Source organism: Macrotis lagotis, chromosome 1, assembly GCF_037893015.1.
Source record: "Macrotis lagotis isolate mMagLag1 chromosome 1, bilby.v1.9.chrom.fasta, whole genome shotgun sequence".
NCBI lineage: Eukaryota > Metazoa > Chordata > Mammalia > Peramelemorphia > Peramelidae > Macrotis > Macrotis lagotis.
This window is the reverse complement of record NC_133658.1, coordinates 836,837,896-836,909,832: the sequence shown is the minus strand read 5'-3', so window position 1 is coordinate 836,909,832 and position 71,937 is coordinate 836,837,896. Positions and strand designations below refer to the sequence as shown.

The following is a 71,937-nucleotide window of genomic DNA, read 5'->3' as shown; positions in this document are numbered from 1 at the left end:
AAATATCAGACCTTTTTTTTTAGATTACACATATTTAATCATGCAAAAAATATTTCTATGTTTGTCATGTTACCCCAGTGAATCTATTTTGTGAATTAATATATCTTTTTTTTACATTTTTTATGCATCTCAAACTTGTTATAAAAACTTTATTTTTAGATGGTCAGAGCTGATACTTTTCAGGTTCAAAATTCTTCATTTTTCCAAGTAAATATTTTCAATCTGGATTTTCAGAACTTGTAAATGCAGGATCTAGTCTCATTCTTTTCAGATGGCTTTGAGTCTAATTTATATTGAGTTCTACCAAATGATTCATACAATATTCAGGTAAATTAACTCTTAAAATGAAATTTTTGCCCCTTTTTAATCAAAAGTATTTTGCTTGTTTCCGAGGCAAATTCTTTGCCAAGATAATTTAAATAAGCCTTGAGGTAGTTCAGCAGCACTAAATATGTTTTGATTTCAAAGCACACACAAATATTAACATTATTCACAGCATTCATTCATATTAACCAAAAATACCATTCCTGTCCAGGGAGCACAAGAAATCTGGTTTGACTCAAATTGATTTCAGTCCCAGACTGGGTCAGGGTCACCCATTATAACCAATAAAAATAATAAGCACAATACCTCTGACAAATGAGGCCTTACACTTAGACATTTGGACTTAGCTTAAAATTTAATCATCAAGGATAGGGCAATTCTGCTCCCCAAGCAAAAGGATTTAATCAATCAGGGCTCTGCTTAGTGACCCCTGGCAGTCTTTTGAAGAGAAGCCCTCTTGAACCCAATGGTTACTTGTTGGTCACTGTCAGAATTCAAGTCTTAAATCAGCACCTTTGAAGGTTAGGGGCATAAAATGGTATTCACTGCACTAAATTTTGGGCACAATTCTGCCAAAACTAGTTTATGTATTTTACTACTTTCATTATTTAAGTCATTTCAGCTTTGAAGAATTGATTTAATCATCTTGTCCCTCTTTACCCCATGTCCTCAGATGTGTGCTCTTCTACCATAAAGTGACTTGGGGTTACATTTCTATGAATGTTATAATATATTAAAGAACTGATCATAATATATTAAAATAGAGTTTGGGGTTAACATTCTAGTTTATTCACTACTCCTTTCCTTGGCCACTCCCCTGAGATTCTGTTAGGGTTCCCTTCCTGTCATTAATATCAGTCTTCAATACAAAAGAAATACAAAAGAGTGCACTCCTCATGGGTAGTCAGGATACCAATTACTTAAGGTAGGCAAAGAAGCAATGATCTTGACTAGACAGTGTTCACTATGGTTATCACCCTTAAGAAAAGTCTTAGCTTGATCTTATTCGCTCTTCTAATGAAAAAAGACTAGAAAGGATTTTAGGCTGGGGAAATTTCATTCCTTAATATTTTCATTTGAACAGAAGAAGGTTTTAATAACCATCTATAGCTCCATTAATTTTTATTTCTTGAACTATTATTTGAACCATGAATTATATTCCAGGATTTCAATTTTATGCCTGCTTAAAAGTAACAAGATAATTTATTCTAGTTGGTCCAAAATGTGAAGTCCTCTCTATTTGGGTTTAATACAGCAAATTCAGCAAAAGAGAAATAAAAAGTGAGTGTTCACAGAGGATCATAGTACCAAAGAAATAGAAAAGGTTTATGATTTTTTTCCTTTATCATTTTTTCCAGCTACAGGCAATGGAAGTTTTCAATTATTCATTTGCAATATTATGAGTCCCACATTTCTCTACAACCCTCCTTTCCTCCCCTTCATCTCAGTATGGCAGTGAACAATCTGATAAAAGTTGTATATTAACTATCATGTTAAACATATTTCCATGTTAGTCATATTGTGAAAGAATAATTAGAACTAAGGTGAAAAATTTGAGAAAGAAGAAAAAATTAAAAGAAATTTTTTAAAGTGAACAAAGTATGCTTTGCTCTACATTCAGACTCCAAAATTGTTGTCGGGTTTTTTGGTGGTTTTTTTTTAATGTGGATATCATTTTCATAACAGGTCTCTCATGAGTATCTTTAAGCACTTAACTGCTGAGTGGTTTTATCCATTTCATTCAGTGTCAGATCATGCAAGTCTTGCCATACTTTTCTGAAGTCGGGCCACTCATAATTTCTTTTTTCCCAATTTATCTATTTTATTGGTTGATATATTATATTTTAATTACATGTTATGAAAGTTTTGCAACATTCATCCACTTGCATTAGTTGTGTAACACTTGTCAAGTTACTTAAGTCTGTTTACCTCTGTTTACTCATCTTGTAGCCACTGGTAACTTGAGTTCAGTTCTGCCTAGAAGAATCATTATTCAGACTCAGGAAAGCAAGGGTGGAAATAAAACAAAAATTTATTAAAAAAGGTTACAAGACAGGGGCAGTTAGGTGATGCAGTGGATAGAGCACTGGCTCATTTTTTCCAGCTACAGGCAATGGAAGTTTTCAATTATTCATTTGCAATAGTATGAGTCCTAATAGCCTCCTTGACAATGCTAAATTTGGTCAGATAAAGAGTTTGGGAAGTGGAGGGAAGGCAGGGATCTTCTACCTGAATTTCAGTATTTGAAAGTTATGCGTGGGAAGGTTTCACTTTTTTGGCTTGGTTTTTACTGTTCTATGGGTAGGGAGGAAGAGAAAGAAATAATAAACAATTGTAAAAATAAATTTAATCTCTTTATACATATATGTGTGTGTGTGTGTGTGTGTGTGTGTGTGTGTGTGTGTGTTTGTGTGTCTATCAGCCTATCTTTCTAAGGACTTTAGAAGCTATAGCTCTTGATTAGGTGTATAGGTACACTGGACTTGACCAGTGACAAGCTCATATAGAAATGAATTCCTGTAGACAAAATACTGATTTAGAAAATGACAAATTAATATTCTCTTTGTTGCATTATATTTTTATTTTATTTTGTTAAATAGTCCCATCTGAATCTGTTTGGGTTATTCTGAGAAGTGTCTTGGCCCCAATTTTGGTCCCTCTAGACTATATGAGGTGGAGGTTTTGTCTTCACATTTAAGCACTAACTCCCAATTCATAAAAATACTTGACAGTTGTCTTCAACATTTCCCTTTATGACCCTTTTCCAAGGGTCACTAGACACACAGACACACACTCACACTAGATACTCAGACCCTTACTTTATGAAAAGAAACAAGAGGAAAAAGTGAGACTGGAAAAGGTCTTAGGTGAAGGAGATGGACTAGAGGAAGGCTAGATTTGTCCAGCCCAACCATTGGGTTGGACAAAGAGGACTCATTTGAGCAAACCAATCCTGGCAGAAGAGAAAGAGAACGGGGAAGGTTCCCTTAGCTAGAATGTCCTGAAGGAATGAAAATGTCCTAGAATCTGACTGGTAACATCGTATCAGACTGGTTGACTCTGGGGTCCCTCTCCAAATTTCCCTACGCATACTTCTTTTTTGTGGTTCCAATAAAGAACTGAAAACTGAAAGGATGTTGATCAAAAAAGGAATGGCCCAACAAGTTATATTAGTCTGAGATGAAATATTGTTGTATATTAAGAAGTGATGAAGGGGATGGTTTCAAAGAAATCTGTTGTATGAACTGATTTGGAGTGAAGTGAGCAGATTTGTGAGAAAGTTTTGTCTAGGTAGAATCCCCTAGCTATAATATCCTGAATGAATGTAAATGTCTTGGAATCCAACTGGTGATATTGTATCAGACTGGCTGACTCTGAGGTCCCTCTCCAATTTTCTCTGCTCATAATACCATTTGTGGTTCCAGTTAATAAGTGGAAACTAAGAGGGTATCCATCAAATGGCTCAACAAGCTATGGCATTCTAATGTGTTAGAATATTGTTGTACTCGAAGAAATGAAGGAAATGGTTTCAGAGAAACCTGGGAAGACTTGGATGAAGTGAGTAGGGGTGAAATGAGTAGAATAAGAACAATTTATACTATCATAATTTTAAAAACAAACAACTTTGAAAGACTTTAGAACTCTGATCAATGTAATGATCCACCACAGTTTCATTGTGAAGCATACTATCTACCTCCTCACAGAGAAGGTGATGGATTCAGGATTCAGATGTTTTTGAAATTAGGCATAATATGGGAATTTGTTTTGACCATGGGTTTTTTTTAACAAAAATTTTATTTTGGGGGGCAGTGGGGAGAGGCATAATAGAGGGAGATAAAGTGGATTCTTTTAATTGAAAATATTAAATCAAAAGGTTTTTCTTGCTATTTGCTCTTTCTACTTCCTTTTTTACCCAAATTCTTTAGGGAACATTCTAGAAAGAAAATAGAGGAGACTCACTGTTGTGTTTGTAGTTTGCAATCCTGTTTTTCCAAAGTCTCACAAAGCAACTTCACAGTAATCAAAGTAATCATCATCAAAGTAATTATGTCTCAGGTCCAAGATTTTTAGGTTCTCACTTCTAACAATAACACAGACAAGAGATCCTGAAGACAAGAAGCAGTGAGTTCACAGTTGGACAACCTAAAAGAGAAAGATAACCAAAGGAGAAATGATCATTTCTCTAGGAGTCATTTTTGCAAGTATATATGTATAAATACAAACATATATATAACCATATATACATAAGCATATGTGTATACATATATGTGTGTGTATATGTGTGAAAAAACTATGATTTTTAATTTTGATCAACACAATGATAATTGTATGATACATAATGATGATAAAATTAACAACCCACTTTCTAAAAAATAGATGATGAATTTTAAATGAAAAGACATGTATTTTTTGACATAGTTAATGCAGAAATTTGTTTTACATACTATATATGGCTATATCATTGAGGGATTTTTTTCTCAATGGGGAAAAGATAATGAGAGAGAGATTTTTTTAAAAAATCTACTAAGTGAAATTAAAATAATTAAGGAAAAAAAGATGTGATTGCTAAACCTTTATTGGTGATATGTAGAAGAATATCCATAGAAAATAAGACCGATCGCATAAGGCTAGAGAAGAGCTAACGTCTGCATTTTGAGAAAAGGAAAGAGAATAGGATCTAACAACTTTACAATTCCTATAAAAATTTTAAAATGACTTATTAAAGAAACAATTAGTGCTCATCTAGATGAGGAAGTGATAATGACAAAAAAAAATTAACCAAGAAGTTTGTGGAGAAGAGGTTAAACCAATTTTGTGTTCTTTGTGTTCTTTTTAAATGGCTGTTGTTCTTTTATCCTCCAAGACCAAAATGGCATTTTAGAGTCAAGTAACAATGTGTTCAACTGTGGCTGATCAGACCAATATAAACTCAGAATTTGGGGCAAAATACTCCATATGAACATTTGGGGTGGATCTCTAAATATGCACACTTCCTGGTTTGTGTGTGTTTTTAGTCATTTCAATCCTACTTTGATGAGAGCATGCCATGCAGTCATTTGAGAAAGTTGTCTCTCAAGTTACATAAAAATTCCAAAGTCCTCTAGATAGACCCTGAAAGTATTCTGTCTCTTCTTCTGATCATCATGTTGGTACTTGCCCTTTGTGAATACTCCATAAAAGTCTTTTTGACAAATGTACATTTGGCATTTGAATAAGATGGACAATGGAACTGTGTCATTTGTAGCAGAATTTTAATGCTTCGCAGTTTAGTTTGAAAGACGATCTCAGAGTCCAGTACCTTTTCTTGCCACATTATCTTCAGAATCTTCCTAAGACAATTCAAATATAAGTGATTCAGTTTCCTGGCCTGGTACTAGTATAGACTTTCAGTTTAGTTAGTACTCTAATAATTTATCTCTCTCGCATTTTCCTTCGGAGTCTCCCAAATACTTAGCTAGCCCTGGCAATGTATATGTCAACCTCATTATCAAGATGTACATGCCTAAAAAAGTATACTGCCATGTATCCAAAACATCTCAATTTCATAAAATTAATGGTTCCACATATGAATGAAATAGTGCTGGCTGGGTCAATGCTTGTGTTTTCTTGGAGTTAATTGTTAGGTCGAAATGATCACAAATGAAAGAAAATAGATCCAGAATTTGCAATGAATGCACAATCATCTGTAAACAAACAAACAAAAAAAAAAACATGCAATGATACTCCCTCCACTTTAGTCTTGGCTTATAGATTTTTCTAGTTAAATAATTTACCATCAGTGTTGTAACTGACCTTGATGCCATGTTCATTCTCATTGAAGACATCTGACAATATTGCTAAATATGAAATCATGCTAGGAAGCATGGGAACAAGTATAGAGACTTGTTTCAATCCATGGATAACTGACAAAGTGTGAGAGTATTGTCCATTATCCAGAACCCAGGCGAGCATGCCATAATGTAATTGTTGTACAATACTGATGAGCCTCTCTGAGCAATCAAATCTTGACATAATTTTCTAAAAGTTATCAGCACTTTCAACCATTTTTCTCTTTCAGAACTTATCCCTGTTTTTTGTTTTGTCTTTTTTTATTACATGTTATAGGGCTCAGTCCTATATGAAGAGGATGAACAGGACTGGGGGAGAGACAGAACAAAGATTTCTCTAGGAAAGACTGTCCCATATTCAGTGAATAAATTTATCAAGGCTGGACCTGTTTTATTCTGCAGGCTGGAGATGGAGAGATCATGTTTGTTTCTCAAAGCTATTACATTATTTATAGAATGCTCAAGTGAACCTAGACCTTAAAAGTCATCTATTCCCTGGTCCCTGACCAGAAATCTTCTCACAATATCACTGAAATAAGATCATCTTCCTCCCCTGTGGAAGACTCCCATGATGGGGAAGCCACTAACTTGTCAGTCAGCTCATTTTATGTTTGAACAATTCACATAGTTTAAAAGTTTGTCTTAATGGAAAACTAAATTCTGATTCTCTTAAACACATACACACACACACACACACACACACACACACACACACACACACACAGACACACCAGAATTTTTCAAAGGCATAAAGCATATTTCAGACCTCTTCCACATGGCTGACCTTCAGCTACTTCAAGTTATTGGTTCTTTTCTCCAATTTATATTTGTCTTTGTCTCTGATCCTGTTGTCCCATTCCCATAGATTTCACTATTGTCATTTGTTTGTGTATCATAATTGTTTCCCTTTAACTTCTCTCCATCTATTGAACCCTCCCTTGAAACTCAAAAGAACATTAAGCAAAACCAAATAACCCAGCAACAGTATCCATCTGGGCATAAATATGTCATTCTGCATCCATGGTCTTCTTACTAAGTGGAATTGGTAGGTTTCATCATTATTTCTTTGCAATTCAGATTTTTTCCTTATAATTACTTGTCAATTTGACTGACTTCTCAGGGATGTTATTGGTATTTTGTGTAGAGTAGACAGTCTTGACTCTGATGTCTTAGCTCCACAATTCTCCAGAGAACTCACCCCACATTTCTCTGAATCCCTTTTGTTCTTGATTTCTATTTTTAGAATTTTGTATTCATTTTAAACTTAAATTCAAAATAAGAAAAGAAAAAAGAACATTTCCATGTACACAGAACATGACAGCATTTGATATAAAGCAATAAATTTCTATTTTACAAAATCTGTATTATAAATCCTAGATATACTTCAAATGAATCCAGCTTTTGTTTGTGCTTCCTTCTAAATTTTCAGTTGTTTTCTTCTGACTTTATTATTTCTCTTTCTCCTTCCCTCTTCTTTTTTGGAGAAGGCATAATTAAACATGAAGATAGATAGATGATCTATAAAAATACATATATACACAATACACATACCCATAAATACTCATGTATATGTACACACATACATGTATGTAAGACCAAACTATTCATATTTCTAATTTTCAGTTCTTTCTCTGAAGAATATCAGCTTCTTTCATAGGTCCAAATATTTCCATGCTTTTCTAAATCAGCCAATTCATTATGTCTTATATCACAATAGTATTCTATCACAGTAATATTCTGTCTGAGAAATTATCTATGAAAGGTTTTTTTTTCCCTTCTGATTTTCTACTTTCTAATCTGGGCTATGTTTTTATTTATAAAAAATTTTAATTTAAAATAATTGAAAATTTCCATTTACACTTCAATGATAAAATTTAAAGTCTGATAGTGCTGAATATTTTTTTCCTTTTCATCTTTCCCTTTATTTTCTTGGAAATTCTTGACCTTTAGTTCTTTCAAAGAAATGTTGATTTTTTTCCATCATTAAAATAATTTTTAATAATTTAATTGAATAAGTTGGCAAACTATATAAACTTTTCAATTAAAAAAGTATGATAGTTTTAGCTACTTATGAATAATAGATATTCTCAATTATTTAAATGGATTTTATTTGTATAAAGAATATTTTACATTTCTGTTCATGTAGTTCTTATGTGTATTTGGCTAGGTATACTCTCAAGTTTTTACACTGTCTAGTTATTTTAAATGGTCTTAAACAATACTGAATAATATTGGTGACACACTGTAGTTTTCCTAGTTTTTTCTTGTAATTAAATCTATTTTAAAGGAGAAGAGCCTCTCTTAGGTGCTCTCTATATATATAATATTTCAAAAGTCATAAAATAAAGACTCTAACTAAATTTTCAAAAAACAGAACCTACAGAGGGATCCAGTGAGGCAATTCTCCAGACCAAGGTAACCTGGAAAATAGTGAAAAGGCTCCACTCCACAGGGTTAGAGGGGTGACCTGCCAAAGAGAAGGAACTTCAGCCTCCCAGACGCAGCCCCAGGGCGCCTGGGAGCCTCAGTTCATGGCAGCGGGAGCAGTTTCCTGACCTACACCAAGGGGGACACCTGGCACAACTTGGAAGATCATCGTGGGGACTTCTGCCAGAGTGAGCATGTGAAGCCCAGACCTCGGGGCACTCAGCAAGCAGAGGTGGCCAATGCAGCCCAGATCCAGGAAACTGAAGCAGGCATAGAGCCAGTAAGCAGGAGCCCCCAGGCAACTGAGCCTTGAGTGCTCAGCCTACCTAATTTAGGGGAGTGGAGAGAGACTTCCGAGGTCTGTCCTCTGTACCTAAAACAGGACTCTGGAGCTCTGACCACATTCAGATCCTCATCGCAGTCTAGGCCCCACATAGAACAGCAAGCCCCTCCCCACCTCAGCCCGTGGCAGAGGGGTGCATTTGTGGTCATTCACAGACTAGGAAGTGAGACAGAGCCTCATACACTGAGATCCTTGTGAGGGGAGTTGTCACAATAATACTCAAAAGCTCAGGAAGCACTCCAAAACCAGGCACAGGCTAGGGAAATGAGTAAACAGAGAAAAAAATGAGGAACACCATTGAGAAATACATTGTCTATGAGCCTAAGAAGGATCAAAATACTCAATCTGAAGATAAGGAAGTACAAGTTCCTGCAGCTAAAGACTGCAAGAAAAATGGAAATTGGGTTCAGGCTATGACAGAGCTCAAAAAAAGATTTTGAAAATCAAGTGAGGGCAATAGAGGAAAAATGGGAAAAGAAATGAGAGAGATGCAGGAAAAACATGAAAAAATTCAGCAGCTTAGTCAAGAAGATCCAAAAAATGCTGAAGAAAATAACATGTTAAAAACCAGCATAGGTCAAATGGATAAAACAGTTCAAAATGTTGTTGAGGAGAAGAATGTTTTAAAAGACAGAATTGGCCAGATGGAAAAAGAAATAAGAAAGCCCTCTGAGGAAAACAAATCCTTCAGATGTAGAATGGAACTGTAGAATGGAAGCTGCTGACTTTACAAGAAATCAAGACACAATACTTCAAAACTCAAAGAATGAAAAATTAGAAGAAAATGTGAAACATCTCATTGAAAAAACAACAGATATGGAAAATAGATTCAGGAAAGATATTTTAAAAGTCATGATTAGGAAAAGAACTTTGACCTCATTTTTAAAGAATTCCTACCCCAAAATTGCCCAGATATACTAGAAGCAGAGGGCAAAATATAAATTGAGAGAATCCACCAATCTCCCCCAGAAAGAGATCAAAAAGAAAAACAACCCCCAGGAATATTATAGCCAAGTTCCAGAACTCCCAAGTCAAAGAGAAAATATTACAAGCAGCCAGAAGGACACAATTCAAATATCATGAAGCTGCAGTCAGGATCACACAGGACTTAGCAGCAACTACATTAAAGGTTTGTAGGGCTTGGAATATAATATTCCAGAAGGCAAAAGAGCTTGGAATGCAACTGAGAATCAACTACCCAGCAAAACTGAATGTCCTTTTCCAGGGAAAAAGATGGACTCTCAATGAACCAGGGGAATTTCAATTGTTCCTGTTGAAACAACCAGAGCTGAACAGAAAGTTTGATCTTCAAATACAGTACTCAGGTGAAGCATAGAGAGTAGAGGAGAAGAGTAAAATAGGAGGGACTTAATGATGATGAACTACATGTATTCCTGCATAGAAAAATGATACTGATAATACTCATAAGAAACTTCTCATTTAATAGAGCAAATAGAAGGAGCCTTTATAGATGAAGCACAGGAGAGAGCTGAATTTGAAGATATAGTATATTGTAAAAATGGAATCAATGGCTAAAAGGGAAATGTAATCAGAGTAAGAGAAAGGAGAGGTGGAATAGGATAAGATATTTCATATAATAAGATTTTTTATTGCAATGAGCTACTGCAATGATATGTAAGTGGGGAAGGCAAGGGGGAATGAGGGAACCTTCGCTCTCATTAGAGGTGGCTCGAAGAGGAAACAGCATATATACTCAATGGGGTATAGACATATGGAGTAAAAAGGAGAGAAGGAAGACAGGGGAGGGGGGAGATGCGAGTGATGGAAGAGAGGGTGGACCATGGGGGGAGAGTGTCAGATATAACACATTTTCTTTTTTACTTCTTGCAAGGAGCTGGGTTTGGATGGCCTGTCCAGGAGCACAGGGCCAGGTGGTTGATGGGTCTTAGGGGTGGTATGTGGGCTCAGGGTCTCTTGGCCCCAGTGTCATTGACCAGTCTGCTGCACCACTCAGCTACCCTACAGCACATTTAAGAAGGACAGAGTGAAAGGAGAGAGAAAATATAGTATATGGTAGTGGGGAGGTATAAATGAAGGGAGCTGCAATCAGCAATGGCAGCAGTGGAAAAATATGGGAGTATCTTTTGTTATGGACTTATAAAGAATATGATGCACCCATGACAGAGCTGGTGGTATTGTAACACAGACTGAAGCACATTTTTTTATTATTATTATTATTATTATTATTATTATTATTATTATTATTATTATTATTTGGTGGGGGGGTTCAGGGCAAATGGGGTTGGGTGGCTTGCCCAGGGCCATACAGCTGGGTGACTGTTGGGTGGCTGGGGCTGGATATGAGCTTGGGTGCTCCTGGCTCCAGGGCCGGTGCTCCGTCCACTGCACCACCTAGCCGCTCCTAGTATTATTATTATTTTTTATTTTTATTTTTTCTCTTTCCTTTACTTTATTGCTCATAAGGGTCTATTTTGGAGAGGGGAGGGAGTATTATGTTTACTCTTAAACAAGAATATTTTAGTAATGTATAAAAAAAATCATTTGTACAAAAAATAAAAATAAAAAAATTTTAAAAATCTGTTTTAGCTTTACCTTTGTCTAAAATCATGATTAGTACCTCTGTTTTTATCTTTTACATAATACAACATGCTCCAACCCTTTATTTTTTAGCTTTGTGTCCAACTCTTACTTTTATTGTTTCCTGAAGGCAACGTATAGTTGAATTCAAATTTTTAATCCATTCTGCTATCCTTTTCCATTTTATGAGTAAATTCATCCCATTCACATTCTAAGTTAAAATTAATTTTTTGGTGTATTTCCCTCCATCCTATTTTTCCTCACTATCTCTTTAATCCTATTTATCTTATCCCCCTCATTCATCAAAATTATTTCTACTTGCTACCTTCCTATTCCTTAATCTACCTCTCTGAGTCCCTACCTTATTCTCTACACCATTATTCACCTTAATTTATCTAACTTTCTAAAAGTTTCTATCAGAAGTAATGAGACATCCCTAACCAAATGACTTTCTGGCCAATTTCTCAGAAGAAACACAATCCCTACAGCAATGAAAATGTGTAAGACCTTGATTCTTAAGTGTACCTCAAGAAGCAAGCTTCCAATCTACCTCCCCAAACTTGTGTTCCTCCTTCCCTCCCTACTTCCCCTTTTAACCACCAAATCTAAGATACTCACCCCAAAGAAAACTCATAGAAGTTCACCTGAGTTTCTGTAATTTACAGCCCTATTTTGCCAAGACATTACAAAGAAGCTTTATTTCATCCTCCAGAAGGTAAGTAAAACTCAGGTCCAAGTTTTTCAGACTTTCACAAGAGAAAGAAGCCAGAACATAAACACCAGGTATTTTAAGATGAATTATTCTGAAGGAGATAGAAAATCAGCTATGTTCTCCAGAATTCATTTAGTCTCCATTTCTCAATGTGGAACAGCTCAATTTCACAGGTTATTTAGAATTACCAAACTCAATAAATCTAATTCTATCCTCATTGAATTCAGCTTCTTTGAAAATGCCCCCTTCTAATGAAATATACATCCTTTCCCTCTCAGCTCCCCATGACATTAGAGATAGAAGATGGGAACTGAGAAAAAGGTTGCACCTTTGGTTTCACTAAAAAAAGCAACACCCTGAGGAAGAAACCCCAAAAGTAACAAATTGGTGAATGAAGAGGTTTGTTAATAAATTAGACATGACATGGAAGAATGGAAGATTTGCCACAGGATTGGAAAGGGAGAAATGTCTCAATATTCAACAGGAAGAGATGGTGTGTTCTTCAATTAAGAGGTCAAGAAGAACAAAATTCTAGAATGTATTACTAAATAGAGTTCAAAAAAAGCAATTGTGTAAGTACAGAATGGACAGCAATTTGCATAAAAATATATATAGAGAGAGAAAGAGACAGAGACAGAGAGGCAGAAAGAGAGGAGAGAGAGAGAGAGAGAGAGAGAGAGAGAGAGAGAGAGAGAGAGAGAATTGAGAGAGGAATGGGATCCACAATGGTGGATGGGATAGTCCTCTGTTTTACCCTTGGTCACTCAATGTCTCTGTTCTAGTCAAAGGAGATTACTAACCTTCCCCTGACCCTGTCTTTTTCAAAGATTGGAGCCAGTTCCATATTGCCTCAACACCTCCCCTCCTTCACCAACTTTTCAACTAAGACAAAAACCAGTGTCAATGGTGATGACAGCTCTGCTTCTGCTCTACTTGAGCACACTGACTCAAATTTTTCAGAGGGCTATGAGGATAATAGACTGCAAATTTTACAGATTGTAAAGGTGAGAAGTTGAGGTGAAGGAGTATGAAGAAGATGCTCTGCAAAAAAAAAAAAGGACTCTGAATAACATTCACTGAAATAGTAATTTTCCCCCATTATTGCCTATCATGAAATTCATCATTCTCACATCAGAATGTAACTTCTCTAGCACAAGAAATATGGAGCAAAGAATAATACAACGGAGGATTCTTTTTATCAACTCATGGGGTTAGATGAGGGGAAGGTCTGAGAAATTTTATTGGAGGCATTTCCCTGGTCCCAAAAGTCTGGTGAAAAAAGAATTCTATTGTGCAAAATTCCCTAGAGGAATGTGTGTAAAGTCCTCTCTGATCTCCCCTGCCCAGATAAGCAACTTATAGTCATTCCCTACTTTCCAAATCAGGATTGTTCTTCCTGATGACTTTAACCTTATGTTCTCTAATGTTCAAGAGGCTCTGAAGAAAAGATATTTATGTGAACTCCCCCTAGAGTTTGTAACTGACAGTTTTTCCCAAGGGTTCATGTGGCAGCTTCATGCCAACATCTTCAAAGAAAATACCACTCTAGAGCAAGCTTTTCAAACTGGGAGCAGAGCAGAGATACTGAATAAGTTACCTTGATGTGTTCCAATCTATGGGAGACATGCAATCATAGTTAAATGAATCAGTTCTTCCTCCAGGATTTACTTCTTTCTTCACTTTCTGAAAGGAAGGTCAGAACCACTATTCCTTTTCAGTTACTATCCTCTGACATCCCCATTCCAACTTAAACAATTAAATTTTCCTTAAAACTGCTACTGTCCTAATCTATCAACTCATTCTTTTCATTCTAATCATCATGTCTATACTATATTGGGTCAATAATGTGTCACAGGAAGGTGAAGAAAATAACAAAGATGTTGATGCTAACTAGGAATTTTTAGAAGTAGTGTGGGGGGAAAACAAAACAAAATAAAATAAAATAAATTAGAACTATCCTAAAATGGGGGTAGGGGAAGAAATAATAATATGGGAAGAGGAAGTAAAACTCATTTCAACTCCTCTTTCTTGACAAGAACACTCAGTATTCTTTAGCATTTTACCATTGCAACACTGCCATCCTAAACATACATTATTCTTTTTATTTTGAAAAAAAAATTTGCCTGGTAGCCCTTATTTTTATAATACTTTCATTTCTATATGCAGTTTTCCATCTCCTACTCCTAGAGCTAATCCTTGTAACAAAAAAATAAAAAGAGGGAATTAAAAAAAAACATGCCAGCAAAATCAGCCAATACAATGAAGAGAAAGGTAGATTCTTATATCTCTTATTTGGGGCAATATTGATCATTATAATGTCACAACATTCAGCTTTTATCTTTTTTCATTCTATTTCCATTGTTGAAGTCAATGTATACATTATTTTCCTGATTTGCTTACATCCTTCTGCATTATTTCAGTTTTTTCCATTCATCTATGTAGTCTTTATAGTCATCATTTCATATATAAAGTGATTATCCTTTATGTACAAATGTAAAAATTTCTCTGCCTATTCTCTAAATGATAGCTATCTATTTGATTTAGTTGTTATTTATACTAAGTTCTTTGGCCCCCTCAAATGATCAAAGAAAAATGCAATTCTCATCCCAATATTGCTCTTAATACATAGCTTCATATTCAACCAAAATGTGATATATTAATGTTATTAAAATGATCACATTGGCTAAGCCCAAGAATGCTTATTCATGAATTTTATGTTAAACACTTCTTTAATAGGAGATAATGGGCATATTTCATCTTCATTCTCTTGGACTTATGCTTCAGTTGTTTTTCCTCTATAATACCATTATTATATAAATTAATGTCTTACTTTAAATCACTGTGGGTTTTTTTAGGTTTTTGCAAGGCAATGGGGTTAAGAGACTTGACTAAGGTCACACAGCTAGGGAATTATTAGATGTCTAAGGTTGGACTTTCAGGTCCTCCTGACTCCAAGGACCAGTCCTCTATCCACTACACCTAGCTGCCCCCTCATTGTGCTTTTCATTAATTTACAAAGGTCTTCAAAATTAACTCTGAAACTATCAATTTAATCATTTCTTATGTCCCAATAAAAATCCATTAGATTCATATACTATAATTCGTTTAGTCACTACCCAGTTGAAGGATATCTGAATTACCAATTTTTAGCTATCACAAAAAGAGCCACTATAAATATTTCTGGATATATAGATTACTTTCTTTTTTCTATTATTTTTTTGGACTATGGTTCCAGTATTAGGATAAATAGATAAAATACTGTATACATAAGGATCTTTCTGGGTATAGTTCCAAACTATATTCCAGAATGGCCGGACCAAACACAACTCCTCCAAAGACACTCTAGTGTACCTGTTTTTCCACAACCACTGTAATATTTGTCATTTTTCTTTTTCTATCATCTTTGTCAGTCAGAAAGGTATGAGGTAGAATCTCAAAAGATGGTTAAGTTTTCATTTTTTCTAATTATTACTTATTTATATCATTTTGCACTCATTTTGCATTTTTACTTTCCCTCATTTCAACCATTTTTTCATGATTGTACTCAGTTTCCTCTTTTCAAATCCAACTGACTATATCCTTTGACTTTTTATTTATTGAGGAGTAGTTTTTAGTCAGATAAATTTGAAAGGGTTCTTTATATGTCATTGGCATAAGAACTTTACCACAAAAACTTGATGCAAATATTTTTCCAGTTACCCTTTGACTTTGAAATTTTTATATATTAGATTTGTGCAAAAGTTTTTTTTTTTAATTTTGGATAATTAAAATTGCCAATTTTTCTTTGTATGATCCTCTCTCACTTTTTGACCCATGAACTTTTCCTCTATTCATAGAGTTGAAAAGCATTTTCTTCCAAACTTTTCTAATTTAGGATATGAACATTTATACTGAAGGAATGTATCTACAGGAAGCTAATCCTGGCATATGGTGTGATGCTTTGGTCTAAAACTATTTCTGCAACTGGATTCCTTTGCAGGTTCCTAGGACTTTTTTCTAAACAACTAGTCGTTTCCCAACTAACTAGGGTTTTTGAATGTTCAAACACTATTTCTTTTGGAAGTTCCTAGGACTTTTTTCCAAGCAACTTGTCCTTCTCCCAACTAACTAGGGTTTTTGGTTGTTCAAACACTATTCTACTATATTTGTTTGCCTCTTTATGTTGTATATCTTCTGTTACATTTAGTTGTCTTTTTTTTAAACAGTACCAAATTGTTTTTATGGTTATTGTTTTGTAATACTATTTGAGGTATGACTTCTTCACACTCTTTTTCCCACTATTAGCCATGACATTCTTGATCTTTTGCACTTCTATATAAACTTTGTTATTTTCTACATCTCTAAAAATATTATTTCAGAAATTTGGCTTGCGTGGCACTGAATAAGATAAATTTAGGTAGTATTGTCAATTTTCATATACTGGTCTGAGAAATATCAACATTTCCCCAATTATTTAAGTCTATCATTATTATAGCAAAGAGTGTTTTATAGCAAGATTCATAGGGTCTCTTATTAGATCTAGCTAGATACATTCTCAAATATTTTTTAGCTTTTGTAGTTATATGAATGGACTCTTTTTAGCACTTTCTGCATATTTTATTGGTTTTATAAATAATTTATGTGATTTTATCTTACATCCTGCAACTTTGCTGAACTTATTATGTTAATTAAATTTTTAATCTTTAGAGATCAAATGATTCTCTAGAGTTCTAACATTTGTCTTCATTCTCAAAGAAGACTATATCAGGGAGGTGATGCCAAGACAAGCACATGAATTGGATTTGAGTGAGGGGATGCTATGCTAAGTCACTAGCCTCACTTTCTCCTCCAGAGTCATCTGGGTGCAATGACCAGAATTAAATCAGGATGAGTGGAAGTGGCCCTGGATGTGAGACAGTCAGGATTACGTGACTTGCCCAAGATCACACAGCTAATTAGTGTCAGCTGTCTGTAGTCACATTGGAACTCCTGTCCTCTTAAATCCAAGGCCTGTGCTCTATACACTGTGCCACCTTAGCTGCCCTTCTCTAGAGTTCTTCAAATACTACAGAAGGGACAATTTAGTTTTTTCTTTGCCTAGGTTCACTCTCTCTAGTTCTTAGTTTTTAACTCTAGCTAGCAATTCTAACATGTTAAATAGCAGTAGTGGTAACATACATCCTTATTTTACCCCTGACCTTAGGGGAAAAGAATCTAAATTGCATATAATTTTGTTCTTTGATTTAAAGACACTTTGCTCTACTAGAAAAAGTTTATTGATTCCTATGATTTCTATAATTTTTAATTAAAAAGATTATTGATTAACTCAAAGGATTTTTAAACACCTATTGATATTAATGATATGATATTTGCTATTTGTATCAACATAATTTTTTGTGTTTATAGTCTTCCATATATATTACACCAACTGTACTTATAGTATATGATCTTGTTATAGCATTCAGAATATTTATTATTTATGTGTAAATGATCTTTAGATTGTTTCTCTATTTTGTTTCTCTCTGACTTAGTTATCAAGATGTAACATATCAGGGAAAGAGATTTGAAGGTAGCTTTGTCTTATTATTGCAAAGATTTGTGTGATATTAGAATTAGTTGTTCATTGAATGATAAATGAAATTCACTTGTGTATCTACTCTGGTTCTGAAGTTTAGTTTTACTTTGGTAGCTCATTTATTTATTTGTAGAATTTCTTTTTACTGGTAATGAGTTATGGAAATAGCTAATTTTTTTTTGTTAATCTGGGTATTTTGTATATTTTTCCTTTGTTAAGTTTTGAGGCAATCAAGGTTAAGTGACTTGCCCTGACACATAGTAAGTGTCTGAGGTCACATTTGAACTCATGTACTCCTGACTCTAGATCTAATGGGTCTATGCACTGTACCAACCAGCTGCCCAACATTTAGTATTTTTGCAAATATTCCTGTATTCCCTCTAAATAATCAGTTTGCCAGCATATAATTGAGCAAAATGATTTTTACAAGACTTGGACAATCTGTCATTTTTTTGTCATTGTTCTAAATGGATACCAAAGATAGTCACCCTGTCAATAGAGTAATAGTGTTCCTGTATTCACAAAATATCACCAAGATTTGCTAGTCATTTTTCCAATTTGCATGGTATAAAGTAAAATCTAAGAGATTTTAATTTTATGTTTCTCTTACTATTAATGATTTGGATCATGTTTTCATGTGGCTATTTATTTTTTGTCATTCTTTTGTTCCTATCTGTTAACCTGTTTATCTTTTATTAATTACATATAAATTTAAGATATCAAACATTTATCATTGATAATGAAATATTTTCTGTGCCATTTTTCTCCCTTTAATTTTGATAGGTAGACAAATAGATAAAATATTAAAGGACTTACTAGAAGGCCAGAATAATTCTAAGTGCTAGAGAAACAAATAAAAATAAATTTACCACTTCCTTCAAGGGTCTTACATTTTCATAGGGGAAAACAATACATAAAGGAAAGATGAAAAGGGACAAAGGACTTGGGGGAGTGGAGAGAGACAGACAGAGACAGAGAGACAGACAGAGACAGAGAGAGAGAGTTAGAAATGGGCATAGAAAAAGACAATGAGAAATAAAGATGTGGGAAGACAGGAGAAAGGCAGGTAGGCAGACACAGGGTAAAAAAGTCAGAGGGAGAGGGATATACTCTGAATGAGGAGTAGAGAGAAGGAGGATGATAAGAGTGGGGGGAGTTAGCATAGGTGAAGATGTGTGAGAATGTTGTGTAGGCCTGGAGGAAAGCAAAATAAGGCCAAAGCTAACCTATCAAAGCTAAGGCATGTTCCAGGAGTAGAATTCAACTTTTCAGAGGGTTGGGAAGGAGTCAAAGTGAACTTCATGGTAAATATTGTCTGTTGCTTTTTCGTGACCTTTTTTCTCTCTTATTTAAGAAACTTACCCTACTCATTATTATGAAAGGTACCAGATTTTGTTTTTATTTAATTTTTTTTTTAGGTTTTTTTGCAAGGCAATGGGGTTAAAGTGGCTTGCCCAAGGCCACACAGCTAGGTAATTATTAAGTGTCTGAGGTCAGATTTGAACTCAGGTACTCCTGACTCCAAGGCCAGTGCTTTATCCACTGCACCACCTAGCTGTCCCTATTTAATTATTTTTATGGTGTGAATTTTTATATTTAGTTCACGTAATCAATTTTGAGCTTCCCTGTGGTCAAGGGAATGAGAATCAAAGCTGAATTTCTACCAACTGCTTTCTAGTTTTCATGGTTACACTTGTCGAAAAGGAATCCCTTCCCTTCTAAGTTATATTCTTTCTTTCTTTTTTTTGGCAAGGCAATGGGGTCAAGTGACTTGCCCAAAGTCACACAGCTAGGCAATTATTAAGTGTCTGAGGCCAGATTTGAGCTCACATCCTCCTGACTCCAGGGCCAGTGCTCTTTTCACTGTGCCACCTACCTGCCCCCAATTATAAGTTATATTCTTGAATTTTTTTCAACAGTGGGATACTGTTTTCAAAGGCTCTATTTATTCTTTGTTTTGACTTTTTTCCTTTTCTATTCTTCTATTTTAACTACTACCAAATAGATTTGATATCTATTGCTTCATAATAAAGTTTGTGTCTAGTAATGCCCTTTTCCTATTATCTCCCTTTTAATTTTCAAAATGAATTTTTTTGTTATTTTATCTGATTCTATAAAATATTTTCTAGGTATCTTAAATGTCATAACACTAAATCCAGAAGCTAAAAGAGTATTGCCATTTTAATCTCTCTCTCTCTCTAATTCTTTATGACACACTTTATTTCTGTACAAAGATGCATTTAGATAAATCTTGGCTATCTCTTGTTGGTTAACTCCCAAATGTTTTTGTTTTTCTTTTTGTCTTTTTGAATGTATTTTGATCAGTCGACATTCATTTAGTACCAGGTATTTGCTAGATTCTATGGATACAAAAACAAAAATGAAACAATCCCTGCCCTCGAAGGCTTTGATCAGTACTCAAACAAACTTTAGATAGATAGAAAATAAGGTCTTTTATGGCATGGATTTTTTAATCAGTCATTTTATCTCCAGTATCTTGCACAGAGCCTGGAGCAAAGCAGGTCTTTAATAAATGCTTGTGGATTGATCAAAGTATCATTCAAATAATGTAAAACAGAAAACATCAATGTTCATGTATGTGTGTGTTTATTTAGATAAATAGATGTATGAGAGATGGATGGATGGATGGCTATAGAGATATATAAACAAATATATACTCCCTTATTGATATATGTAGATATAAATATACATAAATTTTGGATAGATTATTTTATGAGCCTATCTTATACATATAGACATATATACATATATATACACATATGCATGCACATAGACACATACAAGGCAGGGAGACCAATTTGGATGTATATGGAATTACTGAAATGGTGATAAGGGCTTGAATTAGGGTAGTAGATGTAGGTGGAGAAGAAGGGAGAGATGTGAGAAAAATTATGGAAGTAGAATCAATCAGAATTGATAACTGATTGGATACAGGGAATGAAGAAGAATGAAGAACTATGGATAGCCCCAAGATTGATCCTTAACAGAAAAAGGGAGAGTACTAGGGGAGATTAATGAATCTTGGAAATTTAAAACAAAAAGACTTATGAATCTATCCCCTTCATTTTATAAATGAGGAAACTGAGGCATAGGGAGGTTAAATGACTTTTCTACGTACTGTTTGAGGTAAGAATTGAATCCAGATCTTCCTAACTCCAAATCCAGTGGTCTATATAAACAGGTTGAATCTGAGATGCCTAAGGGATATCCAGTTTGAAATATCCAATAACTAATTGATGATATAGGACAAGAGTTCAAGAGAGAGACCAAAGTTGGTTATGTAAATTTTTTTCATCATTTCATCCTGGCTTTTGTTTGTATTTTACAGAAATACACAATTTGTTCATTACATGCAAGTGGACACATTTTGTGTTTTGCTACCTTATTGATGCTGCATTAGAAAGTGCATTTAATTTGGAGTCAGAAGATCTTAGTTTAAATTCTATGTGAGTCAGACTTTTTAATCTGAAAAATTAGAGATTTGGACTAGATGGTCTTCAAAGTCTTTCCCAGCACTAAATCTGTGATCATATTATCAATTAGTTTCTTCAATGACTCTAGATTTTTCTTAGCATACTATCATGTTATCTGAAAATGGAGATAATTTTGTCTTCAATTTCATTCTCTTTACTTACTGTTATAACTAACATTTCGAGAACAATACCAAATAAAAGAAGGCTATATGTCCATATTCCCTCTCTTTTCTCCACTCTTCTTTTCATTGTTCTACCTTTTCACTCATTTAGATTCACATTATTTTTCACATCTTCCTCAGTTTTTTCCCTCATGTTCCCCATTCCCACATAGATAGTTATTCCAGCTATGTTACTGGCTTAGACTTCCATCAGTTTTTCCAGTTTACAATTTGTATTTCTTAATGTCACACAAAGGTTTTCCAGTTGCTAGTTTGGAAGTCATGGTTTTCAATCACAGTCAACCAATCATGATTCATAATCACCTTAGCACAACTTGAGCTCTTTCAGGTTCTTATTCCTGTTTGCCAAAACAAGCAGGTAAATCAGAATCATAGGCACTAGAAAGAGAAATGAGAGGAGAATTTTGCTGTGGGCATCAGTGGCCCTCAAGTTGCCTCTCAGTATTAATGTGTCTGCCTGTTTCTCTGTATGAAAAATGAAAAAGGTCCTTCATCAAATTATAGCAGTTTTCAGAGAAACTAGAATAGGGGGGATAAGATACTTGGGATTCCGAAAGCCCAAACATCTCAAACAATTCCAAATACTTGCCTCAGCTCCTCTCAGTCTGCACTCCAACTCCTTCCTCCTTGGCATGTTTTACACTACCAGCATTACCCCAAACCTCTCAGGCTCAGTAGCAAAGTCGAAACCAAAGTCAGGATCAGTCAAACTGAGAGAAGAAACCTCACCTAAGGAAGAGGAAGAAGATCTCTAAATATCTGACATGAACAGAGGTCCAGAATCTATAGTGATAGATGCAATCATTCAGAATAAGAGAAGGCCCAATTTTATCAAGAACTTTCTCTAGGGCACAACTGGGAAATTTGTAATGGGTTATTGGGATAGAGGATGAACAGCAACTTCCGGACAATCCTAGATGAGAGATTGCCTCCCCAAATGGTACCCCCAAAATAAGTCCCAATTAAGATTGTTTAGCCAGACAGAAACATTTAGTACATCCATTGAAACATATGACAGATGTATTGAATTATAAAACACTAATATTAATATATAATTAAATATAAATAAATAATATTATTGACAATAATACTTAAAATAAATGATAATATAAATTATAACTTAGTATTTGTAAATACCCAAGTAGGCACCTTTGGATAAGGTAAACATCTGTATAAACAGATGAACTGGAAACAATAGATATACAAATAATATGCACACTTGATAACATCTGAATGAAAGGAAAGCCCCACTTCTAATCATCACTAAGGACAAGAAAGATTAGATTCAACATGCTTCAGTCATTCATGTTCTTGAAACCAAAAATGTCTGGTCTTACAAGCAGGTATAAGGAAGTGGGTCAATTTAATGCTGCCACTTGTTTTTTGATGTGATTATAGAGGTCTGCTATCTGGGATTCAGCCAGCACTCACCAATGTAAAAACATAAAGAAGAATAAATCAGAGAGAAGAATAGATCAAATAATGATTCTCACAGGAATGACTGCCTATCTTCAGATACTTGATACTGAAACAAGTCATTCAAGGACCATTTGTATATGGAAATCAATCACTACAATGAAAATAAAATGGAGCAAAATCAGCTTAGAAACTTAAAAGAAAAAAATCCACCATTCAATATATCTGCAAAGGGCTTAGGAAAGCTTCAAGACATAAGAAATGAAGATACATGAAATGTTTCTGGGCTTCAAGACAGTGTTTAATACAGGAAGTTGCACTCAGGGCTTCATTTTGCTTGTGAATATCCACTTTGATTTCTTGAACATTAACTAGCCCCTGGGTTACAAACTCAACATCTTGAGTTCCATATAAATAAGAATAGTATTGTGGGAATTGAGGTTTAAGAAACCAGTATTGCTCATAATCTCTCTATATTTCTCAACCCACTGCAGTCACTGTGGCTTGATTTCTAATGACATTCTAAATTTGAACATCCCCTGATCTTTTGTTGTCGCTGCATTTAAGAAGACAAACAGGAAGTGCACCACCAGGATCACAAAGCCGGCTTCATCTCTGCTACACTCCTTCAGAAGTTTATCGACATCTGGAATGGAGGAGTCGGGACTCTTCACCTCTTCTTTGTCCGAGCTCGCCATATAGAACAAGGCAGCAAAAAATTCTTGGAAACTCAAGGGAATGAAGCTGTGACAGTTTTCACAGTCACTTTCTTTCTGAAAAATACTCATGTCTAAGAAGGCAGAGACATCAGTCATGTCTCCTCAAGTCCTTCTTATCAAACAGCAGTTTCCTCTCCCAGATCCCCTCAGCAACCAAGTTACAAAGACCCTTCAAGGGCTGAGGTACAAAGTTCTTGTCATCAAGTATGATTGAACTAATATAATACAACAGGAATAGAGCAGTGGTAACTTTCAAGGCCCGAACAAGATCTCTTCCTCTCTCCTCTTGTTTCAGGCAAGTACAGACAACCCAATTCATCAAGGGAATAGAGCACACAATGAACGGTGTGGCATTGCTTTCCACTAAACCAAAGGCTTTTTCTTTTGACCAAAAGCTTTTTTATCTAAATCCTCATTTCTGAAAATTTTGCAGAAAGACTCCTTCCTCTGCTCTACAGAGTGAATTCCATAACAAAGGATTAAATTTCCCCAGAGCAGTAGGTCTTGTAGTGAGCAGCAAGGAGGCTTCAGGGAGCATAGTTTGCCTTAGTAAACTGCTCAGCAGGAGGGACACTGGTCTCTGCTGCTTCCAGTCTCTGAATGATTTTGTTTTTTTAGTTTTTGCAAGGCAGTGGGATTAAGTGACTTGCCCAAAGTCAAACAGCTAGGTAATTATCATGTGTCTGAGAAGGGATTTGAACTCAAGTCCTCCTGACTCCAGGGCCAGTGCTCTATCCACTGTGCCACCTTAACTGCCCTACTTCCAGTCTCTGGGCAGATTGTAGCTGAGTTCATTACAAGGGAATTTCAGAACAGAAGTCTCTCTGCCTGGAACATGATGGGAGGCTGTGACCAGACCAGTCACAGGCAATGAAATAAGCATTACTTCACTTCTGGTGGGTTTGGTTCTCTGCAAGAGAAATAGAAAATGTAGTTGAACTTATAGTAGTTTTCCCTCTGTGCAGTCCAACATCACTTTGATAGCCAGCATGGTCAACAGCCCCCTACAGCACAACAGGACGGGGTTGGGCTCCTGTCTTCTGATCAAAAGCAAATAAAGGGGGTGGCTAGGTAGTGCAGTGGATACAGCACTGGCCCTGGAGTCAGGAGGACCTGAGTTCAAATCCAGCCTGAGACACTTGATAATTACCTAGCTGTGTGGCCTTGGGCAAGCCACTTAACCCCATTGCCTTGCAAAAATCTTAAAAAAAAAAAAAGGCAAATAAAGCCAACACTTCTGTATGTTGTAAGTGGTCCCATGACCTTAGCATGTTTCTATCTTAGGAGTTCCTGCTCTTTCTCTTTTTTTATATCAATACCTCCAAAGCAGCAGCTGTGTGAATTAGTGGTAAAAGAGTTCATGTTCACCAGGATGAGAGCTCTTTTCCCTCATGAAATGAAATTCCTTTTTTATTCATTCTCAATATTTATTTCTTTCATCTAAAGCTATAACATACACAGTATAGAAATGTTCATGATTAAAGCTGTTGGGTTATCTTTGGGGAAAGTTCCTGAGTTAATAGTCTCCCTATACTTTTATTCCATGATCCTAGTTCTGTCTTCATTTCTTGCGAGTCCACCCTCTGGGTTTACATTTCAGTCAAAGAATTAACAGAATGGAAGAACCCTCCACTCCAAAGACCTTTCCCTCAGAATGGATGATTTCTCATAGCCTTGTCACAGGGACAAATCTCTCTTTCCCTTGCTTCTGAAACACTATTTTTCTCTCATTTTCCCTCCTGTTCCTCACTCTCTAATGGATCATCATTCTGCTTTCTGTTAAATGTGAGTGTGCCCTTGGGTTCTTTCACTTGCTTTCTCTCCATATACACTCCTTCTCTCAAAGATCTCTACAACCCTAAACATTTAATAATCTTGATACTGATTTCTACATATCTGTCACCTACACATTTCTATACTTATATCCAGATGGGGGGGGGGTAAGTTGTCAGGGCTTAAGGAAAGATGTAAGAAATTACTGCATGTGAACCATATTGGATTAATTGACTCTGTCTCCACTGTACCTCAAGTTTTTGCGTGGAAGAAAATTCTTCTTTCAGGTGATGAAGTGAGATGCACTTTGTATTTTCCTGGAAGATTCTTGGAGGCCTCTTCAAGAAAGGTCAGGGTATTGATCTATTAGTTATAGTCTCTATTACTCATAGGGTTTTGAATGAGAACAAGGCATAGTTGATCTTGAAGTCTAATTGCTATGTAGTTATTCCTCCTGTTCTTCTGCCCCCTACCCTCCCCAACTCCTCAGGGCATTTCAGAACCTGACATTATTATAATGATTGCTAGGTCAGAAAGAAGAGTGACAAAGTGATCCTCACAATATGGACAATATTTTTGCCCAATAGACTAAGAATAGATTCTATGTAGTATTTCATGATCTTGTTAATATTTTTGTGTTTACTGTTTCACTGGATGTGTTTTTAGTTTTATCCTATTTTCCCTTTTTTATAGAAGAGATCTGGGTTCAATCCTGACACTATCTGGGCTGATACAAGCAAAAGATCACTAGGAGTCAGAGGATCTCTTTCATCTAATGACTCCCTTCTCATCTGGCACCCTAACCACTACCCCACCTAGTTCCTGTATTAGGTGACCAAATTGTATTATGGAGCCAGAAAGGAATTAGATGATTGAAGAGAGGCTGAAGGGGAACCAGGCCATTCATCCACCTACTCAGGTGCCCTGAAGACAAAACATCCAAGGCATAGGGTAGTCCTAGTTCTGCCAATTACACCTCCAGAAGACTCTGGTAGGTCTCAGCATTGTTAATGTTACTAGTCCTCAATACATGTACTGCAAACAAATGGGTTTATATATATATACATGCATACATATAATCTCCCATATACCAATTCTCAGGCATTTCCCATTCTTCTAACTTTGGGTATATTTGTAGGAGAATGAGTTCCTCTACATTGATGGTTTTAAAATCAAGTAGAAATTGAGCTACCGATCTATATATATCAAGATTTCTCTGACTTATTTGAAAATATAATATTATCTGTATTTTAATTTTACTTTAAATTATGCACTTAAATGTTTCCCGATACCATTTTAATCAGTTTCAATATGTACTCGGGGGTGTTGTGGGGCTGTATTTACCCTGAGGGCCATATTTTTTGACACAATTACTCTACATTACTTCTTTGAGTCACTTTGACTTAAACTACATGCATAATGTTGATGATCAATAAAAATTAAACATACTAACCATGAAGGAATCAAGAGTTATAGTTTTCAAAATAGCATGAACCACAAAATATTTGTAACTTAGAATGACTTTCTAGAATCTATGAATGGATGGATATATAATATATATATATATATATATATATATATATATCCTAGAAATATCTATTTTCATATATGTCAGAATTTGTGTGTATGTGAGTGTATTTCATGTCCATGTTTAAGCATATCAATGTATAAGAATATGAATCAGTCAATAAAAATTTACCAAGTGTCTATTATATATCAGAAACTATGCTAAGCACTGAGAATCTGAAAAGAGACAAAAGACAGTCCTTTCCCTCACAGAATTCATATCAGATGGGGAAATTAATAAACCGTATGTACAAATGAGCTACATACAATCTAAATAGAAAATAATGAAGAGAGGGAAGGCACTAGCATTAAGAAGTAAAAGGAAAATTTTAATGTAAAATATGGTATTTTAGTTTGGACTTAAAGGAAATTGGGCAACCAGAGAGAGGAAATAATAAGGAAAGAGTATTCCAGAACTGGGAACAATCAGAAAAAATGCCAAGAGCCTGAAGATGGAGTATATTATTTATGGAAAAAGTCAGATCAGTGTCACTGAATGGAAGAGCACATTCCTCTTCTGGACTATTCCATTAGCCTCCTAACTAGTCAACATCTCACTTCAAATCTCTCCCCTCTCCATCTACCAGACTATAACAAAAGTGACATTACTAAAGACAGGTCTGATTATGTCATTTTCTTTTTTAATGAACTCCAGCATTTCTCTGTTACCTCTAGCACCAGTATAGGATAGGTCTGATCATTTCTCCCTATTACTAAAACAAGAGCACTGACAATATGTTTTCATCTTGCTTCCTAGGAGGTCTATTATCTGCTATAATCCACAAGACTTTAACTCACTAAATCATTGAGGAAGTAGCCCAGGTTCTTGCAACTTATCCCGTTAAATTTTACTGATAGCATCCCATTAAACAACAATCTGAGTTCAGGATGAGAGATAGAGGAAAAAATAACTGAGCCTGGACTTCTACATTGGTAGTTGTTACTGACCTGAGGAAGCTGGAAGAACTGGAACAGGAACTAAGTCAAGATCCTCTGTAGGAAAAAAAATAGCAAATAATAATGAAAGACCCATCTATTGCCTAATTAGATAATTGGGGACTGAAAGCAGGAATGGAGTTAGAGGAAAGCACTTTGGAGTAAATTTCATTTGGGGATCTGAGGAGAAAGATTGAAATAGTCTGGGTCTCGGCATTACAAATTCCACAAATAAAGGCTTATGGACTGACACAAATATGATAATATGATTTATTAGCATTGGAAGGTTAATTACTTGAGATAGTGGATCAGTTAATCAACAAGCATTTATGAAGCACTGACAATTCACCAGACACTCCTATACTAAAGGCAGGTAGACAATCAGGAGTCAGGAAGAGAGATCTCTGCAAGATGACGGGCTACTGAAGGTAGTGGGACTTGATCTGAGTCTCCAGGATCTTCTGCACTGCCCAGGTAGAGCAAAGGAGAAGATCCGGGGCCTGCTTGTCTCCAATTGAATAGAACTTTGCCTTAATGTTGTTAACCTGTTGGTTCTTGCCTTTCAATTCTAAGTGAAGAAGTGGGGTCTTAAGACTCAAACTAGTGGGCAAAACCATTCAACACAGACCAGAGTTCTTAAAGGTAAGTGTTAAGTTTGCATAGAGATTGAAGTTCAGACCTCAGTGTTTTCTGATAAGGCTGAACAAATCTAAGAAAACCAGTGAAAGATGAGGTCACAAATTATCACAACACTGTTTCGAAGATCCTACTTCATTGTCTCCACTTTAGAACATTAAACAACAATTATTGATATTTCCTGTTTCTTCTCTTCTCCCTATACAAGTTACCTGAACATCAAATTCTAGATAGGAATAGGCACAGGAATGCAGAAGGAATGGAGCAGTCCTGAATTCTTTGCATACTTATGAAGTGATCTTCTGATAAGGTTTAGGGAATCTTGATGAGACAATGGATTTCTATAACTCGGGATGAGAAATCAGGAAGACTCCTCTTCCTGAGCTGAAATCTGATCTCAGAACTTTCCAGCTGTGTGACACTGGGCCAGTCTCTTAACTCTCTTTCACTAAGTTCCTCACATGTAAAATGAGGTGGAGTACAAAATGTTGACCCACTCCAGTATCTTTGCTTAGAAAACTCTATATGGGGGTGGCTAAGGTGGTGCAGTGGAGTCAGGAGTACCTAAGTTCAAATCCAACCTCAGACACTAAATAATTACCTAGCTGTGTGGCCTTGGGCAAGCCACTTAATCCCATTGCCTTGCAAAAACTAAAAAACAAAAACAAAAACCTCCATATGGGATCATAAGGACTTAATGACACAACAACAAAAGTTTATTTAATGGAACCAAATTCTTTCTGATCTTTGCTATTTGGAATGCCATTTGATTGACTTCTTGTTATTTAGCACTTATTTATAAAAAGAAAAGACCTATACTCCTGTCTCAGCACAGACTGAATTAAATTTGGTGGTCTAACCATGCTCTTCCTGGGACATTTTCCTTGTGTGCTGAGATACAATATCTGATCCTAGTCTGACCTGTCATTTCATCTACTCCTTTCTCTGTTGCCTTCCCTTTTCTCCTTTCCTCGGTTGAGACTACAGCTAAAATTTCTTCATTAGCTCCTTTGTCCCAAACCCACCATCTTCCTTCTCTTCAATTCCTTCCCTCTCCTACTGGAACATCCTCATAATTCTCTTGCCTCCAGCAAACTCTGCTCAAGACCCAGATGATCTTCCTTTCCAAAACCTGTGAGCAGTGGCTGAACTCCAACCATTCCATCTTGTTAGGAAAAAGCACAGAGGCAAGCCTCTGTCCCATGTCATGTATCTCAAAGGGAAGGAACCTTTTGCCATAAAGTCAAAAGTCATAAATTATTAGATGAGCATTTATTAGACAAATATATTTCTAAATTGGTCAAGTTGTGAAAGAAAACACACAGCAAAAAAAGAAAAACACATACCACACACACACACACACACACACAAACACACCCCAAAATACAAATAAAGTGAAAAATAGTGATCTTTGATCTGCAATCAGTCCCCATCAGTTCTTTCTCTGAAGGTGTACACACACAAACACACCCCAAAATAAAAATAAAGTGAAAAATAGTGTTCTTTGATCTGCAATCAGTCCCCATCAGTTCTTTCTCTGAAGGTGCATATTTTTTTATCATAAATCCTTTGGAATTTTCTTGAATCATTGTATAGCTGAGACTACTGAAGTCATTCAATTCATCCTCATACTATATTGCTGTAGCTGCATATAATCCTTTCCTGATTCTGTTCATATCAAACTGCATCAGTTCATGTAAGACTGCTCAGGTTTTTCTGAAAGAATCCTGTTCAACATTTCAACAAGATAGTATTCTGTTACTATCATATATCACAACTTGTTCTGAATTGATAGGTATCCCTTCAATTTCCAATTCTTTGTCATACAAAAAAAAGAGATCCTATAAATATTTATTGTATGAACATATTCTTCTTCTTTTTTGTATCTCTGAAATATAGTCCTAATAGTGGCATTGCTGGATCAAAGAGTTTGTAGTTTTATAGTCTATTGGACATAGATCCAAATTGTTCTCCAGATAGGTTGTTCATAATTCCACCGATAGTGCATGAGTGTCCCAATTTTCCCACATCCCACATTCTATAAAGGGAACACATAAAAACTCACCTCATTTTCTCCAGCTTACAGTTTTGGTTTTCTAGAACCTTAAAAAAATCTCACTCCCCCACCAAAGAAATTTTCACTATGATACAGGTTTTTCAGGCTCTCGTTGCTACTGAGAATAGAGAAGGGATTCTGGTAATATATAGGAGTAAGCTACAAAACATCAAACTATAAGAGGAAAAAAAGTGAAGTGCTCAATTCAATTTTCTATGATTAATTCATCTGCTACCTTTCCTTGGCCAATGCTTAAAACACAACTACTTTATGATTACTGTCTTTTATCATTTCCTTTTCAGTAAAATGAATGCAATTTCTTCAAAACTGATCGTTTTCAGAAATCTAGACCCTAGATTATACCATAAGGCAAGATCATAAAAATACTTTGGGGCTGCTTAAAAAAAATTAGATAAGTAAGCCAGTAGACCAGATTAGATAAAAAAAAATCAGAAACAATTAAACTCAATAATCAGTCTTCGTTTAGCTTGACATGAATTATTCATGGAAGAACTCCTGAAATCACAAAAAAATTTCAGGGAAAACTGGAAGACATTTGGTAGGAATTAGGTTTAGATCAATATTTACAACATATATAGCAAAGTTCCAAATATACATGTGACCTGAATTTTTAAAATCTAAATGTAAAAAAAAAAAGAAGAGAATCAGATCAGAAAATTTAGACAACTAAAAATACAGGAAAAAATTATAGATAGTGGCAAAAACAAAAGACAAAATTATTCATATTCATTAGTTTTTTTATTTTTGATAATTTATTTTTTCCAATTACATCTAAAGATAGTTTTCTCTTTTTTTAGGATTATTTCCCTAATGATATTACTTTATTTTTCCCATTACGTGTTTAGAATTTTTTTTAGAATGTTTTCAACATTCATCCCCACACATATGCATAGCTATGTTACATAATTTCCTTCCAGCTTCCTCTTTTCCCATTCCTCTCCCCTCAGCAGCAGTCTAGTGAACATTGTATGTATACATTTGTGTTTAACATGTTTACAGATTAGTCATTTTCTGTATGAGGAATTAGGACTGAGGGAAAAGAAAGAAAATCATGATAGAAAGGAAAAACATAAGAGAAATTTTTAAAAAATGAACATAGTATTCATTCAGATTTTGAAGTTTAGTTTTTGGTTTTTTTGGTTGTTTTGTTTTTCTTTGTCTGGATGTGAATAGCATTGTCTATAACAAGTCTCCCAGGGTTGTCCTGGCTCTCTGAACTGCTGAGAGGAACTGCATCCATCAACATTGATCAATTCACAATGTTGTTGTTAATGTGTTCAATGTTCTCTTGATTCTAGGCTTGTTAGATAGTGCAATGGATAGAGCACTGGCCCTGGAGTCAGGAGTACTTGACTTCAAATCCAGCCTCAAACACTTAATAATTTTCTAGCTGTGTGATCTTGGGCAATTCACTTAAACCCATTGCCTTAAATAAATAAAATTTTTAAAAATACCTTAAAAAAATGTTCTCTTGGCTCTGCTCCCTTCACTCAGCTTCAGTTCCTGTAATTCTTTCCATGCCTCTCTAGAGTCCGACCATTCCTGGTTTCTTATGGAACAATAGTACTCCAACTTGTTCAGCCTTTCCCCAGTTGATGGGCATCCTCTCAACTTCCAATTTAAAGATGATTTTCAACATTCATTTTATGTTTGAGTTCCATGATCCAACCGTTGTGCAGAGCAAAATGGAACTATGCCCAAAGAGCAATAAAACTGATCATACCCTTTGACTCAGCAATACCATTACTAGGTCTATCTCCAAAAGAAACTAAAAAATGGGAAAAGTTCCACATGTTCAAAAATATTTATAGCCAGATTTGACCTCAAGAAAATATTATCCTCCTGACTCCAGGTCCAGTGCTCTATTTACAGTGTCACCCAGCTGCCCTGAGAACCTTACACCAGGCAAGAGGTAAATCTCCCTTTTACTGGGAGATTTAATGCTTGAAAGAGCTACTTTCCTATATTTGGAGAAAGGTGCTGGGATACCTGGGGGTAGTATCTTCATATTTTTGAACTGCCAGCTCTCATACTTCTTCACATATACAAGCCTTGGGAGTATTAGAGAGGGGATTCATACTTCAAGTAGAGGTGATAGATTCTGACATACCTTACAGTTGAGGAAGAAAATAGTTGGACTTCCTAACAACTCCTTGGTTCACTCCCTGGACCTACACTCTTATAGGTTGGGTGCCCAAAAGTCAATTGGTGCTCTTCCTCAGAGTTATGGTTTTGCCTATGCTATTAAGGAAATAAAGCAAAGCATTCAGACAATAATGAGAGCGTATAGTTAAATCTTGTAGTTAATTTTCTGAAGTGAAAACTCACCTTGAATCTATCAATATTTGTGGACATATCAATTATTTTTCTCTTTCCTCCTGACTGGATCCCATTTTATACATGAGAAAACAGGTACTCAGAAAGTGAGTCAAAAAAGGAGCTTTCATTAAGTGAATATTATTTCAAGGCACTGAATAGAAATAGTGATCAAATCAGTTCTTCTGACCATAGATTTTATCAGATTGAAGAGTTACTGTAATGATCAGTCAACAGGGGACACACAAGTGACTGGAGGAGATGATCTCTCAATCTTAACTAGAAAGAATGTATGACTCTCTTTCTATCCTGGGCTCCTTGTAGAGCAGCACCCATCTCCACTGCCAAGATGTTGGTGCCCAAGAAGAACCGAATTGGCATCTATGAACTCCTTTGTAAGGAGGGAGTAATGATAGCCAAGAAGGATGTCCACATGCCAAAGCATCCTGAGCTGGCAGACAAGAATGTGCCCAATCTCCATGTCATGAAGGCCATGCAGTCTCTAAAGTCTCGTGGCTATGTTAAGGAGCAGTTTGCATGGAGGCATTTCTACTGGTATCTCACCAATGAGGGCATTCAGTACCTCCAGGATTACCTTCACCTGCCCCCTGAGATTGTGCCTGCCACTCTTCGCAGAAGTAGACCTGAGACAAGAAGGCCAAGGCCTAAAGTTCTGGAGGGTGAGCGACCTGCCCGGCTTACTCAGGGTGAAGCTGACAGAGACACATACAGACAAAGTGCTGCTCCCCCTGGTGCTGACAAGAAGGCTGAAGCTGGGACTGGGTCAGCAACAGAATTCCAATTTAGAGGTGGATTTGGTCATGGACGTGGTCAACCTCCTCAATAAACCGTAGAAATATGTTTCATATTGAATAAAATTTTGGGGAAAAAATAAAAAAAATGTATGACTCTGGGCAAGTCACTTCACCCTATTTGCCTCAGGTCTTTACCTGTAAAATGAGCTGAAGAAAGCAATGATAAGAGTAAGAGGAGAAGAGAGAACTTAGCAGAACAAGCCCCCAGGAGGGCTTCAGCAAGTCAGGGTAGTGGCTTGGACTACCATAGGAGTTAGGTGTTTGCTCAAAAAACAGTTATAGGGACAGTGAGGTGGCACTCTTGTGGATTAGAGCACTAGCCCTGGAGTTAGGAGGATCTGAATTCAAATTTGAACTCAGATACTTAATAATTACCTAGCTGTGTGACCTTGGACAAGTCACTTAACCCCATTGCCTTGCAAAAAAATAAAAACACCACAGACAAGATTTTAGAATGTCATTTCTAGTTAAGAAATCTACTTTTGACTGATGAGCACAGAAAAGAATTAAGCACTATGAATAGGACACAACATGGTGAACTATTTATTTCTTTCTATTGACTATCTCAATAAAAATGAACTCTTTGCTTTCATTTTCATTCAGCATTGGCAACAAAAGCCAAAGGTCAAATTGTAATATAATTCTTAAGAGTTATATTAAGGGTATCAGAAAATAAACAAACTTCATGTGTTCTGAGTAGAAAAAAAAAGATATCGAAACTGATTGTTCTCTTTGACAGGGAGGAAGTATTAGCTAATAAAAATCCAATCCATTCTCTGTACTTCCTAAAACATAATTAAAATGATTCATTTAAGAAAATCAGTCTTTCCTCTTCTAAGCACAATACTTATAATTGTGCAACAAGACAATTCAATAGTTCAAGGAATTTCCCATTCATAAGTCAAAAAGCAATTTAAGTAATGCCTCCCACCCAGGAGAAGTGATTTCAGTTTTATAGAGCAAATGAAGCTACAATCAAAATTGTAGCCAATTCTTTGATAGTCCAAATACAACAAAGATACAGTGGAGGCAAAAGGTTCTAATAAGCAAACTATCACAGGGCTGAAACAAAGGATAAATTGATCTGGGACACCAGAGATAAAGTTGATGAGTTTCAAAGATACTCTGGATGTCAAATTGATCTTAAATTTTGTATTTTTCTTTGGCAGTCTCACTGAGGACACAGACATGGTTCAAGTCCCTGAAGTATTCATTGTAATCCAGGGCATAGCCAACAACAAATTGGTCTGGAATTTCAAATCCAACAAAATCAGGTCTGTATCCCACACTTCCAGGGGTCCTTTTGACCAGCAAGCTGGCTACCTTCACCATCTTGGGATTATACTGCTTGACCAGGGAGAGCAAAGTCTGCATTGTTTTCCCTGTGTCAATGATGTCTTCAACAATCAGGACATTCTTTCCAGTTAAGGTTGAGAGATCATCTCCTCCAGTCACTTGTATGTCTACTGTTGACTGATCATTACAGTAGCTCTTCAATCTGATAAAATCTACAGTGAGAGGAACCGATTGTTGACGATTTCTGTTCAGAGCCTTGATATAATCCAGTAAATCAGCAAAGAATTGATAGCCACCCTTAAGGACACAGAGGGCAACTATATGGTGGCCTCCCATCACTTTCATCACATCTCTTGCCAAACGTTCAGTCCTGTCCAAGATTAGTCCATGAGGAATGAATACTTTTTTCAGATCTTGAGCATAATGTTTAGGGATGCAAAATAAATCCAGGTCATAGCCTGGTTCATCATCTTCAATCACAATAATGGGGCTGATGTTCTCCATGATGGTGTGACAAGGTGATGTGGGCCAGCTGGGCTACAGCAACAGGAGAGAAGAGGAAAAAAGATGATTAGGAGGAAGAAGTAGGAGAAGAGGCAGAGTCCAGGAAGCTATCAAGACACTACCTTGGCAGCTCCAGCTGTAAGTGAAATCTCAATGATTTCTATCTTTCCACTGGTACCTACAAAGGGAAGAGTTGATGTCAAAGTTACTGGCTTGAAAAAGTAACATGGGGGTAGGGCAATTGATAGAACACAAACCCTCTCGGCAGGAGAACTTGAGTTCAAATCTGACCTCAGACACAATACTGTGTGTGTGACCTGGGGCAAGTCATTTTAACCACATTGCCTTGCTACCCCCCCCCAAAAAAAATGTGAATCTGGGCAATAGCTTTTGGCTTTCCTTGCCAGCACAGAGTATTAGCTAAAGGCTTACCCTATATAGGTTAATCAGATTGATCTTCCATCTGATCACTGATAGGAGAATTAACATAAATGTAGTTTGTGGGTTGAGAAAGTGAAGGCAACCACATTCCTCTTTCTAGAACGTGCAATATGAAAGAAAAGAAATCAAGAAAGGATTTGCTGAGGAGTCTCAAAATTGCAACAAAATAATGTGGGAAAAAAAATCTTTGCAAAAAGAAACAAAATATAATTACCATTACTTTTAAATTTGTTAATGGTAGCTAGGTTGGAGCAGTCGATAGAACACAGGGCTTCAAATCAGGAAGAATCATCTTTTTGAATTCAAATCTACACTCATACATTCACTACTTATGTGACTCTGTGCAAGTCACTGCACCCATTTAACCTCTGTTCCTTACAAATAAAATAAGCTGGACAGGAAATGGCAAACCACTCCAGTGGTTTTCTCTTTGAATTTTTCTCTTTGAGAATTTGTGCTCTGAGAACCCCAAATAGGGTCCCCATGAGTTAGATATCACTGAAAATGACTATATCAACAACATCAAAATTTGTTAAGCATTAGGATAGTTTTTTATTTTAGTTTCCTCCTCTGTTGCTCAAAAGTTACTCGTAGAGAGATCAGCAAGAATGATCTTAAACATTGCCTACACCTATGTATTCACTTGAGCCAACAAAAGGAGGCAGTGGAAAGAACCCTGGAGAAAGCTCAGAAACAGAGGAAACTGGAGTTGAATCTTGCTCTGTGCTTGCACACATACAGTTAGGTGTGATCTTCAGCAAGTCATTTAAATTCCCAATGTCCTCACCAAAAAATGAGGCAAGTTGGACCAGATAGCCTTTAAAGATTTTCTGAATTCTAGGACTCCAAGTCTCTGATATTATGATCCTGGAGTCAGTATTGATGCAGAGAATCATGGGCATAGGGAATACTGAAATTAATTGGAAACAAAATTTTGTAAATCTTCACTTTTCCTCTATCACTATTAACACTCCATCTTGACCTCCAGTCTGACCTTGGCGCATTGGTAAGGCAAGCTAGGTTAGGCAGATGCTGAAACAACATCCAAGACCACCCAAACCGGAATCAGAGACCAGAGACCCCTCCCCAAAAGGCAAACTCTCTAAGTCACCACTTCTTTCCATGGGCCATTTGGTGGGGGGCTAGGGGAGAAAGGGAGAGGGGGAGATTTCAGGAGATTTCAGGTGAGGCTTGTTCTCTTGTTTCTGAACTTCTGCTTAACCTGCAAGCTAGCCTGTCAAGGTTGAACAGTAATTGAAGGCAGCTAGGTAGCACAGTGGATAGAGCACCAGCCCTAGAGTCAGGAGGACTGGAGTTCGAGTCTGACCTCAAGCACTTATTTATTGCCTAGTTTTATGCCCTTGGGCAAGTCACTTAACCCCATTGCCTAGCCAAAAAAAAAAAAAATACCCCAACAAACAAAAAAAACTATTAGAATAAGTATATGTCTCCCTTTTTGAGTGACCCTGTTCTAAAAACATCTGGTTCACCTTAAGAACTACTGCCAGTTTAATTAAGGAAATATCAAATTCCCAGACTTTACAGATCAGCAAACTAGACAGAGCAAGAAACTTGATTATAATCATGAATCCATAACCCAGGCTCTCATGCAAACTTCATATCTCTAGTGACTCCAAATCTCCTCAAAAGGTCAATTCTCACTTTGCACACATCTTCAGGAAAAGGAGCATTTTCCCAGGAGAAAACCTACCTTTGCTATCCTGAGGCTTCTCAGTGAGGATCACAACTGCAGTTGGTGTCCACTGATCTCAGAGCAGGGATTCTCAAAATGGAAACTAGATTTTTATATATTTTCCCCAGATATCACCAGCTCCTTCCCATTCGCATGAAGGTCTGAGTTTCAATCCTCACGATGAGGGATAGAATAGAAAAATTCCTTTGTTCTCTCAACCCCACCCCCTTCCCTGACCAGGACCACCCCTCAGTGGTTACTTACATTCCCAACTCAGCACCTCATCTTCCACTGAAGGACACATTCTGATCCATCAAAAGGGTCACTCCTCAGGAAAAAATGAAGAGGAGTTCATTCCATAGATCAACTAATCTTAGCAATTTTCTAATTGTTTACCAATTGTGAAGTCCTTAGCCTTCAAGTTTTCTCTTCAATGAAGAGAGCTTTTTAACAAATGATCCCACAGTAGGACTGATGATAAGATCTCTGAGTAAGCCAACTTTACTTTTTCTGCTTTCTAGACTGAAAAGCTACTATTTACTAGGAGGGGGTCAAAGCTTCCTCAAGAGCCCCAGGCCCTAGGACAGTAAATCACAAGGGCTATATAGGGAAGTCATGGCATCAAAAACAAATTGCTGGGGGACAATAAGAAAGTGTGGGCTTCTCAGGGTCAGGAAATGCCCTGGACTGGGTAGCAAATCTAGCTCACTGGGCTTCTAGGGCTGAATACAGGATTCAGATTAAGGAAATGCAACTTCCTGAAGTCTAGGCAGCTAATGCACTAACAAAAATGAGCATGGCTAGAAGAACTGGGATGCTTTCTACTAAGTACCATGACCATTTTATGTATGAAAGCTCAATATTGGCTCACCATCTCCCTTTCCTCTCTTGAACAGGATTTTAGCTCTAATAAGAAGCAACATTTATACAATACTTTCAAGTTTGCTAAAGGTCCTTAACACATGATTTCATTTGAACCTTACTATTTTATTATGGTGAAAAATCATCTAAACTTTGCTTTGAAGGAAGCTAGTCATGCCACAGGACTTTTGTTGCCTCTCTTGGGCTCAGAGGGGAAGGATGGGAGCTGCCTAGCTCTCGAGAACAGCAAAATGTGTGGGTCTTCTCCACCAGCAGAGTTCTACAACTCCATACTTATTGTATTGTCTTAGACCTCTTGTCTTCTTTCTCTTCTTCCCATTCTGTCCCTTCTCAATCCAGTTTAATATTCTTAAGGAATTACTCTGAGGCTAAAACCTTAAGGACTATGATTTATGGAAGCCTACCTCAACTCATTGCTCAAAGATAATCTTGCATTCACCTTGGCATACCCTTTTACTCCCAACAATTCTGAAACCTTGGCTTCCATTGATAAAACTACATCCTATATATCCCCCTGCTGACAGAGGAAAGCTCTCTTATTAATACCTACTTCAACCTAAGTCATCCCAATATTCCATTATAAAATTATCCACTCCTTCCCTTCTGCTCTTTCAAATATCTGTTCCATAGATAACTAGTTTTCATCTTAAACCTGTTTTTCTACTCACTCTCCTTTCATCTTATACTCACTAACCTGGCTCTCTCCTGATTACATAACTTCCCCTCTGTTGGATTCAGGGCTGAGTTTCATTGTTGCCCAATAAAGTCCCATTGATTATCCTTTCCTAAGGACATGAACCCTAACCTCCATAGAAACTCCAAACAATGCACAATCTCACCTTGATGAACCAAAAAAAAAAAAAAAAAAAAAAAAAAAAAAAAAAATATATATATATATATATATATATATATATATATATATATATATATATTTATATCCTCCACGGAGACACCAACAGATCCCAGTCCCTATAGAAACCATACCACCCTATCTCCTATATACAATATCCTATAAAAAAGACTTGCTTGGAGCCAGCTAGCCATTGCTTCCTTCAATAAACAGTTTAGCATTCACTTCTATCTATAGTGCCATCTTCCTTTTTACCAAGAGTTCACCTATTGACCTTTCATTTGGTGCTGTAACCCAGAGGAGTAGCAAGAAATCCTGAAGGCTTGTTATCAGGTAAACTTGTGAGCTCAGCCTAACTGCCTGAACTTGCCTAAGGGAGCTCTTGAAACCCTCTAGGTATTCAAAACTGGCTGCTACCTGTCCTCCCATTCATCTTGATCTCTTCAGAAGAGGAGGCTAATTTGAAAGGTAAGACTCCTTGCCAGATACTCTCCTCTCACCATTCCAGGACCCCCAGGGTGCTCCTTTCCAAAATCCCGGTTAGATAGGGAACTGTCCTCTCAAAACAGAGAAACATAACTGGGATTCCATTTTCTTTCTCTGTTTAGACTGAAAATAAACAACTCAGCAGGTGGGGACCCCCTTTGTAGGGTCTTAGTTATAGCCACTGGGCTGCTCTATGGATCTTCCCCTCTCCTATTAGACATTCCACTGGGATGTGCCTATAAAAAACTGAAGCAAATATATCTCCAACCCAAGCTTAAAAAGCTTGTCTTTCTTTCCACCCTATAGTAGCCTCAATATAAATTGAATAATGGGGAGACATTGCCACCTGAGGGGACTTTTGACATATTAAATAAACAGAATCCCATAGACAGTCCCTCTTAATGGGACTACCAATGTTCCCAAGATTTACATGCTAGGAATGACAAGATTTGGTCTTCAAACCAAAGCTCAGAAACCTGTCAACTTAGATAAAGTTAAGGAGGTTTCACAGGACTTCAATGAACAACCCCCCCCAGCATTCCTTAATAGACTTAAAGAGATTACAACCCTAATGTTAATCCTGAATCTCTTGAAGGGATTATTTTCCTAAATATCCTCTTCATTTCTCAGTCAGCTTCTTAGATCCATAGAAAACTGAGGAAGATTGAGGCTGCACCCCCCCCCAGACACCTATAGGAGACTTGGTCAATGCAACCTTTTTGGTCTTTAATAATAGGGTTAAAGAGAAAGCTACATCCCAGATCAAATCTCTCCAGATGTTAGCCTCTGACATTAATTGGTCCCAAAACCTCCCAAACATTTAATAAAGGCAATGATCCCAGAGGTGACTGTTTTAAATGTGTCATTGGGCAACTCAATGCCCAAATCCCAGGCTTGCCCAAGGTGTGGCAAAAAAGGACACTGGACGTCAGCCTGCACCTCTCTTCCTCAAAAGGGAAGGTCTGGTCAACTCCTAAAGACCTTCCTGCTCTCTGGAATTTAGCCATGGATGACTGATGGTACCCAAGATCTGCCTGAGCCCTCAAACCCATCCCAAAAGCATAACCTTGGATAATTCAACAAGTGGCAGGTAAGGTAACACCTTTTCTCCTAGATATGGAGTTCACCTTCTCTAACCTTGAAGAATATAAAGGACTCACAAAGAATTTAATTGTTTCAATTATAAGGATTGAGGGACTCACCTCTAATCCTCTAATTACTCCTCCTTTACCCTGTTCTGTTGGGGCTTCCACTTTTACTCATCTCTTTCTGGTAGTTCCCAGCTGTCCTACACCTATATTAGGAAGGGATATACCATTTAAAGGTTCAGATTTTAATTCTGCCCTTCAGCAACCATATGAGGATCCTACAATTATTTTTCTTCTCTTCTGACTCTCTTTCACTACCCTCTGGTTCTTCCCCCTCACACTCCTGTCCTAAAGTCCTCTCTGATCTTCTTATGCCCTTCCCTCATATTTCTAGTATCCCCTTCCCAGTGGTAAATGGGATGCAGATAGTGGGGTATACCATTGTATCATCCAAATCCCTCATTGAGTCCAGCCCTCTTCTTCCACAGACTTCCTCACAGAAAGCAGAACTACTTGCCTTAATTCAAGCTCTCACTCTAACATCTACCTTAGATTAGTATTAACAACTACACAGAGTCCCAATATGCTTTTCATATCTTTCTTACTTCTAAAGGCTCTCCTATAACTAATGCTGACCTAATCCTTAAACTCCTCTCTACCACATCCTCCTTCTCTCCCTGGGTGGTTATCCACTGTCAGGGCCATCAGGGCAGGTTCACCTCTGTGGCAATTGGGAATGAGAAGGCCAACTAGGCAGCCAAACAGAATGAACACCAGCCCTATCCACACCCTCAGTTAGTTATCTTGCCTTCCCTGAATCCAAAATACATACTGGACCAAAAAAGTCCACGTCTCTAAGAGGGCCCTATGGCTAACTCAGAATGGCCACCTTCTCCTTTCCAAAAGCAAGCAGGTACCTTTTTTTCTCAATTTCATGAATCCCTCCACCCCTCCACAATTCTTATTCCCACTGATTAGTACACCTGCTCTCTGTGACACCCTTTTGAACCTTACCAAGGCTATTGTTTCTGTAACTATACCTCACTTCAAGGGAGCCTTCATATTCCCACTTCATATTCCCACTTCTTTCCCAACCCACCAAGTCTATGGGCATGTCCATGCCAAGACCTATGGCAGGTCTAACCCTCTATCATTTAGGCACAGGAAGAGAAATGAGTTTGCTCCCTTCTTTTCTCGCCACCTTGTTGTGTACTTGGGAAGAGGATCTTCTTCCTCTGTGGGAATGCTGCATACCTAAGTCTTCCCACCAACTGGACAGGTATTTGTTCCCTGGCCTGCCTCTCACCCCACACTGAGGTGGCCCCTAACAATCAGTCCATTATTATCACCCTCAAGACACATGCAAGGTACCAAAGCACTCCTGCTCTCATTCCTTTCTTAGGGGTTATAGGCTTATATAGCCAAAAGCATTCCACAAATTCAAGATCAACTGTATAACCTAGCTGCTGTAACCTTATAAAATAAATAGGGCCTGGACCTACTGACTGCCCAGAAGGGAGACCTCTGTTTGTTCATGGACAAAAAAATTCTGCTTTTATGTTCATCAGTCTGGATTGGTTTGGGATGCTGCTAAAACACTGGCTAACAGAGTCTCACATATTAGGGAAAAATCCATTGACACTTGGTCCAGTTGATTTCAATCTTCTCACATACTCCCTTGGCTCCTTCCCATATTTATCCCACTCATCAAGGTCTTGTTGGCACTCTTCTTAGGTTCTCCTTTGTTTCAGATCTTATATCCTCCATCCACTAAACAGTGAACACTGCAACAACTCAGATGTGCAAAATCCATGATGCTACTTCCAGCACAAGAATACCAACAATTCCATCCTTTACCCTTTGCTGGTACCTGAGGACATCATCACCCCTACTCAGCTAGAAGTAGCTCTAGAAGAACTGATCTCCAACCCCAATCCCCTTTAGTAAATTTAAAACAAAAAAGGCTAGAATTTTGGATCCAAGCCAGAGTTTCCTTGTTGCCCAGTAAAGCCTCATTGATTATCCTTTCCTAAGGACTTGAGTCTCTTGGCTCCCTTTTAATTCATTCTTTCCTTAAGGGAAGAGTTTTCTTTTAACTTCTTCCCTGCAAAAATGTCTACTGCTATTGAAAATAAGGTAGGGCTTCTTATCACTAGCATCTCAGAAGAAAAAGAAAGAAAAGATATAAATCTTTATTAAATACCTACCATCTACCTGGCATATTGCTAAGCCCTTTATAAATATCCTTTGATACTCACAACTACTCTAGGGAATAAGTGTTGGTGGTGACTATCATCTCCATTTTATAATTGAGGGAACTGAAGAGAAAAGCTTAGTGACTTGTCCAAGGTCATATAACTAGTAAATGTTTGAGTCTCAGAATACTGTTCTCTTTCTCCCCTATGAGGTACTGTGCTTGAAATTAAATATATGGCTATAACTTCAGTCACTTACACTATCAGACCCAAACTGAGTCTATGAATCTCACAACTTAAAATATTCTCCCTTTATAGACATATCCTCTATTCTGAATCTTATCCTAGAATTCAAGTAAGCAGAATTGGCAGAGATTTACAACATCATTCATATTTTAAAATATTGTCTAATATTAGCAGAAAAATTTAAATGGTGCTATATGCAAGGATAGATTTTTAAAATTTATTGGTATCATTTGTTTTTCCATCACCAGAAATTTTTCCAGTATTCCTACCTTATTCTCTCCATGAGAGGCTTTGCATATAAAAATTAGTATTTATTTCAGGGGGAAAATTAAAAGAGGAAAAAAATCAGCAAAACCAACCAACACATTGAAAAAATATACAAAATTCCACAATGTAATACTTCCTCACAGAGAGCAGAACTCCTTGCCTTAATTCAAGCTCTCACTCTAACATCTACCTTAGATTAGTATTAACAACTACACAGAGTCCCAATATGCTTTTCATATCTTACTTACTTCTAAAGGCTCTCCTATAACTAGTGCTGACCTAATCCTTAAACTCCTCTCCACCACATCCTCCTTCTCTCCTTGGGTGGTTATCCACTGTCAGGGCCATCAGGGCAGGTTCACCTCTGTGGCAACTGGGAAGAAATATGAGAAGACAATTCCAACCACTGTCTTTGCCAAGGAGAGTTGGAATTGTCTTCTCATATTTCTTCTTTTGTTCCATGCTGGTTATTTGCAATTTGACATATTCACTTTTGATTTCTTTTGTCAATATTATTGCTATTTACTTTGTCATCTTGAGTGTAGTCTTTACTTTAAGAATAGTCTGAAGGGTGCAATGGGAGGAAGGGGAATTATTTCATACATTTAAGAACCTATGGATCCATAGGTTTCACCAGATGGCCACCAGGATCCATGATACACAAAAGACATATTATCATACTATCAACTCTGCATGGGTTCAGTTATAATTTCCATGCAGATGATTCTCAGATCATACATACAGCCTAACCTTTTTGCTTCAATTTTCCATCACCAACTGTCTTTCAGATACCTTAAATTGGTTGTACTGTAGATAACCAACATGTTTAAAATAAAGGCATAATCATCATTCCTTCTAAACCCTTTGCTTTTTAAAATTCTCTGTTTATTGTCAAGGGCACCACCATTTTCATAATTGCCCAAACTTAAAACCTCAGTGTCATCCCACCTACACTCATCCAAACTATTGCCAAGTTGTGTCATTTCTACCTTCAAAACATCCAACTCTCATGCATGCTCCCTTCTCTACATACTCTTGAGTATTTGTTAATTGCTGTAACCTTCTGTTTGGTCTTCCGGTCTTGGGTCGTCTCCACTCCAATCCATCTTTTATTCATCTGTCAAATTCATTTTCCTAAGGTATAATTCTGATTTCCTTCCTCTACAAACTCCAGCAGTGCTCCCTCTTACTTCCAGGATTAATTATCGAATCTCTTGGCTTCTCACCTTCACCTTCTTCCCTTTGAGATCCCGTCATTCACTCTGAGCTGCTTGCCGCTCATTAGGATGTGAACTTTTTGAGTTCAGAAACCATATTTTTCCCTATTTTATATCCCCATAACTTACCTCACTACCTAATCTATATTAAGTGATTAATCAACGTTTGTTGACTGACTGCACCAAAAACATAGGTAGGTTCTGCCAGGGAAATCAATTAGAGATAGATTACTCCAATGGTTTTACACATGAGCTCAGAATTTCTGTAAGAAGTCATCTACATTCAATCTTCCCATTCAGTATAGTCCAGACTAATATTACACAATCAGAATCTTCTCTCTAGAGTGTGTCTAAAATAGCAACTGGCTAACTTCAAAACCTATTATCAGTCTTCATGTTTCATCCCATTTGATCCTGACCTCTGCTTGAAGAACCCTAAGAAGAGATTCCCTCAAAACCCTCTAGGGCAGAATTTTAACCATTCTCAATCCTGACTTGTTCCCAAGATACCTAATGAGAGAGTTGATATCTTCACAGTTTGCCCATTTCACAGAACCCTCTTACAAATTCAGGGCTCTTACTGAAACTTTTTACCTGTCAAAATTTCAGACCACTCCTGCTTATTAACTCTTTTAAATTAATGAGAGCATTGGAATGATCAGTATCCTACCTAAAAAGGATCCCAAAATTTTCCAGATGGCTCTCCACATCTCTGCAAGATCACCCAGAAACATCCCCAAACCTCAACTTGAACATAATTTAAAAACAGAACTCCCTTTCATTGATACAAGTATTTATTAAATACCTACTATGTACCTGCACTGTGAGAAGTGCTTTATATATTATGTCAAAATTTTTTCAACCAGAGGAGTTCATCAGCATTGTACATCAATTTCATGGCAGCATGTTTGTCCAGTTCTAGATAATGGAGGATGCTGTTGAGTTTTTCCAGTCACTAATGGAGTGAAACAAGACTGTGTCCTTGCTCCCATACTTTTTTAGCATGTTTTCAAATACCTTTTTAGCAGTGTTGTCAAATGCCTGCAATGAGATGAACACAACTTCAAGGTCACTTACTGCACTGATGGTAAATATCTCCACTTGAAAAGACTATGAGACAAGTCTAAAATGGAGGGAGTGTTGGTGCATGATTTTCTGTTTGCAGATGAATGCAACTTCTGAAACTGAGATGCAAGTATGGATCAATTGTCTGCTGCTTGTGCTAATTTTGGCCTAACACCAAGCATAGGTACTCCATCAGTCAGCACTACATTGCCAATATATGGAGACCATATATAGCAAATATATAGACATCTATAGCAAATGGAGAAGTTTTGAATACTGTGGATAAGTTCACTTATTTTGACTATAATTTCCAGGGAAGTACCCAATGTTAAATGAAGTTGAACACATGAGCAGAACTACCTCAAGTGCCTAAGAAGTTCCAAAGGAAACTGTGAAGAGAAGAGGTATTAGAACCGCCGTCAGGCAGAACCCATGGGCTGACCTCATTTTGCCAGGAAATCAAATGACTTCATTTTGAATTGTCCCAAAAAGATTCAGAAGATCACCTGGCAGGATAAGATACCAGACAATGGATTCCTTTTTAGAACTAAACTGCCAAGCATTCAAAAACTACTACAGAGAGCACAAATCTGATAGTCTCTAAAAAGACTTTTTTATGGGGAACTCACACCAGTCAGGCATCAGAAAAAGCAATAAAGGAAACTCTCAAGGTATTTCTTAAGAACTCTGGAATTGAGAGACATCACATTAGCATAATGTATCCTCATCAGAGAAGGTTCTATGCTCTATGAACAAAACAGAATTGTACTAGCTGAAAAAATGAGACATATAAATGAGATGTACCCACCCCAAGTGTTCACATGACCTATTTGTGCCCAACCTGTGCCCACTCTAGGTAGTAGTTGATAGAGGTGACTATTATCCCCATTTTGAAATTGAGGAAATTGAGGCAGAGAAAGGTTAAGTGACTTGCCTAGGTCACACACTTAGTAAATGTTTGAAGCCCTGAATAGTATGATTTTCTTCCTTCTAAGTCACTGCAGTCAGATCCAAATTAGATTTATGAAAGCTCAAATTTAAAATCTCTTCCCTTTCTAGACATATCTTTCCACAATATCTTTCAATCTTTTCCTAGCATCCAAGTAAACAAAGTTGGCAGAGATTTGCACATTCATAAATATTTTTGGAATATTATCTGGAGGGTGGCTAGGTGGCACAGTGGATAGAGAACCGGCCCTGGAGTCAGGAGTACCTGAGTTCAAATGTGACCTCAGACACTTAATAATTACCTAGTTGTGTGGCCTTGGGCAAGCCACTTAACCCCATTGCCTTGAAAAAAAATAAATAAAAAATTAAATTAAAATTAAAAAAATAGAATATTATCTGACATATACAAAAATATTAAACAACACTATAAGGATGGAATTTTATTGATATCTTTTCTTTCTTTCCATCCATGTAATGTGAGGGGGAAATTTAAACTAAATGACTAAAAGAGAAACTGAGAAAGTTTCAAGTCAAAACACTTTATTAAAGGGACACCTGACCTCCTCTAATGAAGTGGACCTCAGATCTTCCATACCATCAGAGACAGCCCCTTCTTCCAGGGTCCTATTTTTTATTGATATTCTATTTTATTTTTCCAATTACATAACATGGAAGTTTTTCAGCATTCATCCACTTGCATATTCATGCATATATCATCTTTTCTTTCACCTTCTCTTATCTCCCCCAGTGATGAACAGTCTAGTGAACATTGTACATCTACATTTGTGTTTAACATATTTACATATTAGTCATTTTGTGTATGAGGAATTAGGATTAAGGGGAAAAGAAAGAGAATTATGGAATATGAAAGAAAAAGAGAAGGAAAAATAAGAAATTTTACAAAAAAGTTATTATCAATGGCTTATAATTATAAATACTTAAACTAGAGTGATTAAAATAGCTTTTTCATATATTTTTAAAATTTATTTACTTTTGAATTTTGAAGCTAATCTAGCTTCCCTTCCCCCCCACCCCCCCACAGAAGGCAGTCTGTTAATTTTTACAATGTTTCCATGCTATATGTTGATCTAAATTGAATGTGTTGAGAGAGAATTCATATCCTTAAGGGAAAAAAAATAAAATATAAGAGATAGCAAAATTACATAATAAGATAACTTTTTTTAAAAAAAATTAAAGGTAATAGTATTTGGTCTTTGTTCAAACTCCACAATTCTTTCTCTGGATACAGAGGTATTCTCAGTCTCAGATAACCCAAAATTGTCTGATTGTTGCACTGATGGAATGAGCAAGTCCATTAAGATTGATCATCAACCCCATGTTGCTATTATGGTGTACAATGTTCTGGTTCTGCTCATTTCACTCAGCATCAGTTTATGCAAATCCCTCCAGGCTTCTCTGAATCCCCATCCCTCCTGGTTTCTAATAGAACAATAGTGTTCCATAAAGCACATATTCTACAATTTGTTCAGCCATTCCCCAATTGATGGACATTCACTCAATTTCTAATTCTTTGCCCCCACAGAGCTGCTATGAATATTTTTGTACAAGTGATGTTTTTACCCTTTTTCATGATCTCTTCAGGGTATAGACCCAATAGTGATATTGCTGTATCAAAGGGTAAGCACATTTTTATTGCCGTTTGGGTATAATTCCAAATTGCTCTCCAGAAAGTTGGATGAGTTCACAGCTCTGAAAACAATGAATTAGTGACCCAGATTTCCCATTGTTCATTTCTCATAGTCCTTTCTGGTCATATTGGCCAGTCTGAGAGGTGTGAGGTGGTACCTTAGAGATGCTTTATTAATTAACTTCTTTGCAAAGAAGGACCATCTCTCCTAGCAAGAAAAGCAGTGGCTTACGTCAATGTACATTCTTATACACAATTTGAAAGGCTTTTTCCTTCCCTTCTTGCCAATCATTGATCTAATTAATACATTCTCCCCTATATGTTTTTCCTGTCCTAGTCATTTTACTAATGAGCACAGGGGAGTGTATAGTAATATGTATTAACTTCATTGAACAGGTGTAAAGGACAAGGACGCAGACCCAAGATCAACCCCTGACTAGTTGAAGCTAGTTTTTGACCTCTCCCTGGATAAGGAAGCTTACTGTCCTGTGAGGAGACTTCACTCAGCTTAATGACTGATCAGGATCATTTCTTTTGCCTTACACCCACAGAAAGGCTCCAACAGCCAGAAGGCCCCACTCTTTGTACTATAAATCAACAAATTCTCCTTACATCCTGTGAAAACCAAACATCCCACTTTTCAAAGTGAGCATAGCGTTCCTTCAGATTCTGTGGGGTTTTTGTTTTGTTTTGTTTTTATTTTTTTCATCTGGATATGGATGTCATGATTCCTAACAGGTCCCCCAGGGCTGTCCTAGATCTCTGAACTGCTGAGAGAAGCTGCATTCATCATAGCTGATCAACTCACAATGTTGTTAATGTATACAATGTTCTCTTAGTTCTATTTCCTTCATTCAACACCAGTTCTTGTAATTTTTTCTATGCTTCTCTAGAGTGACTATTCATGGTTTTTAATAGACCAATAGTACTCTATAACATTCATATTCATATACCATAACTTGTTCAGCCATTCCTCAACTGGTGGGCATCCCCTCAATATCTAATTCTTTGCCACTACAAAAAGAGCTACTACAAATAATTTGGAACATGTGGTAGTTCTCCCATTTTTATGATTTTTTTCTGGAAATAGGTCTAGCAACAATATTGCTGAATCAAAGAGTATGATCACTTTTATTGCTCTTTGAGCATAGTTCCATATTGCTCTCCAGTATGATTGGATTAGTTCACAACTCTACCAACTATGTATAATATCCCAAGCCTCTCTAACATTGATCATTTCCCTTTTTATCATCTTACAGAATCTGATAGGTGCAAGGTAGTACTTCTTAGTTGTTTTAATTTGCATTTCTCTAAACAATAATAATTTGGAGCATCTTTTCATATGATTATTTATAACTTTAAGTTCTTCATTTGAAAACTGCCTGTTCATATGCTTTGACCATTTATCAATAGAGGAATCATTTTAACCTTATAAATTTGATTCAATTTTCTCTATATTTTAAGAATGAAACTTTATCAGAACCTCTAATGGTGAAAATTGTTTCCCAGCTTTCTGTTTTCCTTCTAATCTTAGCAGTATTGGCTTTATTAGTGCAAAAACTTTCAATTAAAATAGTCAAAATCATCCATTCTACATTTTATAAGGTACCCTATTTCTCGTTTTGTCATAAATCTCTCCCCCTTTCATATATGTGCCAGACATAGTATTTCTTGATCTATTAGTTGGTCTATGGTATCACCCTTTATGTCTAAATCCTGTATCCATTTTGACCTTATTTTGGTATAGGGCATGAGATGTGAATCTATGCCTAGCTTTTGCCATACTCTTTCTAATTTTCCCAGCAGTTTTTATCAAATAGTGAGTTCTTATCCCAGAAGCTAATGTCTTTGGATCTGTGAAACACTAGTTTACTATACTCATTTACTACTATTTGTTTTGTACCTATCCTAATACACTGGTTCATTATTCTATTTCTTAACCAGTACCAGGCAGTTTTGATGACTCCGGGACCCTATTGTTAAGGGTTTATTATGTAGACAATCTAAATTGACTAAACAAAATACAGAATAATTCCATTGGTTGACATATGATGCATAAGCCAAAGTAAGCATAAATGGATTGTCAGTAGTGTCTTAAGTTGCAATGAAGTAAGAAATATCTCCACCGACTAGGCAATCAAAAGATGGATTGGCTCCTCCTTAGATTAGGCAAGAGGAGAAGGTACAAGTTATACATACAGTCCAAGAACATGTCAGGGGGACTTCCTGTACCATGCCATCACCCATGCTTGGTTTGATGATGGAATTTGAGCAAAACAGGATGGAGAAATCTGTGTCAGCATTCTTGTTGCAAAAGTAAGCCCCATAGCTGAAAAACAAATAATGAACATTACTTAAAGTTTCAAGTCTATTATAGGGCTCTCCTGTTAGAATCTACATTCCTCTATGGCTTATACAAAATATGGATTACTACACTGCTTATTCTTTTATCTATTATTAGATGATCAATTAAATTTGTTATCACTAGATAACTATATTAAAGTAATGACTATCATCACCTCTGATAAAATCATAATAAACTAATATGGATTGGAGTTTGAGTAGGGTTCCTCAATGAATCAACTTTCTCAGCAACATGTAGGAGAAACTGGGGTCCATTTAAGAACAATCCTCTACACATCATATTTATTTATAGTAGTAGAAGGTGAAAACTGCCAAAGGTAAAGTTTAAGCAAGACTTCTAGGAGTTGTCTACACTTAAGAGGGTACAATTCTATCAGGCTAATAGTCTAGTCACTATACCCCACCTTGACTAAAGATTTGCTCTTGAGGGTAGAAAACCACAAATTATATTTCAAGATATGAGATCATCCCCACTAAGGCTAGCAGCAAGGCTGAATCTTGGCTTCCCAGGAAAGTCAGGGGACTTTCCTGTTCTGTTAGGGAGTAGGCCTCAATGACCAAGCTGGCTATTCTATTTATGGCATACAGTGAAGGAGAGGGGAACAAATCATGAACTTTTTACATATAATTTTTAGAAGTGTGTAACTACTGTGTGACCTCGGGCAAATCACTTAACCCCATTTCCTTAATAAATTATTTTTTAAAATTAAAAAAAATTGTGCAACTATGTGTAAGGAGAAGGTTGGAGGTTTGTCAAGGGTGCACTCAGAGTGAGAATCAAGTTAAGCTTATATATATAAAACTTATGCACATGCCTATTGTGCAAGAAAATCTTAGATAGACTCTCAGGGTTCAGTGAATGCCCATGGGAAGAACCAGTATCCTGCAAAGATAGGCAAGAGAATTGCTGGAATATCAAATACAAGAAAGTTATCAGACATTATCATGGTCATCTAAGTGTAATTATGGTTTGGATTTGTACCCACCAATTGATGTGCTTATTTATGACTTGTAGCAGAGATTAAGTTGCAAGGATATGGGACCTGAGAAGACAAGTCAGTGTACACATAATGATAGGGTTTTAGTTCTTGCCCTTCATTATCAAAGAGGACAAAAATTACAACACTTTCTTAGAGACAAGTTAAAATATGTCTGATTGTGACCAAAATGTGTTTGGAATACTCTACCACAGGTTGAGTACAAATAGGTCATGTGAATATTTGGGGTGGATTCTCTAAACTTGTGCATCTCCAGTTTCCTATGAGGTACTTCAATTCTGCCTTGCTCATGGTGCACACCCTCTCTGATGAGGGCATACCATACTGGGCGGTCCTATGCCAATGTCTCCCATGCTGCACAATCAATTCCAAAGTGGCCAGTCCATCAGCGTTATGCTTTTTGTAGTAATGTTTGAATGCTTGACAGTTTAGTTCTAGAAAGGATCTCAATGTCTGGTATTTTATCCTGCCAAGAATCTTCCTAAGACTATTTAAATTGAATAGATTCAGTTTCCTGGCATACCACTGATAGACTGTCCAGGTTTCACAGTTGTACAAAAATGGGGTCAGCTCACCCATTCTGTAGACCTTCAGTTTAGTAGTCAGTCTAATATCTCTTCTTTCCAAACTCTTTAGCATTAATATCAAGAGAGTTGAGTGCTTCTCTGAGTGGGAACAGTTTGTTGCTAACTTGGAGGGAAAGTTGAGCCAAAATAAAGCTGGCAAGAGTGAAAGAGGAAAAGAGTGGACAGCTTTCAGAGATTTGGTTTATATTACTGCATTTGCTCATCAAGGACAGAATACTCGGAAACATCAAGACTTATGGGGCATATAAATGTGGCTGTATCAAGCTACAGAACCACAGGTCAGAAACTATGCCCAAAGAGCAATAAAACTAATTATATTCTTTGACCCAGCAATATCAATGCTAGCTTTATATCCAAAAGAAATCATAAAAAATGGGAAATGTCCCACATGTTCAAAAATATTTACAGCAGCTCTTTTTGTAGTGGCAAAGAATTGGAAATTGAGAGGGTGTCCATCATTTAGGAAATGACTGAACAAGTTATGGTATATGGAATTTTTGGAGTACTATTGTTTCATAAGAAACCATAAGCGGTTGGACTCTTAGAGAAGCATAGAAAGAATTACAAGAACTGATGCTGAGTGAAGGAAACAAAACCAAGAGAATATTGTACACATGAACAAGAACATTGTGAGTTGATCAACTATGATGGATGCGGCTCCTCTTAGCAATTCAGAGATCTAGGACAATCCTGGGAGACCTGAATGAATAGTATGTTACTGTTTTAAAATTTTCTCTTATCTTCTTCCTTCCTATCCCATGGCTTTCTTTCTTTTCTCTTAGTCCTAATTCCTCATGCACAAAATGACTAATATGTAAACATGTTAAACACAAATGAGTATGCACAACTTTTGCTAAGCTGTTCACCACTGTGGGGAGGGAGTGGGAAGAAAGGGTGGAACAAAAATGTAATGTATAAATATGCAAGTTGGAGGAATGTTGAAAAATTTTCATGTTTTTGAAAAAATAAAACATCAATGTTTTAAAAAATGGAACTACAGATCATTACAGGAAACTACAATACAACCATGCGATTTTGGGACTTAGAGGCTGTAAAAACATATCACAAAAAACATCTGTGAAAGTAGTGGTTTTCCACCCAAGTCATTACACATTTGCATCTGGTTCTTCTAATAATATTAAATAGTGGAAATTCTTTCATTCAAAGCTTTCCTGATCATAATGCTATAATAACTATATTAGCTGTTAATTCAAAGGCGGTGTTAGTATCTGAAACAATTAGTGGCACCAAGCATCTTTGAGACTAGAGAACTAGATACAATCTTCAGATTTCCAGTTAATCAGTCTTAGTAATACCCTATCTACAAGTGAATCTGGGTTGTAGAACTACATTACAACTTCTGAGAGGTACAAAAAAAGAGATGGACAAGCTTTCTGGAGAACAATTTATAACAATACCCAAAGGGCAATAAAATTAAACATAATCTTTGATTCAGTACTACCACTACTAGATCTGTACCCCAAAGAGATCATAAGAAATGGAAAAACTCACATGTGCAAAAATAATTATAGCAGTTCTTTTTTGTAGTGACAAACAATTAGAAATTGAGGGGATGCTCATCAATTGGGGAATGACTGAACAAGTTGTGGTATATGAATGTTATGGAACACTTGTTCTGGAAGAAATCATGAGTAGCTGGACTTTAGAAAAGCCTGGAAAGAATTGCATGACCTAATACTGAGTGAAGTGAGCAGATTCAGAAGAATATTGTATACTTTAACAGCAATACTGTGTGATGATCAGTTATGATAGACTTGCTCTTCTCAGTATTACAATGATCAAAGACAATTCTAAATGACTTGTGATGGAGAATACTATTCTCATTCAGAAAAGAAACTATGGAGTCTGAATGCAAACTAAAGAATACTATTTTCAATTTTTAAAATTCATTTTATGTGTTATATTTTTCCCTTTCATGATTTTTTCCTTCTCATGACTTATTTCCTTTTGTTCCAAGTCTTCTTTCACAACATGATAAATATGGAAATATTTTTAACATAAGTTATTCATGCATAAATTATATTAGATTATTTGCTGTCAAGGGAAGGGAAAAAATATGGAACTCAAAACCTTACCAGAAAATAATGTTGAGAACTATTTTTGCATCTAGTTGGATATATATATATGTATGTATATATAGGTGGGGGGGTATGTTTTTTTTTAAAAGGGTTGGATAGTTGTAGGGGAATAGTGTGAGGAATAGAATGTGCCCTTTAGACTTTGAAAGAAAGACGGGTCAGGCCCACCTTAATCCAGGAAATAATTTTATCCTTTAGACTTTTGAAGGTATACTTGTCCAGTTCTCCTGGTACTTAACCTCAACAAAAAGTGACTTCCCTCAGGCAAGATCAAATTGTAGAAGGATGATTCTCTTTAATAACAAATGATAAAAGGGTCTCCAAGGAACTTTAAGGTTCTGTCTACTCTTCTTATATATAATCTGTTCCCCTCCCTTTGCTGCTATATAATTTTTCTTACCTCCCTCACCTTGGGGTAGTCATTACCAGAATTTCCTCCATCCACAGGTTAAAGGTACATCCCAGAGAATAAAACTTCATTTCTAACCTATATTTTGCCATTTTATTTTGTTTTACAGTTTTAAGTTTAACATTATCCATCCAGTGAATACCAAAAATAGGAATTCAATTATACTATCTCATAAAGCACAAACAAAGATTAAAAAATAAAAAACATCAATAAGGCTACAATACTATGTTGAAAGGAATGTGTGAGACAATTGCCACTTAAATAAATTTCAGAGATCTCTCAAGGTATGAAGAGAAAGCTTCATTCCTTTCTTGAGGAACAGGCCACAATCAATTACAGAGATTGAGGCAAAAGCAAAAGGCCCAAGAATCACATTTATCCTAACTCGATTCCCACCCCCACTGACCCGCCCTCATTAATGAGGAATGCGGTTTTACAATCTAGACAGGCAAACTAATCTAGGGGAAAGAGAATAAAATTCAAACCAAAACCAGATTATCTCTTCAGCCCCAGGAACTGAATGGTCATCCAGACTTCAACAGATAAGGTGGGGTCAGCTGACTCTTCACCAATATCCCAGAGGTTGCTTTGTCAAGGGAAAACAGGCACATAGTTAACTATTCTCCAATCTATAATATTCTACTGAAGAAATCTCAAACTTTATTTCACTCAATCCTTCCTCTTTTATTTTGATGAGATTTCTTCAAATTTCTGAGTTGGCCCTTAAATCTAAATAACAACTCCCTGATCACCTCCTTACTTCCCAGGGACCCTTTTAGATAAACCCTATAATCACCATGATAACAGGGACATTTCCAAAGTTACTGCACCTCTTTCCACTACAAGTATAAAAACTTGCTTACCTACTAGCCATCCTCTACATACAAGTGGTTATTTTTGTTTTGGCAAGGCAATTGGGGTTAAGTGACTTGCCCAAGGTCACATAGCTAGACAATCACTAAGTGAGGCCTGACTTGAACTCAGGTCTCCTGACTCCAGGGCCAGTGCTCTATCTACTGCACCACCTAGCTGTTCCTTAACATATAAATTATTTTTCAGAATTCTTTAAAACCCTTAAAGCATCTTAGGTAGCTTTAAATTTCCAGTGTGTGTTATTGATTTCATTATAACAGGACAGCAATAAGAGTAACAGTAACACATAAATTACTATATTGTACAAAGCAATCCTTCCATTATTACATTATTCATGAACCCACAGATCTATCCCAGAAAGGGTCATACTTTTTCATATTTTCCTTGTTGCCCTTCAAAGCAATCACGTTAATCCCAGGCTTTAACAATACAGTATTTAAATAACATATTCACAAGAGATAACTAAATATTACAAATATAACCTCTTTGCAGTTACAAAAGAATATCACATAACTGATAAAAACATCTTATTCATCAATAAGTTACCTTACAATAGGGCCCACAATTGCATTTTGTTCAGAGCTCCCCATCAGCTGTCTGCAGTAAGAGAGAAGTCCACATTCTTGACGTCTTTAAAATTAAACGTACATTGTTAATATACATTAATCATAAAATTCTTATTTAAACAACTCATTTCCCTTATAACAAAAGAAAAATGAATATCCCATGTTCTTTACACTTTTGTCTCTTTACCCCAATTCTCAGAATCCAATCTCATACATGATACATTTAAAAATCCAATGTAATTACAACTCAACTAACTTCCCAACAGTTTTGTTTGATAAAAACTTTAGAGTACCTTCTACAGAAAATCCAGCACTCACATTCCGAAAGCTCTATCCAAAATAAAAATACAATTGTTATCCTTATTAAACTTAACATTAAAACCAATTAGAGATTTTTCCCAAAAGAAATCAGTAAACATCCCTGATAACCTAGGTATTTCTATTCTTAGTAACACAATACCACTTTTCTTTAACCCAAAGGTGTTACAATAAAGTTTACAATAAAGTTTAAAATCTCAAACCACTTAACTACTTGCAAAAGTTACATAGTATTAAAAAAGCTTATAATGCCAAACTAATTTAACAATCTAGGTTATTTAATTTCTCCCATTCTGTACAAATTTTGTCAGAATGTTACAACACTAAAAACCCTCAGTGTGTTTCCCAAAACTCTAGTTCAGAAACTTTAAAAACAATGAGAATCAATCACTTAGGCCAAATGGCCAGCAGATATTCATTAAACATGATTTCCTTTCAATAAAGGTGCCTCTTAATCCCTGGATTTAATATATATTTTTTTCTTCTTTCCCAATCACATATCCCACCTGTAGAATGGTGTCTTTCCCTTTAAGGCTTAAGCTTGAGCTCTCCTGTCTATCCCCTCTCCCTCCATGGGCAGGTGGGGCTCTCAGGTGGACTCAGTCTAAGGTTCAAGTCTTAACAAGATGGTGGATGGGACTGAGACCATCACCTGTCCAACCCACCAACCCTTCCCCCAACCCAGGGAGAAAGCATGGAATCTTTCCCAGATACTCATAAGGATGAAAAAAATCTTCCCTCCTAGAACTTCTCAATCTTTCCCTTAAAGTTCTTTTTTCTCTTAAACTCCTCTAAACTCTCCCCAAACCACAGCTTTTTCACTTTAAGAATCCCCCTAACTCTGCACAGCTAGCGGCTCAGTGAGGGAAGGGCTGATTTCCACTTGTGGGGGCCGCTGCACCACCACTTCCTTCTCCTCTTAGAATGATTTGTAAACCATTTTACAAAGTTCCCAAAATTCATCTTTGGTATACAAAGTCAAACCAGCTCAAACCTTCTGTCTACATGCTTCAACCAATTTCTATACTTAATTCCTTCTCATTACCTCTTCTTGACCTTAATTCATACTATTCTGAACTAGAATGACATAGCTTATACAGCTATATAAATCACAGATATGATTCCACTTTTCACAATACATTTTCCATTCCAACCTTTTAATAGTTAGCATTTCTTGATTATAACTGCTAAAACCCTGGAGAAGGCAAACAGTCATCCAAAAATCCCTTAGCCTAATCAGAATTTTCCCTGCCCCCCCCCTTCTTCAAATAGAGCAAGCTGAATAACTTTTATAGAGACAATCCTTTGGGGGGGTCAGTTGATCTTCTTAAATCCTTACATGTCCCATAATTTTCTGTAATAACCAACATTACCAAAATCTGTATTGATAAACTCCTGAAGCTCTGTTACCATATCATTCTGGAAAAAGATGAACTATTTAGTTTCCCCTATACAGGCATATCTTGGTAACCACATTATATACTTTAGGATTAACCTGACTCTCTTTAATCTTTCTGGAATTTATTTTCTAACAGCCTCTTTTTTAATTAAAACAGCATTTCTTTCTATGATAATATTCACTGTCTCTTTCCTGTTTCTTTAGCTTCAAAATAAGGTCCCTTTGAACATTTATTTTACTAATTCTTCCTGAAGGAACTCTCTCTTTTAGTCCTTTTTCTAAAAGAGAGTGGGGGAAAAAACATTTTAGCACCACAGAATCATGCAGAACTGGGAACAGAAGGGAACATAAACAGGGAAGGGGGGCCCTTCTCATAATGGTAGAATAACAGGGTGAGTAGTTTGGCATCCATAATCCATTCCTTTTTAATCAAAATAAAAATCCCTTTTAAGTGCTCAAGAGACAACCTCGGAGTGAGGAGGGAGGGATCATATTATCTATTGTAACACAAGCAGAAAGCAGGCTCAAGGGAAGAACCAGAGAGAGTTAGATAAATACTGCCTAAAAATCCAAAATAAAATGAGGCTACCCAAGGAACTCTTTAGGGGAACTTGCTAACTCCGCCTTTCCCTGTTTAATAAATCACACAAGTAAATTGACATTCTAAACACATAAAGACTGATGAGGAACAAACACAGATCACACAAAACACAACAAAATTTTTCAAACTGACAATTTCAAAACACAGGCCAATGGCAAATTCCTGACATCTCAGCCTCTCATCCGACAATCTCTCACTCCCAAAGGCAGACCAAATAAATACGTTCCTTCTCCTATATCTTTATTTCCGATACAAGACAACAATACTTCATCATTTTCTCCTTACTTTTCTCTCTCTTTTTTTGTCTTATTTACCTGATTTACCGTGGGGTAAGGCTTAGGACAAAGAGCTCCCAGGATCAAGAGCCCTTAGATCCAAGTCTCTTATGCCCAAACCAGAAGAGGTCACCCCCAACCTTCAGTCACCCAAATGGACCCTCCAGGAATCTAGTGCCTTCAAATTCCAAGGTCTAGGCTTATCCAAAAGGACCCTCCAGGAATCTAGTGCAGATTCCAAGGTCTAGGCTTACCGTCTTTTGGGTCTCTGTGCACAGAAGTTTAATGACTGTTCTTCATCCTCGCTGATGGTCAGGTTCTTGCCGCTGATTTACTGTTCTCTTCCTACTGAGTCTCTCCACTTCAGGTCACTTTCACAGAGGGGAAACCAAGACTTCCCAGAATATGGCAAACTGCCAGAATTTGTGGCAGCATTGTTTTTTTGCCAAGTCCTGAGAGGCCAAGGTCCCCAGTGAGCATGCAATCTCTTTAGTACCACAGAATCATGCAGAACTGGGGAGAGAAGGGAACATACACAGGGAAGGGGGGGGGGGGCAAACTGTGTGGGACAATTGCCACTTAAATAAATTTTGGAGATCTCCCAAGGTATGAAGATGAAAGCTTTATTCCTTGGTCAAGGAATGGACCCCAATCAATTACAGAGATTGAGGAAAAAACAAAAGGCCCAAGAATCACATTTATCCTAACTGGATTCCCACCCCCCCACTGACCCACCCTCATTAATGAGGAATGTGGTTTTACAATCTAGATATGCAAACTAATCGAGGAAAAAGAGCATAAACCAGATTATCTCTTCAGCCCCAGGAATTGAATGGTCAACTGGACTTCAACAGATAAGGTGGGGTCAGTTGCCTCTTCACCAATATCCCAGAGGTTGCTTTGTGAAAGGAGTAGGGACACATAGTTAACTATTCTCCAATCTATAATATTCTACTGAAGAAATATCAGACTTTATTCCACTCAGGAACCACAACCAAGATCAGTATTAACCATATATGCTCTAATGTTTTTGCATATAAATTTATAAAGGAACAGCCAAGCTTTAAGAAAACAGAAACACATTGTGATGGGAAAACTTTGATGGGGTCCCAAAGAGTCCCCTCACTAACATTCAGATCTGCTCTGAGTGTCTTTCTTAGGTCCTTTGTTTAAACCAGAATTCTGACTAGGACTGGCCCAACAAACCCCTCCTCTCCTACCTGTTGCCCAAGGCCTTTGATCTCCTGTATCTTTGTTATGGGAATACTCAAAATAGGGTTATGTCTTCTAACCTTATGCAAAGATCAGTCAAATGCTTCTAGCATCTGGAATATTCTTTGATATATTAAAATCCTTTTTCAAGCTGGTTTTGTAACTGTATTGGAGGGTCTGCTCTTTTGCTGGAGTCAACTTCTGACCTCCTGTCCCTCAACTATTTGTCTGAAATCTTTTCTTCTCCCTTCCTTCACTTTCCCTATATAAAGGAGAGGATGTCAGCTACCTTCTAGCTAGATTATCTCCCAACTCTCAGTCCACTATGCCAGCACAGTGCCCAATAAAATGCAGCTTACCTGGGAGAGCCTATATCTCATGAATTCTTTCTCAGACCAGCATGGAACCCAAAACTATGAAATCCAACCCCCAATAACTTCTATCCTATTATCAGTTTTGGAGAAATCTAACAGACAGAAACAATGGAGAAAATATTGATGCAGTGGAAAGATGAAGAGAATTGTTAATGTTAACAGAAAGAATTTGGGTAGAGGCAGTTAGGTGGCAGTGGATAGAGCACCTGCCCTGGAGTCAGGAGTACCTGAGTACAAATCCAGTCTCAGATACTTTATAATTGCCTGGTTGTGTGGCCTTGGGCAAGCCACTTTAACCCCATTGTCTTGCAAAAACATATATAAAAAAAGAATTTGGGTGGAGATGTCAATTGACTCTTGAGATATAAATTGACTTGAAGTAGAGAATTATGATTGTAACAATTGCAATATTAAAAGCTGCTTGGGTAGAGACCCTCCCCATTCTTAATGTACCATTGATTCATTGTTTAATGTAAAATTGGTATCCTGATCTCCTTGGGCTTTACTCTCTACCTAATTCCAGGTCAGGTTATAGGGGAAGGAAAAGGGTGAACACCTTTTGCCCTCAGGATAAGAAGCAAGACATAAAAACCACTTTGCTTGCTAAACAGTTTAACTCAGGACCCTTGTTTTGCTTATTTGTAAACAAAGAACCAATTTAGTCTTGAAAGCCACCCCAAAGGACCACTCTTATATCTTTGTCTATCCTGGTCAAAGTTAAGCATAGTTTGGTCTCTGAAAGTGGATGTTTAACTGGATTGATCCAACCTGGGGTGATAGAGCAATTAACACTTCTTAATTGTCAAAGAAGGTCTAGACAAACTTTCCCCAGTTCCATCTAATCTCTCCTAGCAGTATAATCAATTAGCTGGTCAATTGCTCTACCCTCTCTCCCTATCCCCACCCCCCACCAGGTTCAATAACAATGATCTTTTCTATCCCTTCCATGGTTGCTAATCCAATTGAGGGAAAGTAGGCACTAGGGTATCAAGAAAGACCATGAGTAAACTCTTTTAGTCCTGAGCTCCTGACCATATCTAAAACAAAGTTTACCGGCACTTACATCTTTTCCTAGGGTCTAGATAGAGATGGTCTTAGCTACCTTCTGTCTTTTCTAGAAGAGAATGGAAGGGAGTAAGTAAATAATCATTTATTGCTAGCCCTTGACTTGCCTAGGAACCTCATATACTCCTCTCTAATTCCTTCCTACCTTACTCTTCCTTTATGTACCCCCCTCCAAAGTTGTAACATAGTTCCACAAAACATCTCTGATTCACCTGCTAAATGTTTAAATATTTAAGTAAGGAGTTTAATGACTTAGCAAGATTCAAACCCAAATCCTCTGTTTCTGAGCTTTCTTCATAAGGGCTCTTTCCACTGAACTCCCTGCCTCCTTTTGTTGGCCCAAGGGAATTCATAGGTAGGCAAGTATTCCTCAGAATAGGGTATTCTCAGCTCTCAAAAGGTATTCCCCTCCCCACCAGGGTGCAGAGGAATTTCCTATAGGATTGATTATTCTTATTGATCTCTCTTAGAGTAATTTGTGAAAAATAGAGAAGGAAATTAAAATCAAACACTGGCCTAATGTTTAAGAATTTTTGTTGCTGTTGTACAATCATTTTTCAGTGGTGTCTAACTCTTCAGGACCATTTGAGGAGTTCTTAGCAAAGATACTGGAGTAGTTTGCCATTTACTTTTCCAGTTCATTTTACAGGTGACAAACTGAGGCAGAGTGAAGTGATTGAAGGGGAAAGATTTGTAAACTTTCCTATAATATTAATCTGTAGGATATGTTCAAAAAAGACTAGAACCTTTGGTTGGGGGCTACAGAGTCCACTTCAGGATTGTTTTCCACCTTTGCTGTTCACCTGAGCCTAACTCTTACCTGTGGCTCTAAGAAGCTATAGCATGCACAGCAGCCACACCTGGTAAACCATTTTGGCAGATGCACTAAACCAAGTTGAGGATAACCAAGGGAGTGTCAAACTCCCTTTGAGTTTGAGTGAGTAGTGGGGGATGTCTACCTCAAGCATGTGAAGTTTTCCACTAAAGGATCTGCTAAAATGAGAATACTTCATTCCATCAGCCATGAAACCAGCTGAAGCAAATGTTGTGGCACACTTAGAGCTTGATTACACATCAAAGACACCAAGGTCATCCATTTCATCTAGAGTTATTACCAATTGTCTTGACTCTGTCTTGCCATGCTAGATCATGGTAGTTTTGGGAGAGAGAGAAATGGATGACTTCATGCAGCTCTACGTCACTTCAATCCAATTTACCCACGCATCAAAAAATGTCACCCATATTTTCCATTCCTCAAAGTCCTACAGCAACAGGCAAGTGACAAAGCAGCAGATGTGGATACACTGGGAGCTGTAGTCACAGCCCTGCACAAAAGTGGCCTAGGCCATAGGGTTGTTTCCCCACTGAAAGCAGTAGTAAGATTCAGCAGCCCCCTGGGTGACTAAGTTGCCCTTATAAGGATAGCACTGCTCACCTCTTCATGTGAGGAAAGGGCTAGAAAAGGTGCCCTAAAAATCATCTGCTTCCCTAACCCTGGTCTGATTACCATGACAGGCAGGGATCCCCAGTATGGTTGAGACACAAAATAATCTACAAAAACTTCTTCAAAGAAGATTCCACTGACCATCAGTGCATGGGATGTGCACACACTCATAGACAACACAAGAGCCAATCAACCTGAAAGACAAATAGCTCTCAATCATTTCCTCATTGATTGTTTCATAATCAGGATTGTTTTTCTCTTGTCAATAGTTTATTGTTGTTGTTCAATCTTCTTTGACTCTTCACAGCCCATCTGTGATTTTCTTGGCAGCTAGGTGGCGAAGTGGATAAAGCACTGGCCCTGGAGTAAGTAGTACCTGGGTTCAAATCCAGTCTCAGACACTTAATAATTACCTAGCTGTGTGGCCTTGGGCAAGCCACTTAAGCCCATTTTGCCTTGCAAAAACCTAAAAAAAATTTTTTTTAAATAAAAAAAAAGTGTGCTGTGGGGCAGCCAAGTAGCACAACAGAAACAGCACTGGCCATGGGGCCAAGAAGCCCCAAGCTTATATCTCATTCCAGAGACCCAGCAACCACTCAGTCCGGTGGTCCTGTACTGGCAACCCAATCCCACCATCTTGCAAAAAGTAAAAAAGAAAATGTGTTATATCTGACTATCCTCTCCCATTCCCCCTCCCCGCCCCATCCCCTTTCTCTCATCCCCTTTCTCTCCTTTTTCTTCTAGATTTCTATACCCTATTAAGTGTGTATGTTGTTTCCTCTCTGAGCTATTTCCAATGAGAATAAAGATTCCCTAATTCCCTCTCACCTTCCTCCCTTCTATACCATTGAAAAAGCTTTTTCTTGACTCTTTTATATGAAATATCTCTAAGTGATGTTAAAAGGATAAGGGCAATTAAGATTTTTATAATATGAAAATAAGATTAACCCAATCCTTCCAGGTACTACAAAAATGTGCTACATTGAAAGGAAAACATAAGTCTGTACCGAGAGAGAGAGAGAGAGAGAGAGAGAGAGAGAGAGAGAGAGAGAGAGAGACATTCCTGCCTATAATGATGCTTTCCCTCTAGATGGGGAGACAACTGATTTTTATAGATATAGGATAATCAAGGACAAAATTGTTCAGACAAGATCAAATGTTTTGACAGCTCAGTAAAAAAGAGATACTATAGACAATCATCAGGGAGCTCTAAATAAATAGGACATCCAAGCCAATAACATAAGGTAGTTTATTCCCCAACAAGTAAGTTGGCACAGGAATCATATTAGAAAGGAATTGGCTGGGAGAAGTGATTACTTAGGTGTCCTCAGAGGTTAGTCAGTAACTAATTGAAAGAAATTGGTTCTTAAGACTTACATTGGCATTGACCCAGGATAGGGCACTATCCTGGGAGAAGAGAGGTAGTAAGCCAACTCAGGGTTGACTGTTCCCATGTTTCCATTTAACTCATAGACATTGATTTTAGCAGTTCCTGGGAGATAGAAATCAGAGTTAATTAATGATCTCTCTTTTTTTATTTGGCATTGAACAATCAGGGCTCAGGGCCCATTTTGCCTTTAATAGGGGTTGTCATTTTCTGCCAGTTCTATCCTGGTATTAGAAGCTTGGGCCCACATATTCAAATAGAGAAGTCAACAGACTGGCTCCTGGGAAAATTCAGAGTTCTTAGAGAGGAAGACCTGGGATGGGAGTGGGGAAGGAGGGGAAGAATGTACACAGTCTTTGCTGTAAAAAAAATAAACAACCTGGCAGAACAGAAAACTCTGGATTGAGAACTGACTTTAGCCTTAGATTTATCTTGCCTTTGCCTCTAGTAGACAACACTGGTTTGGAATCAACAAGCCCCCCAATTTAGAGAAAAGTTCTGCTACTTACTACCTCATTGACTTTGAGCAAGACACAGCCTCTGGATCTCTTCAGTTTCCACTTCTTATACGAGGGGTTTGGACTAGATCGTCCCTAAGATACCTTCCAGATCTAAATGAATTATCCTGTATAACTTCTGGACTGAGTTTTTAAATACTTATGTAAGGCTGGAGATGGAAATCCCCAACTTAATTGGTACGAAATAGAAGGCCAAATAGAATCAATAAGTCAAATCATGGCAAAGTCTTTTTAAAGTTCTATAGACTTAATAATTTGGCTAAAGTGCTTCATCACTGATTAAAATCAGAGGACAGTTACTCAAGAAATGCTTTTGAATTGTTTGGAGGACCCTTCTCTGATGTGTATATAACAGCAGATTCCAGTGAGATCTAGAAGTCAGTCTAGCCGTGGTCAAGGGAATAGACTTCTTCCCCACACATCAATAACCTTTCCATCCCCACTTGACCAGAGAACAGCCATTTGAAGTTCAAAAGATCAGAAGACCCAAACTTCCTTTCCATATCAATAGCTTCTGGTGCCCCAGAGCACCAGAAGCTATTGTAATGTCTGCATTGGAAGTTGAAAGACAGGATAAGAAATTAGTCATACTCAAAAATGGCAGCTTTAGGATACTATAAGGATGTTGATCCTCAAAGCCCAGAGGTATTAGACTGACTCCAAAACTGAAGGTCTACAGAGTCATTATGCTGAGCTCATTATTGTTTGTTTGTGAAACCTGGACAATCTACCAGCTCCATGTCAGGAAAATGAATTGCTTCCATTTAAATTGTCTTAGGAAGATTCTGAAGATCACCTGGCAGAAGATCAGACACTGAAGTCCTTTCATGAGCTAAACTGCCTAGCATTCCAACATTACTAGAGAGTGCAACTATGATGGGCTGAACTTGTATTTTATGAAGAACTCACACAGGGCAAACATTCAAAAGGGGGTCAGAAGAAGCAATACCTAGACACCCTGAAGGTCTCATTGAAGAACTTTAGAATTGATGCAGTATGGAAGACACTGGCACAAGACCATTCAGCATGGTGTGATCTCATTGGAAAGGGAGCTGCGCTCTACGAGGAAGGTAGAATTGAAGCAGTTCAAAGGAAACATCACATAGGTAGATTTAGAGTACCCACCTATGTTCATATGGATTTGTGCCCAACCTGTGGTAGAGCATTCTGAGCTTGCATTGGTCTGATCAGCCATAGTAGGACACACAGTAATTTGTCCCCAAAGAACCAACCAATTTCCCACTGTTAGCACTAGTGATTAGTTCCCCAATTCATTTAACCAATTAACATAAATTAGCTTTCACAAAATAAAACTAATTTCAAAGATACAGCCAAAACAGAAATATAAACATTTCTTTCCCCAAACCTAAAGAGTATACTTTCCTCTATATCACTCCTGCTTTTGGGGAGAGTGGGCTCAGACAACACTTGGTTCCACCAAGTTCTTGTATAAATGCAACATCAATAGTGAATGAGCTCTTGTTGCAATTTGAAGGTCACTCATTGTTCCATGAAACATCTGGGCTAACCAAACTAACTAGTACAGATTTGACTCCCAGACTTTCATGTTCTCAGACCTTTGGTGGCTTGTTTTCCTGACCTTTCAAAATTCACAAGAGTATAGCCTCCAACTTCCAGTTAGGTGTTGAAGTGGATGAAATGCCAAGCCTAGAATCTGGAAGACTCCTCTTACTGAGTTCACATCTGACCTGAGACACTAGCTGTGTGATCCTAGGCAAGTCACTTATTTACCTTAGTCTCTTCATCTGTAAATAACTGGAACAGAAAATAGCAAATTATTCTAGTATCTTTGCCAAGAAAACCCCAAATAAGGTCAGAAAGAATCAGATGAACAATAACAACATGAAAGTATCCAGGAAAGTTTGGAGGCAGAAATTAGGAGATAGTGCATTCTAAACATGGAAGATATAGAGTTTGGAGACAATGTTATATCTGAGAAAAACTAAAAAGCCCAGCACCACTAGATGTTTTATTATACTGAGGAGAGGAAAGTATAAGACTGGAAAGGTAGGAGGCCAAGTTGTGAAAGGCTTTAAAGGCCAAAAAGAGGATATTATATATTATCCTAGAGGTAATAGGAAGCACACTTATTGTATTACAAAAAGGTTTATTAAATTTCATATAATAGGACTTCACAAATGTTTATTTCCTCAAGCACCATTCAGTAGCAAATGAATAAAAAGGAGGGCAGAGATGACCAAGAGTAATACAAGTTTGGGGCTTATAAATGAGTGATTGTTGATAAGGTACGGCTGTATTGGATTTAATTTAGATGACAGTGTTGAGTTGAACTGGTCCCCCCCAAAAGTAAAGAAGGGTTAGGGAGGAAAGTACAGCCAATGTAGGCAAGATGATACCTCTAAGGTTACTTTTTCTATTCTGTGATGCATGTTCTTCTTTATAAAAGAAGACCAAGACATCAGGGAGATGATGCCATGACAACAAGCCTGTGAATTAGATTTGAGGGAGGGAAGCCGTGCTAAATCATCAGTCCCTCTTTCTCCTCTGGAGCCATCTGGGTGGCCAGACAGGAATCAGGATGATTGGAGATGACTCTGAATTTGAGGTGATTTGCCCAAGGCCATACAACTTATAAATAATGTCAGTGTCTAAGGTCAAATTTGCACTCAGGCCTTCCTGATTTCAGGACCGGCACTCATTCCAGTGTGCTATCTCACTCTGTATTTTTCTTTTATCTTCAGATTAATATAACTTGCCTCCTCCATTTAAATATAAGCTTTTTTTTTACCTTTTTTTGCAAGGCAATGGAGTTAAGTGGCTTGCCCAAGGCCACACAGCTAGGCAATTACTTAAGTGTCTGAGGTTGTATTTGAACTCAGGTCCTCCTGACTCCAGGGCAGGTGCTCTATCCATGGAGCCATCCAGCCACCCCCTAAATCCAAGCTTCTTAAAGGAAAGGCCTGTTTTAAGAATCACTTGGTACTTAATAATAATACTCATGCTACTTAATCATTTCTTATTAATTCATTCTTCAAAGTACTATTAACATAGTCCCTAAATCAACCCAATTCCAAATAAATAAATCCACAGGGTGGGTTTTGTCTGTGTCTTTCTGCAGGTGTAAGTGGATTAATTTATACAAGATTTTATCTCATCTGCGTGGCATTCCCCATCCACGTGTAACTGGTCCCTCACAAGGCTCAGTGGAAACAGAGCGAGGTCGGGGCCCTCCCCCAGGCCCGGCCGGGCGGAACCGTCCGGCCGGCCCGACCAGCCCCGGGCGCGCTCGCCGGGATGCCGCCGCTCCTGGCGCCCGGCCCGGTCCCTGGGGCGGCAGCCGAGGCGGCGGCAGCCGAGGCCGCGCTCCGTGGCCGCGCCGGAGGCTCCTCCGCAAGGCGCGGGCTCCCCCCGGCGGCCGCCGCCTCTCCGCGCAGCGCGGGCCGGGCGCAGCGCAGGCGGCCCCGCGGGGAGCCTCGCGGCTGTTTGTTGTCCGCCGGGCCGTCCCCCGGGCCGGGCCGGGCTCGTTAGGCCAGGCTCCCCGTCAGCCCAGGGCTAACGAGGCCCGAGGGGCCCCGGCGCCCGGTCGCCGTGACGGCGGCACAGCCGGGCCTGCCGGGGCGGTGACGGGGTGGCAGGCCGCGCGGCTCGGCCTGGCCTGGCCCCGGGCCTAGAGGCGCCGGGGGTCTTGTAAGGCCGCGGCCGGGCCCCGCCGCCCACCCAGGGCAGGCCGGACTAGGGTTCCCATGACGTTCGGGTTCCAGCTCTGCCTACTCAGACCCGGGTGACTTTGGGAAAATCAACCTCCCGGGGCTGAGTTTCCTCATCTATGAAATGAGTGGATATCACAGCTCTTTATCTAGTTCTTTAATTTAAGGCTTATAAATATTTTTTAAAAAATTTGATAACCATTTCAATTGGTTTCCTTTGTAATCTAATGTATTTTATTTTTGCATTTAAAAATAGTACCCTTGGAGGGGTCTGTAGATTTTACCAAACTATCAAAGGGGTCCTGAAAACCAAAAAAAAAAAAAAAAAAGAAAGGTTGGACTAGATGATCTGTGGAATCCTAGCCAGCTCTAGCTGTGTAATCCCCTAAAAGACCAAATTACACAAACACTGCAGAATCTAAATACACTGGATAATCTAGCTGATAGATTTGGAGCTGTCCTGTGCTTTCTATTTTTCTTTCTTTCTGTGCTGTTTTCCTTCCCTAACCGCCCTTCAGCTTAATAGAAATAGAAATTTCTTTTCTGCTCAAGAGGCTCAGGCAAGCATTTATATGAAGTATTATGTATAGGGCCTCCTGTTTCATCTAAGGCTCAACAGAAATGATATGCTAATAAGAGCAGAAAATTTTAAGCACAGCTTTTAAGGTTTCCCACTTTCAGAAGCTCAGATTCCAGGGAAAACTACATACTTTCCATTCACATCAGGTTTTCATTGGGTATACTTATAGTCACAACAGTGGAAGAAGACCACATTGGGAAGGTTATTTACAGAGATGGATACTGAGACCTTCAGAGGCAAAGGTTCAAGTTTTCACAGATATGTCTAAATTTGAAAATAAATCCCAGACTCTTAATTCTGACTGGACACCAATTGGGGTAACTATCAAAATGGAGAGCACAGGTCAGCATGGAATATTGTTGGGCAGTGAGTGACATTGGTTCTAAAGACAGTATTTATGCTGTGAAGTGCAGGGATAGGATCCTAACTGGCATCAAAGAAGATGGGTTCTTGTGAGGGGAGAAGAACAGGAAAAGATAACAGGTTTTAAGTCCAGACTCTTCAGATCTGCCAGGTACTAATCAGGCCTGGCCTAGGTTTAAATTCCAAATCTGATGCTGATTTGCTTTGTGAACTTGGGCAAGTACCACTTTCCCTGAGCCTCAATTTACCCAAATATAAAATGGGAAAACAGTTTTGTGCTGCCAACCCTTATGGGATGGCTGTCATTGTAAAGCTTAGGAAGCAATAAGAAATATGAGTAAACATCACCATTTATATAGGTAGGGGATTATTTATTACCTCTCCATGAGTATATCTGTGAGTTCTCCTTCGGCCTACCAATCTCCACCTCTGCCCCAATGATTCTCCAAGTCCTACACATTTTTGAAATCCCACATCATCCTCCTCCTCCTCAAGGAGGTCTTCCCAGAACACCTCCACTTAGTGACCTCATTGTCTCCTTCCTCTAAGCTTGCAAAATCTTTAGAGTCTAAACCCAATAACTCAGATCCAGAGGTAGACAAAAATTATTTAATATGAAGTCAAATAACCTGGGTTCAAATCTTATCTTTGCTATTTATTTAGGTACATGACATTGGGCAAGTACTTTCCCCATGCATGATACAGTAAAAGGAACAGTCAATGGACCTGGATTCCAATCCCACCTCTGACACTCTATGACACTTATGACACTCTTTGGTTAAATCATAACCTTTCTGAGTCTTAGTTTACCTCATGTTTACAAATGAAGAAATTAGACTAAATAACCTCTGAGCTCCCTCTCAGCTCTAGAAGGAGGATCCTATGATTAGATGATGTTTTCTAGGGATTCTTCTAGTTCTTACTTCTGCAATCATGGCATTTTCCCTCTTGAGACTCAGTTTCCCCATCTGTAAATATAATAATAGCCCCTTCAAGTTTATAAAATATTTCCCTCACAATAGATATATGAGGTAGGCAATACATGCGTCCTTATTCCAGTTTTGCAGATAAGGAAAACAAGGCTTTAAGTGACCCAGATTCCTACAGCCAATAAAACTTGGGGGACTTGAATTTGGGTTTTTCTAACTTTCCATCAGGTTGTGCTACCATGGCAAAATGTGGTTAATAATCCTATTCATTTCCTCAAAGGACAGTTATGAGAGAGGAAAAAATATATGTATTTTGTAAACCCTAAAGCAATACAGAAAAAGGTGGTATTGCTATGGTTTAGTGCCAGTGAAGGGAGGGGGGGGTGTATAAAATTGGAGTTCCCCAAGTTCATCCACTGACTCTGAGCAAGCAGGAGGCCTCAGTTCAGTCTGGCCAAGCTTGGCCTACTAACCATTAAGTTCAGAGCCTGGGAACTCAGAAGAGCCTGGGCCTGGGAGATTTCACTGACACCATCCTCTTTCCCCTTTGAGGTAGAAAGAAAGTTTCAGCCACCAAAAGTTTTCTTTGGCCCTTCTCTGGAGATCCTCAACCAATTAAGTCTTAATGAGCTGGACTTGGTCTGGAGCTAAGCCCCAAGAGTCTCTGGGCTTGGGCCAGCCCCAAGGGCCCAATTACCACTGTGGAAGCAGGCAACCAGAGACTGGAGTGATGTATGGTCACACCTGTGACCTGGCCCCTCAGAGCCAGCCCATCCCCTGGCACCCTGCCTGGCCCCAGCTGCCTGACCAACTTTTAATGGGTGAAAATGGCTATTTTTCCAGTTTGATGATATGACCCAATGGGCCCTAGTTCCCAGTAGCATCAGAGCTGGGCCTTCCCCTAAGGAGCCAGAGTTGTTTTTCAAAGATCAACTTAGCAGTAATTTAGGTTGATAGTCATCCAATTAAATTAGTCACAATACACAAAACATGAGATCAGAAAGGGACCTCAGAAACCATCTTAATCATGGTATTACCAGAATTAGAGCTGAAGGGAAACTTAGAGAACAATAAGTCTTCTCCCTTCATTTTACAAAAGAGGAAAATTAGACTTACAGAGAGGAAAACTGATATTTTACATAGCCACACAAGTTTTGACAGCTGTAGGGAGGATTCGATCCCAAGTCCTATGACTTCAAATCCAATATCTTCCAATATTAGCTCATTATAAATCTGGAAAGTGACTTATCCAAATTAATAAACATTGACTAAGTGTCTGCTGTAAGCCTGGTTCCTGTGCTTAAAAATGAGATATAGGGAAGTTATATAAGATAAATGATCATAATTCACAGTGCTGTATGAGAAATGCATCAGAGAGCACAAA

At 37.6% G+C, this 71,937-nt stretch overlaps 1 protein-coding gene and 1 pseudogene across 1 annotated transcript; one reads left to right on the top strand and one right to left on the bottom strand.

Annotated features, from left to right (window-relative positions):
• Positions 1 to 33,211: 33,211 nt before the first annotated feature.
• LOC141489019 (small ribosomal subunit protein eS10-like) lies at positions 33,212 to 33,763 on the top strand. Its single transcript, XM_074189605.1, has one exon. It carries the CDS (start codon positions 33,212 to 33,214, stop codon positions 33,707 to 33,709), a length of 498 nt encoding a protein of 165 aa, XP_074045706.1. The 3' UTR covers positions 33,710 to 33,763.
• Positions 33,764 to 34,820: 1,057 nt separating this feature from the next.
• Positions 34,821 to 37,931, bottom strand: LOC141489013 (hypoxanthine-guanine phosphoribosyltransferase pseudogene; annotated as a pseudogene).
• Between the last annotated feature and the right edge of the window lie 34,006 nt (positions 37,932 to 71,937).

What these genes read in the sequence shown, in the direction of transcription:
- LOC141489019 (XM_074189605.1), top strand. Translation starts at nt 33,212, where the DNA reads ATGTTGGTGCCCAAGAAGAACCGAATTGGCATCTATGAACTCCTTTGT.